The 60948-nt window shown below is 38.9% G+C and overlaps 1 protein-coding gene across 1 annotated transcript; it reads right to left on the bottom strand.

The window, feature by feature from the left end:
* Positions 1 to 5156: 5156 nt before the first annotated feature.
* LOC139446684 (perlucin-like) lies at positions 5157 to 36007 on the bottom strand. The gene is made up of 3 exons (XM_071227955.1): positions 35710 to 36007; positions 14216 to 14395; positions 5157 to 5380 (listed from the first exon to the last, which is right to left on the bottom strand). Exons 1-3 carry the CDS (start codon positions 36005 to 36007, stop codon positions 5157 to 5159), a joined length of 702 nt encoding a protein of 233 aa, XP_071084056.1.
* Between the last annotated feature and the right edge of the window lie 24941 nt (positions 36008 to 60948).

Below are 60948 nucleotides of genomic sequence, written 5' to 3'. Positions count from 1 at the left end.
ATTTCCACCAATGAGTAATATTTCACGTAATCAAATAGAACAAGGCGACAGCATATTTTGCACTTACTTCTTTGACCATAATGTTGATAGATGCCAAAACAATTTGCCATAATATGCAACAACAGGGCTTGTAAATCCATTACTGGTGCGTCAGCTAATGCAGGGATATGGGTTAAAAGTCTCAATGCAACATTGCAGTCCACATCCAGATTGATAAAACTATTTCATTATTTCATTACTCAAAAGTCTTGAAGACAATTCGAAGTCTATTTCACATGCATCAATAAGCAAGCAAGAATGGTTGTATTATTACATTCATATTGGAAATTTGCGTCCGCTGATGATTGAAGCTGAGAATTAATTTTCAGCGTGTCACAAAATCATTAAGCGTGTCGTAATAACCATATTATAGGGTGAGGTGTGAGCAAAATGATTCCCATTATATTTGTATTGATTTAAAGCTGCACAAATCCAGATACTTCCCACTCCTGCGTGCATCTACTCAAAACAACATTGAAGCTGGACCGCGTGTGGGGTAAGTACATACAGTGTCTAGATCCGCGAAGATCCGGGGTAGAATAGGCCTTCACCAAACCACTATGCTTGCTGTAAGAGGCGACTAACGGGATCGTATGATCAGGCTCGCTGACTTGGTTGATGCATGTCATCGATCCCAATTGCGTGGATCGATGCTCATGATATCAATCACTGAAAGTGAAGTCAGTTTCACCTTTGTCGCGGGAAGATGGCTGTATCTAAATCTTGCAACATCTATCGAAGTACATCGCTATGGTCAGTTGTACTAATACTGCCAACGTATGTGAACATTTATTAAATGTGTACATGCTCTTTATCAATGTGTAAAAGTAATTAATGGCACAAATCTGGTGCGATGCGATCAATACCAAAAGCAACTAGAGCCACTAGATCAACGCAACTGTACAACACTGACTTATTGACATGTACCGCAAGTCTCACAGTTACGTGGATAGCACTAAGGCAAAGAGAAAAGTAAATGGGTTTGTCGCAGCGTGCAGAGTGATCTTGTCATCAACGTACGTTGTCTGTTTAAACATTATATACTGAACCGCCAAAGAAACGTCACCCCAAGTAGCATTGCATGAAAAGTTGTTATTTAGATATCAGTGTGATTTTTGTCAAAGTTTCTAAAATTTAACATTACCTTGTCCGGAAAAATGAAATTTAATGATAAAAAAAGCAGATGGCAGCAGCTCGGCAACGGCCATGGTACCCCGATGCACGTGAGTTCCGTGCAAATTGAGATGAACATGCGTTCCCCGATTTCTTGCCATATAAAAATCCACCCAGATCGGATTACATTCATTCGTTATTGAATTGCTACTACGTGCCAAGATTGACAAGAAATCAGCGACACCAAGCCCTTGGACGATTGCAAGCTGGACAAACCGCCCGGCATGTAGCCAATGCACTCAAAGTCCACATAAGGACCATATACAGGCTCTAGCAACGGTACCAGACGACCAACACTACAGATGACCGACCACGTAGTGGAAGACCAAGGGTCACCACTAGACGTCAGGATCGTCAGATTGTGCGACATCATCTTCAAGATCGCTTTGTGACTGCTGCGGAAACTGCTCGACAGACCATGGGGACACACCAGCGACACCGTGCGTCGGCGATTGACCAGCAGACACCTCCACTGTAACAGGCTACATCGAGGACCCATTCTGACACCACGCCATCGCCGGGACCGTATCAGTGGGAAACACAGCACCAGCATTGGCGCCACCAGCAGTGGAGAAGAGTCCTCTTCTCAGACGAGAGCTGTTACTGTATCTCAACAGAAGATTGCAGAGAGAGAGAGTCTTGCGACGCCGCGGAGAACGTTATTCGGATGCTTGTGTTGTTGAGAGGGACTCGTGGGGTGGTCCAAGCATCATGGTGTGGGGTGGAATTGGTCTTGCACAGGGGGTCGGCCCTGTGGTCTTCCAGAAACAGTGATCCTGTTATATCACAACGTTGGCTATGTTGGCTTAGACATTTTCCACTTCCGGGAAACAAACGAAGTAGGGGAATCATGTTGACAAACCTGGATACATAATCAGGGCGAATCTGGGATTTAAACCCACGATAATAGGGTTCCGTCTCGTCTCTGCATAGGACAGCAAATAACGGCGCCTTAGACGACGGGGCAACGCAGGATCCTGCAAGACCTTTTGATCAGGATCAACCTATTGGACTAAAAGTTTCATAACCTCTGTTAAGTACTCAACTGATTAAATAATTCATCAACTCAAAAAATCAGAATCTACTAGCTAAATGCGTGATAGTTCATGATTTTGCTGATCATTAAAAAGGAACATATTCTTTTGTATTTTTGAAGAAAATGTTTTAATTTCAAATTCAGATTGTACTTATCAAACGTAATGAAGCATCGTACTTACGCCCACGTACATAAAATGTCTATTTTGAAAATACAAAAACAAGATTTCAATAGCAAAATAACAATGTTACTATAGAAATTAACTGCGTAAAATTAAAGCATCCGTAATGTAATCTAAGTAATACAATAAACACGACAGATTGCTGCATTTTAACAAATGAATTAGGAACTTATTGTAGATGTACAAAGGTATATCTATTAAATGTTTTGACGAAGCTCATGATATATTCGACATAAATACAGAAAGTGAAATTCATCTTCCACGATATTTGAATAACATACGAATATAATCAAGTCAACCAATTTGTTTGTAAATGGAAAGTTCACCAATCCTTAATGAAGAAGTTCTACGCCGTCCATCTTTTGATTAAATGTTTACATACAGAACGATTGTTTAATTTGAGAATACATATCCAATCATGAACAGTTGGATATATGAGAATACAGATTTGGCATTTTTTATCCATGTTTCATATTCAAACAGAAAGTGCTCTTTATTGCCAACTCTGTGAGCTTCCCAAACAAAACCATATCTATTGATATTACCATGTTTTGCGTCCTATCTTGTCCAGGTTGTACAACATAAGTTAACACTGTTTGGTCAAAAAGAAAGCAGATATCCATTCTCAACAAAGAATCAACAAAAATATAACATCTACCACATTCAGCTAGGATAGCAACATTAGCACAATTATAATCAACGCCAAAGATATATATGCAAAATCTTACATGAGTGAGTGAGTGAGTTAAAATTTTAAGTCACATCGGCAATATTTCAGCCATATCGTGACTATCAATAGTTAAATAGAATACATATATTGAAACGATTGTAAAAACCTGCCAACCAGGGACAGTAAAACAACTAGACGTATCACAGCAATAAATTTAAAACTAGTATGTAATAATAAAATCAATAGCACTATACATAACATTACATTATAAAAACGGGCTATAGAGCGCCAGCAAGTGAAGGTAGATCACCATACTAGGGACCATGGGGAAATCTTACATGAAATTGTTCCGTTACATACCACTTTTGGAATCCCCTTATCTCAGATACATACACAATAATAGGTTTTATGTAGATGTAAAACATTTTGAAAAGAACTACATGGGATATATTTTACAAACCTGTTAACAAGAATTTTATAGAGGACAGTGCTTTGTCGGCTCTATTCACAAGATTTTGAACTGATTTTGACCAGGAAACGTTACTTGAAAATAACTGTCCCAATAAATATTAATAGGTTGAAATCTTTCTACCACCAATAAAACAAAATTCACTTTTCCTAAGTTTTCCACCATTTTTAAAAAATAAAACTTCAGTCCTAAAATAATATAAATAATTACTCAATCCCCATTTGTGACAAAACTGTTGTGACATATCCATTTTTCTTTGTAAACCAATTACACTGTCAGACAATCGTAAATAAACCCAAATCATCCGCATATCACAATACATGTACATTTCAAAAGATTCAGTGCAAATGCAAATACCTCTGTCACGACACTGTTCTATTTCTTCATGCAGTTGACTTACAAATAAAGAAAACAAAAGCGGACTTGAAATGCAACCTTGTCGTACTCCGCTCAAGGAATCAAAATATTCTGTAATAGACGACTTAGAGAATTAAACAACGGCTTCTGTTTTTGAATACATATCTTTGATAGTTTTAAACATACTATGCTACTAGCTAACAAATCATAAAAGGTCCCTTTTACACGAATCAAAAGCTTTACGGAAATCTACTAATCAGCAATAAAAACGATCTTGGGTTTCGATAAGTACTTCTAACAAAGCCTTGTAGACTAAATATATTGTCTATGGTAAAATACCCTTTACGTAAATCACCTTGGTACACAAGATACATATTCATAAACTCACCAACACCTTTCAAACGGTTGTATAGCTGTGAATATCTTACCACAAATAGTCATATTTGAAGATAATTATTGACATCATGTCACACACTGTTACAGTGTGATAAAATATCATTTGTGATTTTTCAATATTAAAGTTCTTTACGATGACGACATATCTCTCAGAATTTAGCGCGGACCTTATGAAACTGTCTCAATGATCCAAAGTTACCTGTGAGTCTAAAACTGTCTATTGGTTTATATTTGACACTTTCAAACATGCACTCTTGGAGAACGTTTTGGTATTTACACTTTGTGTCATACCACAGCTCAAAGCAGTCGATTCTATACTGTCAAAAAGAGTATGGGCATGAAGAGATGTACTTTTCGATCAAACTCCGTATTTAACTCACGTTCTAAAGCCTGATTAAATGTCTCTGCTTTCTGCTGGACGCCACAAGCGTTTCTCAACAGCAGTGATGTTAGAAGACTCAGACATAGTTATATCTTTCTCATAGCGTTTTCGTTGGCATGTTATCTGGAAATGATCCGATTCTACCCTGGTTTAAACACTGAATAGAACTGAATAAATCAGTTAAACACAACATATAGTAAACAAAACCAGCGCCTCTAACCACCAGAGTCACACAGAGCCTTCTGTTCAATATATGGAGTCCGTGGGAACACATAAGTTAATTAATTGTTTGCTTTATTCTTTAATCTCACTCTCTCGATATGAGCAGAGTGTATCGAACATGTCTGCAATATCATTGGCATCACCTTGTTCGGGAATGTATTCATGACACCCAACTTCTAAATGCCTATCAACGACTTCATCAGTATTCTTATCTGACCTCGACGATCTTTATCAAATGTCTCTCTCACAAATGTAAAGTTTATCTTTCAAACCAGTTTTATCTCTCCATCGAAATCTATCCGACATGTCTGCAACGAGATAGTGCTTCCCGGTTGTATTCCTTGGGTAACTTGAAGCCCACGCAAAGTACGTCATGACCCGACCGTCATGGAGTAGCCATTTTCCCTCATTTGCAGCATCTGACCCATCGATGTGATAATTGTATTTCATGCTGGCTGGAAACAGAAAAAAAATCTCCATTCAGTCAATCATGAATGGAAGGTTCAGTGAACTAATTCACTTGATTAAAAAAACTCAAATATGGATCTTTGCGGTTTCAAATTGTGGTATTGTCGTGCCCAAAAGCATGATCGTCAACCGATCTGAGGGATTTGGAATTCATGCTGATCTGGTCATATGATGGCGTCTCAGGTCTATATTGGTTCATAATCGTGACACTAGTAATGTTTAATTGGTCTCGTCACGATATGGCTGAAATATTGCCGATGTGCTGATTTTAATTCACAAACTCATAATCATGACGAATCGGGGACACTGCACAAGTAAGATAAGAGCAGGTCTGTATAGTCAGTTTGAGAGCTACACACACACACACACACACACACACACACACACACACACACACACACACACACACACACACACATATATATATATATATATATAATGTCTATGAAACCTTTAACACACACAATACAAGTTTCTCCTCTGCAGATTCATTTCCTGCTCTTGATTTCTTTTGTGGAAAAGAACTGGCTGGGACTGCTTTTGAATACTTGTAATCTAGATTGGTTTTGGTTTCATAAAGTACATAGTTTCACCAGTCATTGTACAGGACTACCAGAGAACAATTGTAAATAGCTAGTGGTTAGTCAAGGGTCAAACAATGACAATAACAATGATTGAGTGGCTTGAATTGTAAGTCACGTCAGCAATATTTCAGCCATAGTGTGACTTGAAAAAGTTATGCAATATCTATAAAAGCTGTCGATGAAGGACAGTATAATAATCCTTTTGGTGTTTATATTACTGGCTTCATCCTTTTATTTATCGTTCTTAATTGAAAGAAAAAAGTTGCTCATCCATATATCTTATCCTTACGTAGTACTCCAACTTCTAATTGCCTCTCAAAGAAATGTTTACTTGCAGACTGTCGTTAAATATATACCAAGGCTGTAAGGATAGCATTGGCCTCAACAGTGAAAATAGAGCTACTGTATGGTATCATAGATGATATAATTTTCGAGCCAACGACAGTGGCACTTGCTACTTTGCCACCATCCTTGGACCCATTAGTAAAGGTTGAACGATGAGTGTCATTTTTAGTTCTGAATTATACATATTCCTGTTGATATACTAGTTAATTTGTGTCAGATTTTATGAAACGTGTTAGGGAAAAATCTACTTCGGTAGGGAGAGATAATATCCCGATCTTAATTTGCAGCAGTAATATGAGATTTGAACCGAATTCCAAGTTGAGGAACCAGCTTTGGTTTCTTTTGAAAGCAGGATTGGTTGGATTGGAACGAAATTAAGTAATATATTGAAGAGACAATTTAGTACGGTGTTGTTTGAAAGAGGGTTCATCAGCCTCAACATAGAGGCCGACAACCGGAGAAGTTCGAAAAGCACCAAGACAATCCTTAATCCTTCCTTCCAGTTTAAAAAAAAAATTACTCTTGCATTCTCCTGCATACACAATGGAGCCATAGTCTAGTCTAGAGCGTATAAGTGAGTGAGTTATTATTTAACGTCACATGGGTAATATTTCAGCCATATCGTGACGAGAAGTTACATTTATGATACATTTATGATACAAACATATTTTTAAACTGAATAAAAAGCTGTCAACGAAGGACAGTAGAATAACTAGAATATCACAGACTTGATTTAAAACTAGTTGAGAATATTAAAAGGCGGTAAGCATTAATGAACACCACAATATAAAAATGGGCTAGAAATCGTCAGCAACTGAAGGGAGATCACCATACTGGGGACCATGGGGACTTACAGTACTTTTGCTTAGAGCGTATAAGAGATCTACATAAGTGAAGAAGGGTTATCTGATCCCCTACCCACTTTGAATTTAAAACGACTTTTAACAAATCTAAGGCCTTCAGGCATTTTGTCTTCAGATATTTAATATATGCCAAAAAATTAAATGATGGTCGAAAATTAATCCTAAATAATTGTCTTCTTTTACAATCTTGATGGGAGTTCTATCTTAAAAGAGTTTGAGGTCTTTATGGGGATTATATTTTCGACAGAAATGTTCACAATTGGACTTGGTCTTTGAAAACCTTAAGCCATTCTCAAGACACCATTTATCAATTTTAGTAAAATTGTAATTGGCGTTCGATAGTACACATATTTTTACCCCGACATGAGATATTAAAATCATCCACAAACAATGAGACATCAATTGAGTCATCAATTGTCTTTTTATTTTTTTACTGAACAAGGTAACAGACAAAATACTTCCTTGTGGAACCCCCTGATCCTGATTACAATTATCTGACAGGGTTGATCTAACACGAACTTGAAATTGTCTGTCAGTTAAAAACTGCGATAAAATGAGGCAAACGGCCTCTCAAACCAAAGTCATGTCAATCCTTGTCAAAATATCATGTTTCCATGTTGTATCATAAGCTTTTTCAAGGTTGTAAAAGGTCGAAGAGCATGCTGGTTATTTACAATGGATTTTTTTATGAATGATTCTGAAAGAACCAAATGGTCAATAGTGCTTCTATTTTTGTGGAAACCCTATTGGATATTAGTAAGAACATCATTGGTTTCTGAAAACCATACTAGTCGATTATTGACCATGTGTTCCATGGTTTCACAAACACAGCTGGTTAATGAAATAGGTCGATAGTTAGATGGATCGGTTTTGGAATAGGGATAACAATGGCATTGTACATCGTATGAGGGAAGTGTCCTGTTGTCCAATTATCATCAAAAAAATTTAAAATCGTTTCTAGACATGAATTGGGTAAAAGTTTGAGGTGCTTAGAGTGGATATGATCAGCTCCTGTTGCGGTATCATGGGCTTGTGCCAGGGCAGTAATGAGATCACGTAATGATAAGACTTCATTGTAGTCTTCACCATTATCAGAATGAAAGTTAATAGTTTTCTTTTCTTGTTGATTTTTATGCTTCTGAAATTGGGGATTATAATTGGATGACGAAGAATGTTTTGCTTAAGTTTCACCCAATGTATTTGTAATGTCAATTTTTCCAGTTAATATACCATGATCTTCTTTGAGATGAACACTAGAATTTGAAATTTCCCTTCAATTCTTATATCACTGGATTGTCTGGTCCAGACTCGATTATTTACAGACCGCCGTCATATAGCTGGAATAGTGCTGAGTGCGGCGTTAAACAACAAACCATCACCACCATCACCACACCTTTGTCATAGGCGTACGGGATATAATCTTTGACTCAAAGTTCTTCCAAGACTGTCACCGATTTTGTGTAAACGTGCGTCGAGCCTTGGCACTATTTATCGTTACAGTATATAGATATCTGTAGGATGGCGGCGAAAGTATTTTTCAGCATTTATTCCTACACGTCCTAGTCCATTTGCAATAATCAGAAAACCATGGTTTACGAATATGTAGGTTAGCAGTGGACTCATGAACAGTTACATCAGTAATATTATTCAGTTAGTCCTTGAACGACTGAATAAGGTCAGGGACATTGATAAAAATGTCAGACTTCAATTTGTCTTGAACAAAGTGTTCGAAATAAAGGCCAGTTGGCCTTAGTAAAATTCCCCCTTGTCGCAGGTGGATCATCAGTTGGGTTGATAGCTGAAAGTATTGTGGGAAGTCACTTCCACATTGGTCATTGTGGACCGACCATTCAAATTCGTTTTAAATGTTTGAATATGTGAGTGACATATCAAGTGCAGAATAAGTTACGGTAGTGGGATGTAAATATGTGGCAGAACCGTCATTAAAATGCATAAAATTGTATTTGAAATGAAGTCCTCAAGGAGTTTCGCTTTAGCATTAGCATCGACATTTCCCCGTAGAGAGTTATGCCAATTTAGATCGCCCATGATGATACAGGGTTTAAGGGAGCTGGGCAAACACATTTTGAAGATCAGACTGCTGAAGGGAGGAAGACATGAGCAAAGTGTGAAAGTTATATGCAAAGAAAATCGAACTGCAACAGCTTGAAGGTTGCATCTAAGAGACACAGGGCTATGGATGACATCTGCTGGAGGTGAAAATAAATGATATGAATTGTACTGACGAAGATGAAATCTATCCGTATTTCAGATATGTCTCTTGTAAACTAAAAACTGATAGTTGTAAATCTTATGTCAATGATTGTAGATAACTTAACTTGTTCCCAAGTCCTCTGAAATTCCATTCTATTAAATTAAGAGACCTGCTCCAAACTTATGGCAGTTATAACACCAGAGTGGATTTGGTACATATATCTCCACTCCAATGTTACAATAACCAGCTTTAACCGATTTTGGGAGGGTATACGTAGTCATTCCAAAAGTGAAAAGATAAGTGGTTGTATTTATATTGTTTGAATCTTGCTTTCTTGTAAAGCGTTTTAAAGTAGTTACTCTTTGGTCTTTTAACTCAGCAACAAGTTCTTCTTCCGACATAACAGCAAGACAACGTCTCTGACGATGCCTTTCCCAGTATTCAGTGTTTTGTGTACCGAGACAACAACCTGAGTGTTAACAAACTGCTGTAGACCCAGCAGATTGATAGATTGCTGCCTCTTGACACGTTCCACTAAAAGTGAACCACTCTGGAGGCGAGTGACATTTTTAGCATCTTCACATGCACCTTGGATGCCTTTGGAGACAGCAAATGGATTGAGTTTTAAGGGACTACCATCTACAGTTTCAATAGCCCAAAACCTTGCCTCAGAATCTGTCACTGAAGGGGAGACTCTTGCATCAGATGAAGAAGAAAGATGACTTCTCTTACTTGCTTTCGATGAACCAGAGTGTGAGTTTTGAGCCATGGTATAATAAGAAGGTTCAGCAACCCACCCGCCATCGAGTGTCAACAAGGACGATGTTGGAGTGGAAGCCAGACTGCAACACCAGGGCTACATGGATCGTATAATCTTGGAATATAATCATGAATAGCTAAGAAATCTAAAAGAAGAAATGTCAGGCTGGTTCGGGCCATGCAAATGTTTCTTAAGAAACCCAGAATTCAGCGGTCCTTAGCACCAGATAGGCCCATGAGCCACCACCTTTTGGCATAGTTCTCTCGGCAAAATATAAATTTGACTAGAATCATATTTCAATTTATTTTCTTTGATAATTATTGATACAAGTTTTCCATGCACAGGGCATGGGGTGACCAGCCGTTTGAGAGAATCGGGCGAATTCTACCACCCGTCTGGGTGAAGTAAGTGCAAACGGGTTGCCCAATTCGGTCGCCTTTTACGACCAGCAACGGGGTGCTGGTGACACATTCTTATCTACCCCGGGTTCCCACGGGGAAAAAAAACAAACAAAAAATAGTGCAAAAAGATTAAAAACCCTTCTAACAACACCGACGATCCAGGATACTACAGATCGAGGCGTGTAAAAGTGCTTCTGCCACACCCAGGAAACGACGAAGAGAAGATTGTGATATGCTTTTATCCAGTTTGATTTCATTTGTTGCAAATAGACGTAGAGATCCAGTGTTTAACAAGCAATGTTATGGGTTTTGTTTGTTTGACGTTTTATGCCATACCCAACAATTTGACAGCATTTGACGTCGCCGGGACCAGACAAACCAATTATTGACATTATGAACCAATCAGCCAAGATCCCGAGCCTGACCACCCGATCTATTTAAGGTGAGGATTTGTCACGGATTTGCGGCCACTACGGGAACGATTTCTGACGTGGCTGTTCTGTGTATAACGTCATCATAAGTGCCACTGTATACGTTTAATTGACATGTGGCGTAACGCCGCAACGTACCAGCTGTCGTTTTCACATGTGCGTGCCAAATGTCAAATAACCTCCTTGTATGCAGATATTGGTTCAGCACATCCATAGAGAATACTACACGCATTCTCGTTGGATACTATAGAAAGTTCACGAGTTTCGTAAAAATGGTATCTAACGCGAATGAGTTTGGTATTTTATTTGTATTTATTAAAGTGTAAATACATAACAACTTTCGTTCGTTGACAGACCAAACTGAAACCGGTTGCAAAATCTGGTTGCGGATGAATATTGATATATGCCCAAGTATGGGCATTGTTGTCATTTCTATGCATACGCATTAACAACATGCGCCTGCGGTTGTGTTTGCAAACATAACACCACCTATGCTCATGAATCTTTTGGAAGAATTTCTTCAACCAATGGTAATTCAAGCGCCATGTTGTTAGTACGCCGGACACCTATAAGAGAATTTGAAAAGTCACATTAGCGTCGCGCTTTGATTATCGGACAAACAGTCGGTCACTCGCACTGCCTGTATCCCGGCCGTGCAATCAAAATGGTTCGGTTTCCTTAATCTATCAACTGAATATATATCATGTCCGTACCAGTTCGCCAAAGACATTGACGTTAAATGTACCATTCTATACCGACGTGAAAATCAACAAACTCAAGTCTGCTTGCATGTCAGTGACAGCTTCGAACGATCAAAGGGCAAGGTCACCACCGGAATAAGAAAGGCAACCGTGATCTACTCACAGCGTTTTACGCTAGAGATAGTCGATGTACGTTATTGTTCACATATTGGGATATTTGGGGCCTTTAAATCAGAAGTGAGGCACACTTCCACATAGTTTTCGAATGATTTGTATTATAAATGTTCACTTTGAGTGGTCTGATAGTGCAGTCGTGAACACACAACTCCCGAAGCAGTGTCACAAAATACGAGTACGCTTCGAATGGGACACTGATGGCACAACCAGATCATCCAAAGTAAGTCTAGATGTCTGTCCAGATAGTTTAAACTGATTTCACCACGCTTATCCTTTTACGTTAAATCAAATTGAAAGTTGCGACATGGTCGGGTGCGTCACGCTAATGGGGACCCTCGATCTATTGATCGATAGTCTTACATTGTAAACGGATATAGCTCGATTATATAATGTCTGTAGAAGCTATATGCATAACTAATATAGAATGCAAACAGAATTTGATGCGTGTGACTATCTTGTTTGGTTCAATAAAGTGTTTGTAAATATCTCTCGCTCTCATGCGATTGCTTCAGTTCTGCCTTGAAGTTGAATGATGTCTAGCGATTTTTTTATCGATGAAAAAGTTGTCCCGGTTATCCAATGAAAACGAATAAAACAAGGTCAACCTTGTACGACACACGTGTGACCTACGGATTTAGTATCTTATCACCGGTATCTTCACTACGTGGTTAATATTATATATTAAAGATTAAGATGAAACATGTCGAACAATCCGTGATTATTTTGTGTGTGTGTGTGTGTGAGAGAGAGAGAGAGAGAGAGAGGCCAACCAAACAAACCATTTCCTCTGTACACTAGTGAATTTCACCACTTTATATATACTGAAGAACAAAAGTTCCTGTGACATTGAATAAGATTTAATGCAAAGATATGTTTTTTACCAAATTTGCCATACTGACTTCAGAAAATGTGTGATTTCATAAAAAAAAAAACATGAACATGAGTGTCTGTGGAACACGTGGTTGATGTCGAAGGCGCCGATCCATCTCATCCCACATGTGCTCGATTGGCGAGAGCGACATTCACGTTGTTTTGTTGAAGAGAATCCTGAACAACTCGAGCAATATGAGGCCGGGCGTTGTCATATTGAAAGGTAATGCCTGGACCATGACGACGCAAAAACGGTAGAACAACAGGGCCGATGATCTCGTCGCGGTAGCGCTGTCCATTGAGATTTCCCTCTACCACTATCAAACGGGTCCTCTGTCTTGGTGTAATCCAATCCCATACCATAACGCTGCCGCCACCAAACCGATCTTCTTCCATGACACAATGATTCGGTACACTCGAATCCGTCCATCGCTGTGGCTGAGGTGAAAACGAGACTCGTCAGTGTATGTACGTAACTTTGTGAAGATATTCGTCGAAGGCCAGGAATGCTTCTTGCAGTAACTTTTGCTGGCTGGAATCGATTTTGTAGGTGTGTTGTTCTAATCCAGTTGTCTGGTCGATTATTGGTTACGCGTGACCTGTCACTCCGAGGATGGTCTCAGGCTGCATTCATCTGTTGCCAACATTGCCATAAACACCAAATGGTGTTTCTGTGGACGTTAAAGTGTCTTGCAACATGACGTTGACTCGATCCTGCTTCAAGCATACCAATGGCTCGCAGACGCTCATTTTCGGACAGGCGTGGCATTTCGTAATGTTGAAGAATTGCGTAATTTTCTTGTTTGTTGTCAGCACGATGCTAAACAATGCATATGGAATCCCGTTAACGCACATGTTTTTATACCTTTTCTTGGGTAGTGAAATGCATGGGGCTTGCATAAAAGTCAACTTGTGCATGGAATGCATGTTTTTCTGTAGCAATTGCGTTTTCGTGACTTGATTCCATACGTGAACTACAATAGTGAAAACTAAACTTTACTTGTTTGAAAAATACACTAAAATATTGGTGTTACAGGAACTTTTGTTGTTGAGTATCTATATAATTCTGCTGTCATTACTGTTGGACATTAGCCTTCTCTTAGGAGACAATGTTTACAGTGCCAAGGGATGTATTGTGGGAGAAGTTTAAAGCATGACCCAAGGCAAAGGGTAAATCAAGGTCAAAACAATGAATATCGGAAAAACAAAACAGAACAGATGACGGATGAATGATTTGTCATCGGAGCCATTGATGTCCGATCAAGAGACGTATCGAACATACATGGAACTAGATATTGTGACCATCTCACAACCACGTTTTGGAAAAAAGTGCTTTGAAATCACGTGGCCTTTACGGGCAGGTTAGCTGAAATGAGTTTAAAAACAAAACTTCAGTAATTGCTAAACTAAAGGGTCAGTTAAACAAATATTGGATACTTATTGTTTCAAGTAAGTGCAGAGGGCAAAGTACTAACCGGAGGAGGAGCTGACTTGCTTGAACATGTGGTTTAGCTTGTCGTCACTGTCAATGACAATGAAGTGTTCCCCTCTGGAGTTACAGTCTGCCACGCCGATGGCACGGGTCGTTGCGTTCAGATGAACCTGGTAGCAGATGTTAAGAATTCGGTTGTGGACATACGTCGAGGGACATCCACCTGGAAAGGACATATTTAGACCGTTTCATGTTACACCTGGCACTCCGGGTATAGTGTCCACCTTAGTGTTCCGTCCGATAGGTGAAGGTCGGGTTTTGATCCCTGGCCGCGTCATACCAATGGACGTGGTTACCTTGTCTGGCGCTCCGCATTAAGGGTATAAAAACTGGTCTGCTCGGAGTCAGTACACTGTGTCTGATTGGGGTATTCATATTAAACTGCGGCATTGCATCGCAGTCGGCTAAGTACTATAAAATCGGCATTAGTCTGGACTAGTACAAACAGCCACACATGCACATACAAACACGTGCATGCACGTTGCTATATAAGTGCAATAATATTGTACGCGCCGTAGAACCCCATTCCACCTCACCTTGAACAGGTTAAGCACAAATAAACAGTGCCACGGCAATGTAGCAATGAACATGGAGACAATAGCTGAATATACCGACAACTTGACTTCACCATATGGCTGAAATACTGCCGACGTGACTTTAAATCTTAACTCACTCACTCATTAAATAGACCGATAGAAATAAAGGAATACTTATATTTAAAATAAAATGCTATCATGGTTTCACAGCCTTGTCTACCAAATATGCGTTGGAAACAATGCACACAAACACATCTCAACATTCGATTCTGATGCGCATTGGTTCAAATGCACTGCCAGTAAAGTTTCGTTCCCTATATTTTTCACTGTTCCCTTATTCGTTTTCATCAGTATATGTCAACAAAGATCGACACGTAACAAAGATTGTTTAATTAGTCCAAATACTAACTCTTGTCTGTGTGGACTTTGCAATCGCAGGGGATTGGAATGCCAAATAGTAACTCTGAAAACCCTTTTTCCCGTGTAAGCAGGCATCTCATTCTAAGCTGCCTTAAAGCATTTGGTCAGTATAATAAACTTTAAATATATATGTGAATGACAAATTGCTTGTTTTCAAATTTGGTACGATGCTTTTATAAACAAAGGTTATTGAAGGCTCTGCTCAGGGGGTTATAACTAAAGTACCGTAAAATTATTGTCCGCCTGTGTGTAACGTAATTTCTGTCATAATCAATGAAACTATCATCAACCAGTGTTTTAAGCAAACTCGTTGCTGAGCATTTCTCAAATTGTAGCATGTATTTTGCACAACCACCAGCAGCTAAAGTATACGTAGTTACTTATATCCTGCTGGGGTATCGTGCAGGAAGCTGAGACACTGTTAGTCCCCAGCTTTGGTTACGGGTGGCCCGTGTTTTAAACGGTTGTAATACTGTTGTGCCCAAATATGTTTAACAACTTTTGATATAACTTTGTATTCATGACTAAATTTTATGTATGTCAACTTGTTCTCGCCGCCATATGCCGATGCGGCGTTAAATTGTAACTCACTCACTCACCCCCAAACTAAACACACACCCCTCTCGTTACACTGCAAACACGAAAACGTCGTTTTTTTCCGTATATGGTCATTGGACGGAAAAACGACGTTATTTGGACGTTATCAAACCATCGTTTTTCCGACCAAATAACGTCGTTATTTGACATCGGAATTTACTGGGAGAGAACGATAGCGTTAAGCTCCTCCCTTTCTTGAGTGACATTGTCAATCAAGCAACAGCGTCTACCAGTATTTCTACTTCTCAGTTTTCATTGGTCAGTCCCCGCGTGTTAGATTACAGGCCCGCGTTTGACGCTGCACTCGAAGCGCTTAGCGGAAGTACTGAAATCAATCGTTCTGCGCATGCGGATTACTTAATGCCTTGACCAAATTTTCCGTTCTGTGCATGCGCGATTTCGCGTATTGTTTCCTAGATTTAATGTCACCACTATTTGACAATGGTTCATAAACGCAGTCACGTGAAGGTTCGGAATCGTAACGAGTAACTCCATTTAAATTGAACAGTATCCCCAGTGATATGGGAGATTCCAAGATGAAACTATTCTATGGCTATCTAGGCTGCCACCCAAACCGATCTAAACGGGACCCGATAGCTTATTGTATGCTATATAGTCATATGGAAGTGGACAAGAACTATACATTGTATTCCGGCCGATTGTTCTTACATTTACTTATAAGTCAGGAAAATGGACTTAAAAGGGGAGTTGTTGAATGTAATTATTTTAATTATTAAATGTTGCCGATACACTAATCTGGACGAACTTCTCATTGTTCTGTTTATGTCATCCTATATACTATTAGTATGTTACCGTTCTAAAGTCATCCTCTCACATAACATTATATTGTTCATAGTATCAAAGTTTAATCAACAATATCAAGAGCAGCGATTTAAACCACTGAAACACCCAAACACAAGGCTGTTATCAAGCGCTAGTGCAGACGTGATGCATCGTAAAAACTGTATCGTGATGTCTTCAGAAATACAATTATACTACGAGATAGTACGGCTAACGCTGACTCACCGGTGGAACAAAGACAATATCGCTAATACAGATATAACGTATTTGAATGTTAATACTAAAGACAAACAATCATTATTTTTGCAGTGACGATATAACACGTATACACGTTTATTGTTAACTTTCATCAGTTTTGCTCTTCATTTTAATAACTTTGTTTTCACATATATATGAAGCAATACCCGACAAGCATGTCATACATAATTAAGGGGCAGTTTTCAATCTTGTACTGACTTACTCTGGTGTTAATGAGCGAAGTTTATTGGCTTGTGTGTAAAACCCCGTTTTTCTGGTAATCCTATTATTACTTAGTTTATTTCTATCTAATGACACCCTGTACTCTGGATCATGGCTCCGTGACTATCCATAACAATTAAGATGAACATTCAGTTCAAGTAAATGAATGAGTTTGTTTTGACGCTACAGTCAGTCAAAAAACCAATGCTGTGAGGTTTGATAACACACTTCTACCAGGTCGAACATCGTGGATCCTCATTTTCAGCCTAAAGAGAATCATAGTTCATATGCTAATCCATCTGCGAATACCATCCCACTCAAGATGACCTTACTTGTTGCTAAATCTATCATCTATCCCCCCAATCTCACCCCCCCACGCCCCCCCCCCCCCCCCCCCCACACACGCACGCACGCACGCAAATACGCACACACACACACACACACACACACACACACACACACACACACACACACACACACACACACACACACAAGTGACCTAAATAACCTGGACAGGAAATACTGCTGATAGCCTCTGGTCAACTCAGCCGCGCCACCGCAGAATGTCCGTCCATCTCTGCAGGGGGCATTCTCAGTGGCTTCAAACGCGCTGAAATGTTTTCGCCTTGCATCCAAGATGGTGGACAAGTGAAATCGTATGAAATTTGGCTATTTTAGGTCCTATCTCTTTTTTGATTACCCAATAAAGTCAATTCATAGTTACACGGTTGTGAAGAAGCTTACAACTTTATAAGACTTATTCATCTCATTCCAAAAAAGCTACTCGCGCTCACATGAAGTTGTAGTTATTATGTCACTGTTTTATTTCTTTAAAAATATATTACATGTTCAACAATAACAATTAAGATGAACATTCAATTTCCGATATAAGTAAATGAATAAGTGTGTTTTACGCCACAATCAGTCAAAGACCAACGTTGTCCGGTCTGATGACACACAATCTACCAGGTAGCACATTGTGTACACCCTATCCCCATTGAAGTCTCCACTGTGGGTATTCCTGGGGACGAAAAGGTCCCATGTACCTAGGAATTTCATCAATACATTCATGCGCGGCATTCTCTGCCTAAAGAAGATCATATAGTTAACATGCTAATCCAACTCGAACTACCATCCCGCTCAAGATGAATGTTTTATGTAACATCCAACAGGCCCACATTTACGCACGCACGCACGCACGCACGCGCACACACATATTTGGATTTACCAATCCCTGAATTGAGACGTGCGTTACGAAGCTCCTCCAAGTCATAATCAATATCCGTATATGTCTGTGATATCAATACCCATCCAAAGCCGAATATACATTTATTGTGTTTTCTTGACAACAAATGTTATAATTGGGATAACACTTTCTGAGTAAAGTACAGATTCTCGTACTTTCTTGGGTTGAGTCCCGTCCGGGATTTGAACCCGCACTGTGAGTGAGGCACCCAATCGCCAGAACACAAAGTTGGCGATCTAACCCAGTCACCGAACCAAAAATGTTAGTCCAGATGACGTATACTTTGTGTACGTATACTCCTCTGACAAGTGAAAAATGGCACGGCTTCTATGAACGAAAGCTTTGAACCAACAATGCCTTTAAGAAAGTGGTCAACAGTAACACACATTATATTTGGATACCACTTTCTCAGTAAACTACATATTTTTAGGGTGGAGATAATAGACGTTGATGGTTGATTATCAATGGACAAATTAAAGCCAAAACTTAACTTATGAATGATTGGTAATGGGAAATGGACAATGGGCAAACGGGAGGCGGGGTAATCAGCGCCATGCCAGTTATCTGTTGGCTTCCCTTGTTGCGTTCCCTTCTTTGCTATCTTTTTACTTTTGTTGTTCTTACAGGTACAAATATATGTTCTCTGCCTCATAGCATTTAATAATATGCACCTGATGAACTGTATTGTGATGTCTTCAGAAAAACAATTATACTACGAGATAGTACGGCTAACGCTGACTCACCGGTGGAACAAAGACAATATCGCTGATACAGATATAACGTATTTGAATGTTAATACTAAAGACAAACAATCATTATTTTTGCAGTGACGATATAACACGTATACACGTTTATTGTTAACTTTCATCAGTTTTGCTCTTCATTTTAATAACTTTGTTTTCACATATATATGTAGCAATACCCGACAAGCATGTCATACATAATTACGGGGCAGTTTTCAATCTTTAATAATATGCACCTGATGAACTGTATCGTGATGTCTTCAGAAATGTCTTCACCTGATGAAGGAGAAAGTATATATTCCGAAACGCAGTGTTCCTCCGTTGACATCCATAAATATTTTTCCTTGTGTGTATCAGTTCTTAATGCCCTTCAAAGACTCAATCTAGCTTTGTTTTTAAATGTGGTGATATTTGCGTAGAATATAATATAGTCATGCATTTGGGTCTTTGTCTACATAAGCATTTAGACATACAATTTAAAGCTAAGGACATTGCTAATTCTGCAGGCATGAAGTACACGTCATAGCAAGCTGTGATCTTTATTCATACTTTAGATATTCGTAATGGAGATCTGTAACTGAAGTTTACCGTAATCTTCCGCAACTCTCACCTCCTGACCATTTGAACGTCTTAGTGCATTCAGATGCCATTGTAAAATTCCAGGCTGCCCCTCTTTCTGTGATGTTTTGACGGATGAAATCTATTGCGTTATAATAATCTCTGTTTGCTGATATATAATATGTACATGTTGTAAAATATTTACGATATTTTAAACGTGTAATTCGATGCATATGCAATGCAATGTGAACATAAGGCGGTTATAGTCATAGTTATACTGCGATGGATGTAGGGGAATGGTAGGGGGGTGTATGTATGTATGAAAGCACGAATACCGATACATGAGGGCGGATATAGTTATAGTTCGATGGATGTTGGGGAATGGTGGGAGGATGGATTATGTATGAAAGCATGCGCATGGATCCATGATGGCTGACGTAGACATAATGGTGGGGAAAGAAGAATGTGATGTGTGTGTGTGTGTGTGTGTGTGTGTGTGTGTGTGTGTGTGCGTGTGTGTGTGTGCGTGCGTGCATGCGTACATGCGTTGTGATACGAGGGTTGGCGAACATGTTGTCAGATGATTGTGTGAGTAAGTTAAGTGGTTGAGGATGTGGCAGCTATGAGTATTGGTACATGCAGACTTGGGGTTGGGGGATTGGGTGTGCCTGTACTGAGGTCTTTTGTTTCACTCACTTATAGTGTTTTCTTTCACTCAAATACTGTTTTACGCATTTTAATGACTGAAACTGTAATGACTCAAAGGTCATACTGGTCGGGCATTCAACATTATGTACCCCAACTACATACGTAGCCATTTTTATGGTGTACAATTCTGCTTCTACCTCTCACACACACACACACACACACACACACACACACACACACACACACACACACACACGCATTAATTGTTTTATTAAATGTATCTTCGAGAGTCAGTAAGAAACTAGAAATAACTGCCTTTGTTCTGTAAACCTCACCAAGTTTCAGCTTTCGCCTCTTCCTTTGTGGACTGAGGTTTCACATTTGTAAAATGATCTCTCTTATCTGTCTGTACCATCAACTTAACTAACCTCACCCCCTGCAGTTTTCCCGTCCCATATTGCAAAGCAGGTGACCCACAAGCAGGAATACCGCCCTCCTTCAGTCCAGTGATACTGTTCCTAGCACAATATGTTGGGGATACGTAGCCTTGTAGTCCTGCACCATGACCGTGGAATATATTTATTTTATGAAAAAATAATAATCTAGAAATGCATACAAAAGCAAGTCTAGCCAGCTCAAGCTAGCTCTATTCCACATCAGCATAGGGATTTTTTTTATTTTTAGAGTCAAGAAGGATATTGTGTAATATAAGATTTCAGAGACTAAATGTTAGTCTAGTAGCCTTGCTGTGGGCAAACATTTTGCAACAATTTGGCAACCTTTGATATGTAAACAGCAAATATTATTCAGTTTTATTTCAACAAAAACGGAAAAAAATCGGATCCTACTTATTTTGTGGATACCATAACAATAAATCAAGCCAATAGATCGTTTGAGCTGGCATGAATATAAAAAATAATTAGCAAGTCGATAGTCATAATTCCCTCTGTTGGTCCCACGTGAAATGTTCTTCATGAATAGAATAGATGGCTGATAGACGTTCGACCGAATAATATCATTTGCAAAATTCAACTGTTCATCTAATTTCCATGAATGTATGTTACATAGTTCATATGTTCATGGGCTTCTTCACTGAATGTATAATGTGGAGGACTACTTCACTTGAGGATAAGTAACATAAATAATAATGATAATTATGACAGTATTGCCATTATTATTCCTTCAGATTATTAAAAAAAAAGTTATTATGTTTTCATAGAGAGAAAGAGGTATGGAGATTGTGAGATTATTTTTAGCATCGGAATTGTTAACATAATTCTTAAAGATATTATGTTTTGTTTGTTTGTTGTTAAATGCTGCAAGGATATTAAAACATTACATTTAGGTTCAGTTGTATTTTTATATTTGTATCATTTTGCAAATGTTACAGAGACCTGATTAGGGATATATAATAATGTATAGTCGCTATTCTTAAAGTAAGAAATATTGCACACAAGAGGATAATCATATTTCATGACACTATTCAACGTCGAAGTCAACGATATTTGTGTATGTTATTGCTACATGACACGGATACGTCATGATAAAGCAATTAGAAATTGGTATTTGATGATATAAGATAGCTACGCGATAAATCACAAAGAACAAAGAAGGAAGCGATATTTATTTCACGATAAAAATTGTTCTATCATGACGTCATTTATTGAGATTCGAACATGCACTCGCAACTTGAAAAGTAAAATTTGTAAATTTGACCTTATTTTTGAGAGGTATGTGTCTAGTGAGTTGTTCCCAATAAATGTTGCTGGAGAATCCGAAAGTGAGAGTGATATGACAATCGGTATTGGGAGAAAAGGTACAGATGATTGATGAGAAAATTGTGAGAATATGCGGGACCAAACTCAAATCCTAAAATGGATTTATCTAGCATGGCCGCTGTCGGATTCTATTCAAGGAATCATCATTATTTAAGTACGGGTAAATATTGTAAAGCGTGTATTTTTTCCTAATTTAACACTCTAAAAGAGGCTGTACGTAATGTTGATATCTCATATAGAAATAAACGAGTCTCGGTCGTTGTTTATCGTACAATAAACAACTCCCACTCGTCGTTTGTTTCTTAATTACATGACCATATACACTAACATTATATCTTTTCATGTTTATCGGTCAACAAAAGCGACATAAGCATTTCCATTATCATGAGAAACCCTTGCCAAAAGTAGCGTCAACTGCACCATTGCGACAACATCAGGAGCATGTTTCATGATTCATCATAATAAATGATGACATTGGATGCTCGCAAAAACGCGAGCTCATTCCGATCCACTAGTGGCACCCGCCACAAACACATCCAAAGGCAAGCCAATTGTTCACCCGAAAAGGCAGAGAATTGCATCTGACATCATTTTTGTCATTGATACGTCAAACCTGGAAATGCCGGCTACACGTCCAACACAAAGCCCAAGCCAGGACCCAAATCCTTCAAACCCGGCCAAAGTTCTGTTAATTACATACATTTCCCCCTAACCTTAAATAATCTATACTAGTTCTGAAGTAAATCGTATTTACCCGTATGAATCGTCTTATGTTATTTATTGCCGATAAACAGAATATGCACACTTTCTGAAAGTACTGTGTGATAAGTCACGCACCAAACCTTTACTCTCGATATACATGCTGTTCTTACTTAAAAAAGAATATTGGGTTAACAAGATACGTATATTAAAGTACCATGCTTTCCTGATGTGCTCTCATTCTAATTTGAAATAATGGCATAAATAGTTACCACTCATCTTTCAATATTTTTCAAGGTTGGGTTAATCACGAACATATTTGAATATGTACAACATCTATACTTACTTAATAGTATCTTTATACTTAAAGGCATCAGGTTTGTCTGTCATAAGACCCCGAAACAAATATGTCCAACACAGCCCAATATTTGGCTCTTGGCTCCTTGTTCTTATATTTTATAAGTATTGTTTAAACAACTGTTTTTTTCTGTAAAATATGTTCATTTCAGAAATTAGATGTTATTCTAGCATCAGGTCTGTGGTACGTTTACTGCATCAGCATTACATTAAAACGATATTACGTTATATAAATCCACACAGAGGAAATGCTTAACATTTATCTTTTAAGGAAGAGTGCAGGACGACTTGCTTTATACATATAAATGTGGACATATATGTATGGTGAGGTGAGGTGAAATGGGGTTTAACGTCGCGTCCAAGATTATTGCACTTATATAGCGACGTTATATGTATGGACATTTGGATGATTCAGATATACCTCCTTAAAGATAGTGTTCGTAGATGACTGTAGAAAATGGAATAATTATGTGAGTAATCGGGTTAATACCACGTTCAGCAATATTTAGCCATATTGCGATACTGGTTTCCAACATACAAGACGGACCATGAAATTATGACTTGAATTTGGACCTGGCTTTCTGGTGTGATGTAACACCCCAGAATCTCCGGTAGAAAAGGGGCTCAAAGCACGAATGAAGATCACGAGATGATACTGATGTATGCATCTGGACATATATTTGCGTAGTATTACTACCTTAATTCATCAGTATATATGTATTTTGCATAAAAGGATATTATAGGATCGACGCTGACATGCGCATATAACCTTTTCACCAGTGCTGTAATATTTCTTCTGACACATATCGACACGAGAAATTATATTTAAATTTAAAAGGAGCCCAAGTGGGATAGAAATTTGAGTCTGAACCTATTGAACAAGGCTTGTTTCATTTTGGGCTATAGCATTGCCGCAAGGCCTGGGCGGAAGGGAACACCTGTTTGCAACCATCAGATACCAATCACAACTTCTCTCTCCAAACGAAAACAAAATACGAAAAATGTCGGAAGTGTATCCTTCTAATTTTCTATTTAGATACATGTTTTAACTTTAAAGTAATTATATGTATCTCATGTATTATTGGTATCTGTGATGCTGGTACCGTTTTGTTGCCATTGTGTAGCTTTTGTGGAGTTATTATGAATATCAAATACATGCCTTGAAATATGGACTTGTGAAAGAACTCATCATTGAATCATTTGCATTTAAATTAATGCATATACCATTTACTTGGCGTGTATGGACATATTATCCATCTACTTATACACACTTATTATGGACATATACAAAATTTCATTGTACCTTATTATTTAAAAAAATACCCGTGAAGATCCGGCTTAGAATAGGCATTCAACAACCCTTGCTTCGCTGACTTGGTTGAGGCATGTCATCGTATCCCAAATGCGTAGATCGGTGCTCTTGATGATAATGACTAAATTGTTTGGTTCAGACTGGATTATTTACGAACCACCGTCATATAGCTGGTATATTGCTGAGTGCGGCGTTAAACAACAAACAATCAAACAAAATCTATATAATTATTAAACACCTTCCAACAATGATAAATTAAACTTATATTTTCTAAATATTCTGTTATATTTATAACATAATTTGATTCATATTTTAATTATTGCGTTGCTTTCTTCCCTGTCATTCAATGTGCATGTTCAAACCCCTACACTTTTAATATTTCATTTTTCATAAATGGCTACGTTAGTGCGTTGCCTAGATCTCTCGTTACCTATTCACAAGAATAGATTAAAATAATTTGTTTTACTATCATATTTCTGTTTATCTAATTCATAATACGAAATTGATAATTCATTTATAATAGTATAGATCATATTCGTGTATATCACCATCTGATGCTAAGGTTTTATTTCAGAAAATATAATTAATTCAAAATGTAGAAAGATACACAATTTCATGATTTGCCATTATTTGACTTTTAAACTGTACAAAGTATGATATAATGATCAGAATGCCTGTAACGGGTAGTACTTAAGAAATAAATATTTGTCGAGAAGTCCCATTTTTCAGATATGCCCTTCAGTAGCATTATTGCATATCTCCAGAGAGAAGTTTACATTGTAGTTCTCATTATTTGTGGATAATTCAAAAAGCAACATAGAAAATATATATGCTACCATGACGAAAGAATACAGAGTATACATAACTCGCAATTCTATATATTCAGCAAACAGCCCAAAACCGAAACTCCACAACATATCCGATTACACTGATTAAGGCTGTCCCAGTTCTCCATGCGATACTGACGCCCGTTCGTCTCCCAGACCATACAGAATAAATTTAAAAGGAATCCAGCTCAAGTCTAGAACGATTTGGCAAGCCTAGATTGCCTTAATTCTATCCATGAAAGTAAGCATTAATAAAAAAATATTGTTCTTGTCTGCTTCAGATTATATTTTGTAGATACTTATTTTAACTAGGAAAATTGTACTGACACCGGCGCTGTCCCTATTGAAGCTATCCATAAGAATTTCGAATTGCCGTCCATTGTTCGATGTCAATACATCGATGACAAGTGAGGATATCATAAAGTAATCGTTGATGCCGCGCTACACTTTGATAAAAATTATAATCAAGTTGACTGGTGTGTACATTACTACAGTGAACATGTACATGATCATGCCCTAATAATCAAATGCCGTAATGTCAAATACTAATTTATTATTGTGTGATGAATTTAACTGGATCAGTGGTAACATGTGATATTAATATTCCATCATTTTCTTTCCTGGTTGGTCCATCCATGTCTACAAAATGAAAATAATACAATTAAAATGGAGCATAGAACCATTCTTAATTTCAGGCTAGAGCTGTGGAAATCTAGACTTTCCCAATCATTATAGACTTGAGTTGGTCTCATGTTTTACATTATTCTCTTGGGTCAACGTCACAGCTCATACCATACACTAACAAGACCAGCTTGCCCCCCGCCGGAGCTCCCGGATTTTGGTTATATCATCTAACATGGCCAACTCTGCTCTTAAGTAAACAAGAACCTAATCAGCGAGGGGTCCTTTATCATCCCTATGTGGCGGCTTATAAAGATCTGATATCTTTTCCCAAAGACCTGGTTAATAATATATTTTCTGCTGAATATTCGAAACAAATAGAGTGAGTTGGTACTACATGTACATATGTATACGGTTCTATTTTAAATGACTGCAGCGCTCCATTATGAAAACAATTTGTTTTAACGCCGCTCTCAGCAGTATTCCAGTGATATATGACGGCGGTCTGTTGTATATGAAATATATGCAAATTGAATCTTGAATCTTGAAAGTTGTAACATTTCCGCAAATAAGTATCACATGCAGTATACAGTATATCAACTGCAATATACTGTATACATCAGTATACAGTGTGTCGCGAGCTCTGCGCTGGGCTCGAGCACACATTTCCACACCTCTCCCTTCGGCAAACACATCACGAGGGTTGCAACGAGGTCACAGGTCAGGCGTGCACTCGTCAGTTGTCTAATACGGTCAAGAGTAAGATCTTCCGGAAGACCACTGCACTGGAGGTATGTGGATTATTGAGGAGGTACTACGTGTTTGGAACTGGGAGTTGAACACTAAGCACTTTTAGAGAAGAGCTCACAATAAAACGTTATGGACTCGCGGACGGACTTGTGTTTTCATTTCAAGACGTACATTTATCAGGTTGAACTTCCTAACTGTAACAATAACTGAACTTCACGCCTTTTATACACATTTGTGATGGGGCGACAATGCGACAACGAGACATATTTTGACCTTGAAGATGTCGCGTTACGGCATCGTCGCCCTTTTGTAAAATAAAGAAAAGGATTATCAAAGAGCGACAATGCGAACACGCGACAATGCGACAAATGGCCAACTGTCGCGCTTTTGTTAATTTTGACACGTTTTGCTTGTTTTTGTAAAGGCGTCAATGCGACAATGCGACAACGAGACAATGTCCCTTCCATAGTAATCCGTGCAAATAAAACTGAGTAATGAAATAGAAGTCTGACATGCCAGTTAAAAGATAGAGTGTTGCAGCTTCTGATTTCATAGATCTTCAAGAAGGGTTATCAATAATGGGATGGGTGATGAGTTCAACTGCATACGCTGTGATTAACAATAATGCTCCGAGTCAATAAATTTTGTCAAATGTATGACATGTATTACGTGAATGAACATATTGTTTATACTCGTCCATGTTTTTGACGGACAAAATAATTTACATGCTCGGTAAAACTGAGGACGGGCATCATTGTGCGTTTCCGTGCTTTGTTCAGGTGAACAATTGACTTGTCCTTGCATGTGTTTGTGACGGGTGCCACTTGTGTGGCAGGATACGCTCACCTTTTCCCGAACACCCATTGGATGACCTGAACCACTTCGGATTTTTATCCCACATCGGTCTGATACACCATGATATAACTGAAATACTGAAATACTGTACAGTTGAAAATGATGTTTAATGCGATTACCGTAGTGTGTTACTGCAACTGTTCATATTTTGTGCAGTGATGTTATGTAATATGTAAAAGAAAGCATATTCAATTATCCAATTGATTTGAATAGAATATACTTGCGTCAGTGTATTTTATTAACGCCCCAAATCCTAATTTAAACACATAAAATAACAGATCACGCATGGTGCCTTGACTTACCTCTAGATTTAATGGGCCACCCCGGAATAAAATAGTTCCCCCCAAAGCGAGGAACATATGTTTTAGTATGTTTACAAGAAATATATTCCAAACAATATCCTCATTAGATGAGAAGATCTTTTACAGAATTACCTCAGTAAGTCAATTACAATGACAGAGCGTCGTAATACATTTACATCAGGTACCATACGTCAAAATGGCATACACGATAAACGTGACGGGAGATATTTTCGAAGTTGTTAATTAACCTGTGGCTATTTCAAGCCTTTGGCATCACTGATCAATTGGCCGATCATTGAAAGGTGATTGTGAAGATGTGTCAAATAGATACTAAGGTAAATTCATAGATTTCTGTAAATTGTCACTGCGACAGTTTGGATTTTTTTTTTCGTGTTTTTTGTCTCTCTGGGATGGGTTGTAGCGAAGGTATCCTTAAATGGGCTTGCAACCACGCTTCTGTATGAATTCGTACCAGGGAATTCCAAGGGTTTTCCCCATGAATGTGGAAGTAGTCAGTGTTTACGCCTTTTCAAGAATACAGTCACGTGAAGAACGTCATGTGACCGACCTCGCGTCCAAGTCGTATATCTTGTAAACTTCACATTAAAAAATTAGTTATTGTTATAACCAAATGAAACACAACCCATTATCCGATAGGGGTAACTGTACATAGCCGTTACCACAATAAACTTAGTAACATTGTTGGGTTTGACTTCTTGGCGCGTGTCTGAATTCCATTAACATGTAACATATCCTAAAACTAGCTTATCAGCAAATCTCGCTGCACTGCGCGCGACAGATACTAGAGCAAGGCATGCCAGAAATACGAAACCTAAACCTTCCGAAAGGAAGCCTTTGACATCACGTGCGTCGGGGGACCAGCGCCATTTGATTGGCCGTTAACAGTTGTACAAGGCGGAGCAAAAAGCATCGTTTTTCCGTCCATTTTACGCTTGAAAAACTCGACCCTTTTCTGGACACTTTCTAGACGCTGACCAATTAATCAATTTTAATGAATTTTTAGTCGTTTTCCCGTCCAATGACCATATACGGAAAAAAACGACGTTTTCGTGTTTGCAGTGTTATATGATAAATAGAAATGGCTACAAAAATTTATGGCCACAAAAAGGTTCTCAATATCACTGCCTTGGCGGACATATTGAAAATCATGTTAGAATATAATTCAAGGATGGGAACAAGTATGTGAAGTTTCACAATGTCCTTTTTTACTCTCCTGACTGAAACTCACCAGAACTAATGTCATTTTTACTGTTCAATTACACAGTAAATTAAATTTTCTATCTAATACTTGACGCAAATAGTTTTGCAAATATGAGACTGTTTTGGGAAGAAGACAGTGCTCAGTGTTTCCGTAGATTATGTTTTCCCTCTGGTAATTATTAGTCGTCACCGAAAACATTTTCAAAAAATATCTAAACAATATCCAACATGACAAAATACTTGAATGGTTATGTTTGTTTGTTGTTTAACGCCCCACTCAGCAATATTCCAGCTACATGACGGCGGCCTGTAAATAATCGAGTCTGGACCAGACAATCTAGTGATTGACTTCATGAGCATCGATCTAGGCAATCGGGATACGATGACATGCATCAACTGAGTCAGTGATCCTGTCCATCCGATCCCGTTAGTCGCCTCTTACGACATGCATAGTTGCCTCTTACGGCAAGCATTGGTTGCTGAAGACCTATTCTAACCTGGATCTTCACGGGATGATTGACATCATGAGCATCGATCTACGCAATAGGGATATGATGACATGAATGAACCAAGTCAGCGAGACTGACGACCCGATCCCGTTAGTCGTCTCTTACGACAAACAATGTTGCTGAAGACCTATTCTTTACCCGGATCGTCACGGGTATGATTGACATCATGAGCATCGATCTACTGATATAAACTGGTGGTCCTTCATCTTCATTTTGTATGCATGGACGTTGCCATTATCGTAGCAAGAATTAGAAACTTAAACACAGCGCCACAAAGATATGTAGCGTATATGATAATAAACCCGAGTGGACATTCATGGGTAAAGAAGAATAAACAAATAAAATCAGAGACGTCCTACACAATATAAATCCTCACCGGTGAGGTGGACAAACGCCCGGTCCTCATCTGGCCTACACTACTATCAAAACAAATGCAAAGTGGATTATAACAGTAATCCTGTATAAACAGTCAAAACAAACTCAAGGATCAGATACCACTATGAAAACATCGGATTAGTTAAAAGGCCCATATACTCAGGTCATTAATTCATAATAATGAGGCACTCGTGAAGAGCAACCTCCTCGTGGTATCGCTAATAGCTCTTCCCCCGTGTGGAACCGGGGAAGAATAATTCCACAGCACCCCATTGCTTGTCGTATGAGGCGACAAAATTGGGCAACCTGTTTGCCGTGGGTTGCGTCCCTGTGTCGGCGGAGGACGGGAGTCTGGTAGTTGAGGGCACTGGTTCCAGGAACAGTGTTCCTTTGCCCAACACACTACTTTGACCCTTACTTCGCCTAGACGGGTGGTAGGATGGGCCCGGTCTTATCAATCGGCTGGTCATGCCAAGCCCTGTGCATTAAATTGTGTATGCACACTCATGATTTTTATAAATATATTGTTTGGTCTTGGCCAATATATTACATATTTGTACTCATGAATTATTTATGTTACAAATTGCCTAGAGTCTAATGCCAGAAGGCGGTGGCTTATGGGCCAATCTGGTAATGTTGACCGCTGTATTCTATATGTCTCTAGTTTATTGTTATGGGCAGAACCAGCCTGGCAGTCAACTTTGTAGACAAATGTAGCTATGCATGTCATATTTGCTGGAGTATAACACCCCTGTATCCCTGGTGTTTGCATGCTGGAGATCCGATGCAATGTAACACTGCCCTTGTTGGTGCTCGATGGTGGATGGGGAGCAGAGGTGCTGAAATATTTTCCTTTCACCATGGCCCTTCAATTATCTGGTTCCAACCGTCCAAATCGTAGACATTTTAGAAGTTGATGCAGAAACTGATGTTGTATCTCAACATATCGATACCTGGGCTCGATTCCTAGTAATAGAGACCCTTGATAAACAACCTATCAAACTCAATCCGTTTGCTGTATCGAAAGCCATTTCAGGAATTTGTGGAGAGGTGAAGAACGTGACTCGTAAACGTAGTGGTTCCCTCCTGGTTGAATGTGCAAAGAAACAGCAATCTCTCAATCTACTATCTGTCAAATTGTTTGCCAATATTGAGGTTGCTGTGTCTGAGCACAGAACACTTAACTCTTGCCGTGGCATTGTGCGTGACTGGACCCGTTGTCTGTCTGACATGTCAGAGCAGGAGATTGTTTCAGAATTAGGACAGCAAGGTGTAACTGCCGTTAAAAGGTTTACCAGGAAGCAAGACGGAGATGTTGTTCAAACAAATACCTATCTTTTTACCTTTTCGAGAACTACTCTTCCTACATCGATCAAAGCGTGATTCACAGCCCTGTTTCTATCAATTCAAATCTTCAAGCTGTTGCAGTTCGTTTAACTTTGAACGTTGTCTTTACCCTGTGTTCCTTGTATATTCCTCCATCCACTATGCTTCGACAAACAGATCTTCAAAATCTATATGATCAGCTACCCAAGCCATGCATCATCGTGGGTGATTTGAATGGACACAACCCTTTATGGGGAAGTGTTACCACAAACAATAAAGGGAAAATACTTGAGGAATTCATTTCAGATAATAATTTATGTATCTGTAATGATGATTCAAACACTTATTTACATCCTGTCACTGGAACATACTCATCTCTTGATCTGTCTCTCACCGATTCAAATCTATTTAATGAATTTGACTGGTCGGTCCATGATGACCTCTGCGGAAGTGATCACTTTCCCACCATTCTTAAAGCTGTGAACCCGAATCCTGAAAACTCGACATCCAGGTGGAATTTTAAGGCCGATTGGTCATTATATGAAATATTGTGCACTGCAAAATTAACCCCTCATCATTTTCAAAATGTTGAAGATCCGATTCAATTGTTTTCAGATCAGCTAAATGAAATAGCTGATCAAACAATTCCAAAGTCCTCTGCAATTCCTCATATTCGCAAACCGTGGTTTACCTACGAATGTAAACAGGCGCGGAAGTGTAGGAAGAAAGCGGAAAAGTACTTCCGCCGACATCCCACAGTTCATAATTTAGATCAAGTAAAAATTACAAATGCAAAAGCCAGGCGGGCTTATAAACAAAATAAGCGTCAATCTTGGAGGACCTACGTCTCCAAAATAAATTCCCGTACTCCTATATCCAAAGTATGGAACATGATCCAAAAAATTAAAGGCAAAGGATCAAAATCTTCTGTTCACCATTTGAAGGAAGGTGATCAGTTATTAACTGATAAATCAGACAGTGCCAATAAACTTGGTGAAACATTTGCAAAACCTTCGTCATCGCCTAATTATGCCCCTGAATTCATAAAATATCAGAAACAACAGGAAAAGAAAAATGTTAATTTTAACTCTGATAACGGGGAAGACTATAATGAAGTGTTTTCCTTCCATGAGCTACATACAGCCCTTGGGCAAGCTCATGATACAGCGGCTGGTGCTGATAATATCACTATCAGCTCCTGAAACATTTGCCTGATTCATGTCTAGAAACACTATTAGATATATTTGACCACATATGGACGTCGGGGAATTTTCCTCCTTCTTGGCATAATGCCATTGTAGTCCCTATCCCAAAGCCGGGTCGGGATCATACAGATCCATCCAATTACCGTCCTATATCTTTAACCAGTTGTGTCTGTAAAACCATGGAGCGAATGGTAAATAATAGATTGGTTTGGTTCTTAGAAACCAATAACCTACTAACTAATATTCAATGTGGTTTCCGCAAAAATCGAAGTACTATAGATCATTTAGTACGATTGGAATCGTTTGTGAAAAATGCTCTTGTTAACAAACAACATGCTGTGTCAATTTTTTTCGATCTTGAGAAAGCTTACGACACTACCTGGAAGCATGGCATTTTAAAAGATTTACACAAGTTTGGTCTGAGAGGCCGCTTACCACATTTTATATCACAGTTTTTAGCGGGCAGGCAATTTCAAGTCCGAGTGGGTTCAACCCTGTCTGACCATTATAATCAGGATCAGGGTGTCCCACAAGGAAGTATATTGTCAGTTACTCTATTTAGTATTAAAATCAATAGTCTTTCAAAGGTTTTAAGTGATGCAGTAGATGGGTCACTTTTCGTAGATGATTTTAATATATCTTGTTGTGGTAAAAATATGCACACTATTGAGAGACAGCTACAATTATGCCTCAATAAAATACATAAATGGTGTCTAGAGAATGGGTTTAAGTTCTCTAAAGTCAAAACAAACTGTATCCATTTTTGCCGCAAATATAAACCGCATACGGACCCAGAACTGTTTTTGGCTGGTTTTCCTAATAAAGTTGTCAAGGAAGCCAAGTTCTTGGGTATCATACTTGATAATCATCTAACATTTTTACCACATATAAGAAATCTGAAGACTAAATGTCTGAAGGCAATTGACTTGTTGAAAGTTGTTTCTCATTCAAAATGGGGAGGGGATCGGACAACACTCCTTCATTTATATCGTTCTCTCATCCGTTCCAAACTCGATTATGGCTCCATCATTTATGGTGGTGCCTGTAAAAGCAACTTAAAATTATTGGATTCAGTACATCATCAAGGCCTGAGGCTATGTCTTGGTGCCTTTAGAACTTCACCAGTTGACAGTTTATATGTAGAGGCAGACGAGCCATCTCTTAAACAACGTCGAATTAAACTTTCATTGCAATATGTGACTAAATTATACTCAAATCCGTCGAATCCAGCATACGACTGTGTGTTTAATCCCATGTATGAAAATCTATTCCAATCAAAACCAAAGCTTGTTCCCCCTCTAGGGTTCAGAATTAAGCCACATATTACCGCAGCTACTATTGATCTTTCTACTATCTCACCATACCGGTTACTGTCTACACCTCCTTGGCAACTAGTCAAACCAGAGGTAGACCTGACACTAACTACCCTAAAAAAAGCTGATACAAACCAGTTGATTTATCAACAAGAATATGCCCAGTTGCGGTCAAAATATGATACCCATCGCTCTATTTTTACTGATGGCTCCAAGGATGGTGGCAAGGTTTCAAGTGCTACTGTCATTGGAACTAAAAGGGTGTCTTCTAGAATCCCAGATAATAGCTCTATTTTTACAGCTGAGGCCAATGCTATTCTTATAGCTTTGGACTTCATTCAAAACCAATCATCTCAACAGTTCATCATCTTTTCTGATTCCTTGTCATGCCTTCAGGCAATACATAATTGTTCTTCAAATCATCCGTTAATACTTGACATTTTAGAATTGAATAATGTTCTCGCCACTGCCCAATACGACATCGTCTTTTGCTGGTTGCCCAGTCATGTTGGCATCGCTGGTAACACTATGGCTGATACTGCTGCAAAGGCAGCCCTCTCCAAATCAGTAACACCACTTCTTTTACCACACAGTGATTACAAGCCAGTAATTCGATGCTACATCAATGATCTGATGCAAAAGAAGTGGAACACCCAAGTGGGTATCAACAAACTTATTGTTATAAAACCATCACTAGGGTATACCTACTTGGGTTGCTCTTCCAGACATGATGAAGTTGTTTTGCAACGATGTCGTATTGGACACAGTCGATATACCCACGAGTATCTTTTAAAAGGTGAGGATCCCCCGTTCTGTGTCCCTTGTGATGAGCGAATCACAGTCAAGCATGTTTTGCTTGACTGTGTTGATTTTTCTCTCACAAGGGATAAATATTATCATTCAACATCTTTAAAGGATCTTTTTTATGATATCAGTGCTCATTTAATTCTCGGTTTTTTAAAAGAAATACTATTATTTGATAAATTTTGAATTGTTTTAGAATAGTTGGATATTTTTGTCAACTGAGATGTATGTAGGCAGTGCCACTGAGGGGGTTAAAGCAGTGTAAAATTATTGTCCCCTGACAGTGGCACGTGAGTCCATATATATTGAAGTAATTAATATCAACTAGTGTTTTAATTCCTTGGTTGTGTTTTGTTTTTTAATATTGGTTAATATTTCATACAACCACTCGTGACCGAAGTGATGGCATAAATCCTGCTGGGAATCATGCAGGAAGCAAAAGCACTGTAAGTCCCCATGATCCCCAGTTAGTTGGTCTAGCTTTAGACGCCAGTGCTCTCTAGCCAGGTTTTACTTTCTAATAACTGTATTGAAAACGTCTTTGTTTTACTATTGCTCAGGTAAGTTTTATGTCTTCACTGTGATAATTACCTTACTGTTTTACTGTCCTTTGACGACAGAAATTTTAATATAATCAATTTGTTCTCATCGCGATATGGCTGCAATATTGCCGATGCGATGTAAAATTATAACTCACTCACTCACTCACTCACTCACTCACTCACTCATAATAATGAATGAAATCGTGAATGGGTTTATGGACAGTACCATTCTACACAACAGGGGTGTGGAAGTAACCATTTGTATTTAGTGAAGGCCATATGAGGTGTAGGCCAGATGAGGGCAAGCCGGACAAACATCCACCTGTATACATGCACCGCTGGCCATGAAGAGAGCCAAACGTACACAGTCGTCATGATTTCCGTGAAACAGTAGGCAATCACAGTGGTCGATAAAAACAGAGAGAGCCAGGGTAGAATGGCAGATACTGTGCCACCAACAGAGTGTCCTATAAATTGATTACTATTTTGTTTGAATGTGGTTCATGTCAATATGTAGGCGTTTCTCTTTTCCAGTTGTACTGTACAAAACGTAGCATATCATTTTATCAACTTCAAATTCAGATATGTGCAAACTGAGCTGTGTATTACATGTACTTCAAACTGTTGACTTTATACTAAATAAAAAGATTATATTCATAAATAACATACTCACCTGTTGTGACGCTGTAGTACTCTGTACCCGTCTCCTGTTGTCCGTCCTGGGGGGACATGAACAAAACGTCGTGGAGCTGACACCGTTGATGTTGCTGTCTGTAGAACACAGCAACACAAGCTTCGTTCTGGAGACATAGACCCACACAACTTAATCTATTTCCAATGTTTGGAATTTCTAATATGACGTTTCTTTGAACAATCACATTTTTGAAAGTCATCCATTTGGTTCCATATCCAGAAATTAAAATAGACGATGAGAAGTAAACTAAAGTTAAAAGAATCAGTAGCCACAACATACTATTATAACTCAATTGATGGTTAAACCAAGTCGCAAGCGGAATTCTCCTTGAAGCAGTGGAATGGTTTATAACAAGCTGCGTCTGTGTCCTCTAAAGATGCAGTGCCTATCGATTCACTTTCCTTTGCTTTGGCAGTGGCATCTAGCAGCCAATGTGTAGCTGATGGTTGATTAATACTGCAAGTGTAACGGTTGGGTGACATCAAAGACACAGCATAATTATGTCTTTCATTGAGATAGCAGAAGACATCACAGAGGAAAATCGCCCAAGTAAACATGTGCAGGCTGCATTTTATTCTGCACATGGTTTGGTGTTGGCGTTTCCCATACAATGCACATGTACCTAAAACCCGACATCCCAAAACATTATTTACGGATTGTTGATTGATTGTTTCAACTATACGACGGCGGTCTGTAAATAATCGAGTCTGAACCATATGATCAAGTGAATGAGTGAGTGAGTGAGTTAAGATTTAACGTCACATCGGCAGTATTTCAGCCATATCGTGACGAGAAGTACATTAATAATACATATATTTATACAATATAAAAAGCTGTCAACAAAGGACAGTACAATAACTAGAATATCACAGAATCTATCTAAAACTAGTTGAGAATATATAAAAGTCATAAAGAACAGAGAACACAATATAAAAATGGGCTAGAGATCGCCAGCAACTGAAGTTAGATCACCATGCTAGGGTACATGGGGACTTACAGTACCTTTGCTTCCTGCATGAACCCCGGCAGGATTTATATCATCCCTTCAGTCACTGGCGACATTGTACCAATTAAGCCGAACTAAAATGACGAATATTCTACGATTAAAAACCTGGCATGCAGAAAAATACTTTGAATGATATTGGACTTACATACCCTCTTAGGGGGAAAATAATTTTACGCTACTTCAACCCCCCTCGAGGGTACAGCCACTAACAATCTCAGTTATGAATTTTGCACTACCAATCTTTAAAACAATACAACAATTACATCAAAATTTATGTATAAGATCTATTTCTTTTAAAAAACATAGTATTAAATGAGAGTTAACTTTACTAAAAAGGTCCTTCACTGTTTTTACACTGAAATATTTATCCCTTGTAAATCAAGTGAATGACATCATGAGCATCGATCCACGCAATTGGGATTCCATGACATGCAATCATCCAAATGATCAACGAATCTGTCTCAATCAACTTCACAAATTATTTCTGGAAAAAAACTCAATAAAAAAACAAATATTTTACATTTTTGCAGAAAATACTAGCCGCATTTGGTCCCTTAACTATTTTGGAATGGCGCCCTATCAACGTTGTAAAGGAGGTCAAGTTCTTGGGACCTATTTTTCATAACCATTTAACTTTTCTTGCGCATATTAAATACCTTAAAGCTGAATTTCTAAAGGCACTCGATTTGTTGAAAGTAGTTTCTAATTCGTTATTATCGTCTGTGGTGTAGCATGTAAAAGTAATTTGCAAAATGCATCACCCAATTATACTCAATCAGTCAAATCCGGCTTTCAATTGCGTCTTCAATTTTCTTTACTAAGTTATTAACAATAAGAAATCATATATTGTTCCACCACTCGGAATCAGAATCAAATCTTATATTAAACCTCAAGATATAAATCCCAACCAACTTTTGTCGTCGCATCCTTGGCCCTACATTAACAAAGAACGGATACAAACCATCTACTTTACCAACAAGAACACAATCAATTAAGAAACACATACGACACTTACAAATCTATATTTACAGATGAAGCTAAGGGTGGTTCGTTTGTTTGTTGTATAACGCCTCACTGTTCCGGTTATATGACGGCCGTCTTAAAATAATCGAATCTGGACCACACAATCCAGTGATTGACATCTTTAGCATCGATCTACGCAATAGGGATACGATGATATGCATCAACCAAGTGCAACGAGCCTGACCACTCGATCCCGTTAGTTACCTCCAGTTGCTAGTGCCATTATCAGAACACTATCTTCAAGATTACCATATATCAGATCCATATATATTCACAGCAGAGGCAAAATAATGTCATTTTCATAGCTCTGAAATATACAAACAACCAATCTGAATAATTCATATTTTTTAGGGATTCTCTTTACTGCCCTCAGTCTAGGAAAAATATATCATGTAAGCATCCACATTTTATCTTGTTACTGGCCAATGTTACATAGTCTTTTGTTGGTTACCCAATAATTGGTAACACAAGGACCGATTCTGCAGCAAACGAGCACACAACAAATCTTAGACACCACTTCTTATCCCATACAGCGAAGAGGTAATTCTAAGACGATGCCGTATTGGCTATTCCCGATATATGAATATATACTACTCAAAATTTGATAAGGATCACCAGGTGATATGTGTGTAAGTTACCACAATCATAACGAAAGGCATGACTCTGACTCAGAAACGTGTTTAATCATGTTATGAATGAAAATTCATGAACGGCATGAACTTGTATCAATATGGAATGTTTGAAATCTGCAAACACCAAAAGGCATTTCATTAAAAAATGTTAACAGCAAACAAGAGAAAGAATTACACAGTTATGAGGGATAGTCCATCATTACACTTAGTCGATGAAGTGTCAATATCGAGTATGACCTCCCCTTGCATCAATGACGGCCTGACAACGTCGAGATATGCTGTCAATAAGCACCCGGATGTTCCCAATGGGAAGGTTGTTCCACTCTTCCACGAGGGCATGTCCGAGCTCTGCCAAAGTCGTGGGTTGTGCTCTACGGCGTGAAAGGGCAACCTGCAGCATGTTCCAGACATGCTGAATCGGGTTCAAGTCCGGCGAGCGCGCTGGCCAATCCATGCGGACAATTGTCTCCTGCTCAAGGTACTGCTCAACCACCCTGGCGCGATGAGGACGGGCGTTATCATCCATCAGGATGAACTCAGGGCCAACAGCACCAGCGTAGGGTCTGACGTACACATCGAGGATCTCATCCCGGTACCTCACCCCCGTCATTGTTCCTCTCTTCAGGACATGAAGATCTGTCCTTCCATCTCTGTTGATTCCACCCCAGACCATGATGGAACCACCACCATAACGGTCATGTTCACTGATGTTGGCATCATGGAAACGTTCACGTTGTCGTCGCCACACCCGCTGCCTCCTGTCTGTAAAGTCCAAACAATACCTGGACTCATCGGTGAACAGAACTGGAACCCAATCGTTCCGTGTCCAAGTGACATGATCTTCAGCCCATTCCAATAGCTCCCGCCGGTGTCGAACAGTCAGGGGGATTCGGACACATGCCCTTCTCGAGAAGAGACCTGCATTGTGAAGACGATTCCGTATCGTCTGAGTGGACACATTCACCCCCGAGGCGTTCAGGAGGTCGTTACGTAGGCTGGTTGCTGTCCAGAAGGGATGACGTCGTGCCTGAAGAGCCACAAAATTATCTTGGCGTTGGGTTGTCGACCTCTGACGACCACACCCATGTCGGTGTGCTGCTGTACCAAACTTTTGCTGTCGGGACCAGGCCCTGCTTACAACGCTCTGGCTGACGTTTAGTGCATTGGCAACGTCACGTTGTGAATAGCCAGCATCAAGCATTCCAATACATCTGCCCAGTTGTTCTGTCGTCAGGCGACGCCTTACACGTTGAGGGGGCATTGCGTAGATAAACGTAGTGTAAACACTCAATTGAGTTTAAAGTTTCAGAATGAATCAGAAATCGTGCAATGGTAGCAAAAGCATGAACTGTGATGTGAAACGCATTTCCCATGGCATGAAATGCACGTGCAAGTGTGTTGGAGACGTTTTTGATTTCACTTGGACACAATACTGCCAGTTATGCAGTTATTTTGTTTTTTTATTAAGAAAAATATCTACGATCCTTATCAAATTTTGAGTAGTATATATATATATTTGATATATGAATAAGCAGACGTCCTGCTTGACTGTATTGATTGTTTCATCACAAGGGATCATTATTTTCATTGTGAACAAGGGACGATCAGGTAGCCTAGTGGTTAAAGCGTTCGCTCGTCACACCGAAGAGACGGGTTCGATTCCCCACATGGGTACAATGTGTGAAGCCCAATTCTGGTGTCCCCTGCCGTGATATTGCTGGAACATTGCTAAAAGCGGAGTAAAACAATGCACATCCACTCAGTGTGAATGAACAACCTTTTCTCATTCAACATTCCTTTTCTAAGGAACTAGAATTGATTGATTGATTTGTATGTACTTAGTGTATTATTTAATAAACTGACAGTTCTAATTAGTAACTTAAATTGTCAGTGGCTGTACCTTCGAGGGAGGTTGAATGGTGTAACAGTGATTCTCCCCCTAAGAGGGTATGTAAGTTCAACATTCGAAGTATTTTCATGCACTAATTTCGCCATTTTAATCTTCGGCTTAACTGGTGAACTATCGCCAGTTACTGAAAGGATGATATAAACCCCTGCCGGGTAAAGCAAAGATACTGTAAGTCCCCATGGTTCCTAGTATGGTGATCTACACTACTGCCTAGAAATGAATTCCCCTTACACGCATCGGCAACGCGTTACGCAACCCGTGTGCACCAGGTTGGTCACTCGTGTAGAACCCGTCCGCCACGCGTGTGATACCCATGTGCAACGCGTGACACACTCATTACAGGGGGAACAAACTTTTGACCAAAGGAGGGCCCGTGTTAAGCCTAACCCGGAGGTCGTAACAAGGAGAGAAAATTTTGATATCTTGACGAAAAATAATAATACACATGAACTTATTGATGTCTTCTTTTTAGACGTGATTTTGTGGGAAGAACATGAGTACTGTTGTGATCCATCTTTTGTTTCACGATCATTGCTTCTAAAGGCGATGGTGTTAAGATAATACAAGATCCTGGAACATGTTATTGCCTTAAAAATGCTTTTATTGTGGTATGACATTAAAAGTCTGTAGTTCGACTGTCAGAGATTATATTTAAGAGGTTTGGCGGAGCATTGTTATTTATTGGACCTTAATTATTTTATGATGGATGGGTCTCTTTGTCTCAGCTCCATAATTGTACGATCAAAAGCATGAATTTGGGGAACGAAAAACGTTATACGTGCAATCACCTGGAATGACTCATGTGGGCAAAACTAAAAACGTATATGTCCGCAATCCACAAACAATCACTTCATTTATGGCGAACATTTACCAACCGTAAATTTAATACTGTTCTACTGGCTAGCCTGGACCCTCGTGGAATGGTTAAGACGGGCCAACCTTGTGTTTATGGTCTGGTGAACACAGCTCAATGACCGCTCATCAACTCAAGATTCACATCTCACTATTTTGTTTGATCTCACTATTTATTTGATATATTTGTCAACTTCAACTGAAACCCGGTCCCGTGGTACACGCAGGACACACGCTTGTGCAACGAGTGAGCACCTGTGTCACATGCGTGTTACACGCGTTCTAAACGCTTGTTTGGTAGAACGCGTGTTTGGAGAATGAACTTCTAGGCAGTAGTGTACATGTACCTTCAGTTACTGGCGATCTATAGCTCATGTTTATAATTGTGTTGTTGGCTAATACTTTAGTCTTTTAAATGGTATCAACTATTTTCATATCGAATCAGTAATATTCTTGTTATTGTACTGTCTATCGATGACAGGTATATATTTAGTCTAAATATATGTATTATTAAATTATAACTTCTCGTCACGATATGGCTGAAATATTGAATATGTGAAGTTAAATATTAACGCGCTCACTCAGTGCGAGAGAGACGGACATGCACGTCTGTACGAGTATATAAGAGCAAAACTACTTTAACGCGACTTCAACCCCAAGTCATCGCACCTCACCAACTATAGCCTTTGATGCGTATTTCCACCAGTGAGTACTATTTCCTGTAACCTAAATAGGCCAAAATGTTGACAGATACCTAAAACATGTGCAATAAAATATAACAATAGGGCTTGAAACTCAGAATTAGTTTTTAGCGTGTCTCTAAATCATTAAGCATTTCGTAATAACCATATTAATGGGTGAAGTATGTGCCAAATGATTCTCTTGACGACTTTATTGACTTAAACATGCAAAAATCCAAATACTTCCAACTCGTGCGTACTCTAAACAACATTAGAAAGAGTTGGACCACGTATGGTTCAAGTGCATACATTGTCTATATCGCCATGTTGAGTACATGTTGACAGAATGGATGTGATTTCGAGTCCATGTAAAAAAGTAATTATTGTTTTCATTACATCAAAAGTGTTTAGATAGAAACTCAATTCCTTTTGGGTTAGCACTTGCCTGAAGAGGGTGTAGTCTCTACTTTGTTTTGTTCGCCGCGGATTTTACATAATGAATAACAGTTATAATGAAAGAAATCAACAAGTACGCTGCATTCCTATTTGCGTAAAGGTAACCCATCCGATGATTTTATTGGAAAATTAGATAAACTATTTTATACGTTCATTCGAATAATAAACCAAACAAAATAAAAAGATCTACTTTGATAAGGAAATCTAAAGAAGGTGGTCTGAGAATGATAGTTACCCGCAAATTTATTGATTCATTGCAATTATCATTTTTTTATTAATATTTTATTATCAATATTTTATGATAAACGCATAGCTACAACTAACTTTCCTCTGATGTGTTATAAATGGGAAAATGAACTTAATCAAAGCATTTTATGGAATAATGTTTTCTCTAATTGTAGAATATGTACCATTGATGTTAAACTAATAGATTTCCAGTACATATATGCATAAATATAGCTCTATATACCAACAAAGGAATTATTGAAAATGAAGTTAATGGATGATGATATATGCTCATTTTGTGTCTCTGAATCTGAAAACCTATACCATGTGTATGTAGAATGCGTTTTTGTACAGAAATTTTGGTTAGAAATTGAAGTGTGCCTGAAATCGAAACTTGCATATGATATTCATATTCAACCACATAATTCTTCTTTCCAAAAAATACATTCACCAGTTAAGCATTAAGAAAACTCCATGATTCCCTTTTTTTCATAAAAAATATTGAAAGATGTACATGTAGGTAAAATAGATAAATTTATCGAAATGAAAAATAGTAGTATTAATAGATTAACTTATTCATGACAAGAGTGTAATCGATGTACATTAAAATACAGACAACAAGCTGCTTTACAAAGCAGCTGTAGAATCTGTGTTTTTGTATCGAGATGCAGAAGTCATTATTTTGAGATGTATGTGTCCTACTGCTGCCAGTTACATGTAAACACGTTAAACAAAATGCTATTAGCACAGTCGTTTGAGTATTCAGTATTGACGATTTGGGGAAATAATCATTGTAATTTAATTGTTTAATTGGAAGACATTTCCAAGAGAAATCAAGGTTTCTGGACATAGAGTGTCCGGATTAACAAAGTACATGAAATATGTCAATTTGTGTATCATTTGTTTTATGTTAAGCCGTAACCCAAAGGGCAAATGCCATCAGCAGGTAACTTGAACTGTGTCCCACATATGTACCCCCAGAGGATTCTGGGATACAATTGCTGCCCTGTAACCTATGCTTGTGGTTAAATGGATAGAGTGGTCAGGCTACTTGACTTGGTTGTATGCGTGTACCAACTGTTGATTCTTCTAATCACAGAATCGAACATTCAGGTTTAGTTATATATATGCTTTTATTCATCCATTGGAGAGAAAACATGTTATAAGTTCACAGGGAGAAGGTGAGATTTTACATGGATTAAGTTACTTTAGAAGTTGCACGTATCATATAGTCTGGTTATCACAGATATTTGGAACAGTTCTTGATGCTCATCGGACAGGAACACAGGAGGCTGACAGGACAAGAGACTACACACAAGATCAGTGTCGGATCAATCTTGGGGATAGACACTTGAGTTCCACATGACTAATGTTGATGATGTTACAACCCAGCACGTCTTCATACATGCATAAAGTTTCACATTGACACAGGGCGTGTGTTAGAAGGTCGTCGTAGTGTAGACCACAGAGGAAGCAGCTTCCTTGAACTTTGTTTCTTAATTCTTGGATTGGCTTTTGCTATGAACCAGGCTGGGTGGGGCTTTCTGGTGGAATGAATTTTTATGAAATGTTTAAGGTCATGATCTAGAGATATTCGGGTATTCCATTCCTTCTCTTCGTGGTCATGAATGGATTTCATTATAATTTTCTTCCAGGAACTTTGCACGGGAAATGTACCACTGACCATGAAAGCATGTAAGAAGGGTAGAAGCAGATACTTCACCAGAATGTCCATTAATCCGGGATGAAGCCATGAGCATTCATAGTACAGTTGTTCTCTAAAGCGTAGAGGCGATTGAAGAATGGCTGTCTGGCTAGAAAATGGTGCGGGTTGTTGCACAGGTTTCCAAGAAGGAATATTTTCCTTGTGTTGATATGGGATTCCAAAGAATGCCACCCTATTAGTGTATTACAGATGTCAGTCCTTGTTGTTCTAGGCAGGCCTTGGCACGTCTTGATACAGGAGCGTTGCGATCTTTCAAGTGAGATTTGTTCACCTTTGGATAAGTTTGGCACCAAAGAGTGCCCGAGGAAGGCTGCCAGAACGAATCAGATTTGCACTCGTGAGTGGATTATGACCTTTAGAGTGACAGCCAGACTTGATAAGCATCATCGTTGAGGATTTCATTATCAAAGCAAGCATTTATTGTTCTCTCCCAAGAAGTTGAAATTTAGCTTAACTTCTACGTGTTTTGTGTTTTTCGCCATGGGCAATTCCTTTCCATATAAATGTATGTGGCATTGGATGTGTTGTGGCTTGATTGTCATCACACAGCTCTTGGAAGGGGAAAAAGTGAAACGCCACTTAATTCTCACACGTTGCTGCCATCAATTGGAGATAGGATGCTATCGGACTGATGAGAGAGATGTCATCCGTTTGAGTTGGTGCTGAGATATGAAGATCAAAAACCATTGAGCCTTTCATTGCAGTTGACAGAATCCCGAAAAGATCGTTGATGTTAACCCAATACAGTTTGGCAGAGAGCACACTTTCTTGTCTCACACATCTCTCAAGGTTAAACCAATAAGACTGTGTGTTGTTGACCATGACACAGCGTTTCATTTCAGAGTATGTGATGCTTAATATCCTCCATATTGCAGTAGGTATGTTTAGTTCTTTCAGTTTCTAAAGCAGACAAGAGTGCAAGACAGTATCAGATGCTTTGCTGCTGTCAAGGAAAACCACCTTTGGTGTGTCCCCCCTCTCTAAGTAGTGTTGAACTGCTTCTTGGAGTATAAATGAAGTATGAAGAGATGAAAGGCCTTTCGTAAACCCGCATTGGTGTGGATCCGGGAAGGATATGCAGTTCCTAAATTCAGGGATTCTTCTGCACAGTGCTATTTCAAATACCTTTGAGATGACAGGTAGAAAAGTCACACCTCTGATTGAGTCTGCTGAGGCTTTGTCTCTGTTGTTCCCTTTGTATATTAGAGTGAGTGAGTGAGTTGATATTTAAAGTCACATTGGCAATATTTCAGCCATATAGTGACTATAACAAATTAGACAATACAACAATTTAGAATATAAACCTGTCGACAAAGGGCAGTAAAAGTACTAGATTATCACAGATGTTGGTTAAAAACTAGTAAATGATCATAAAACTTCACAATTCATATAATACTATAAATTACAATACATCGTAAAATTGGGCTATAGATCACCAGCAACCAAAAGGTAGGTCACCATACCAGGGACCATGGGGACTTACAGTACCTTTGGTACCTGCATGGACCCCGGCAGGATTTACACCATCCCTTCAGTTACTGGTGATTATGGACAAGTTTAGCCAAAATTAAAACAAACAAATATTCTACGATTAAAAACCTGGTATATATAAATTACTTTGAATGAAGTGGGTTTACGCACTCTCTCAGGGGGACAATAATTTTACGCTACTTCAACCCCCATCAAGGGTACAACCACTAACAATCGCAGTTCATAATCATATTGATAAAATATATAACTTTATACATCAAAATTTATTTATCAATTCAATTTCTTTTAAAAATCCAAGAATTAAACGAGAGTTGAGGTTAAAAAGATCCTTTATAGATGAAATGTTGAAATATTGATCCCTTGCGATGGAAAAATCAATACAGTCAAGCAGGACATGCTTGACCGTGATTCTCTCATCACAAGGGATGCAAAATGGAGGATCCTCACCTTGCAATAAATACTCGTGAGTGTATCGGGAATGGCCAATACGACATCGTCTTAGAATGACCTCTTCAAATCTGGACTGACAGCCCAAGTGGGTATAACCGATAGTTGGTTTAATATCATGTAATTTATTTATACCAACTTGGGTGTCCCACTTCTTCTGCATGAGATCCCTGATGTAAGCTCTAATAGCAGGTTTATAATCATTGGATGGGATAAGAAGTGGTGTCACAGATTTGATGAGTGCTGCTTTTGCAGCAGCATCAGCCATGGTGTTACCAATGATACCAACATGGCTTGGTAACCAACAAAAGACGATGTCATATTGGCCAGTAGCAAGATCATTAATCAATTCGAGAATTTGGATTAAAAGTGGATGTTTCGAAGACATATTTTTTTGTCGCCTGAAGGCACGAAAGTGAATCAGAAAAAATTATGAATTGTTTATGTTTATATTGATTACTGATATATTTAAGTGCTGTAAAAATGGCGTTTGCTTCTGCGGTGAAAATTGAACTGTTATCAGGTAATCGTGAAGATATTGTTCTGGATCCAATGACAGTGGCACTAGCGACTGCACCACCATCCTTGGATCCATCTGTAAATATAGATTTATAAGTGTCATAATTGTGTCTTAGTTGATTATATTCTTGTTGGTACATTAATTGGTTGGTGTCTGATTTCTTTAGTTTTGTTAATGTGAGGTCTACGTCTGGCTTTACCATTTGCCAAGGAGGAGATGAAAAAAGTTGAGTAGGAGCGATATCTTGGAGTTTAATATTAGAAGCTGCTATGGCAGATTTTATTCTAATTCCGAGTGATGGAGTGAGTGTTGATTTCTTATTGTAAATATCTTCGTAGAGAGGATTGAACATGCATTCAAAAGCTGGATTTGACGGATTAGAATATAATTTAGTGTTGTATTGTAAAGATAATTTAAGTCGGCGTTGTTTAAGAGAAGGCTCATCTGCTTCTATATATAAACTGTGAATAGGAGAGGTTCTAAAGGCTCCAAGGCAAAGCCTCAGGCCTAGATGATGGATGGTATCGAGTTTTTGTAAATTACTTTTGCAGGCTCCACCATAGATGATGGAGCCATAATCAAGTTTTGAACGGATTAGTGACCTGTATAAATGTAAGAGGGTTATTTGATCCCCTCCCCACTTTGAATTAGAAACAACTTTTAATAGATCGAGTGCCTTCAGGCATTTAGCTTTTAGGTATTTAATATGTGGAAGAAAAGTTAAGTGGTTATCAAAAATAAGTCCCAGGAACTTGGCCTCCTTAACAAGTTTTATTTAGACATAATTGTAATTGCCTTTCTATTGTGTGCATATGTTTACAACGACAAGATATATTGAAATCATCCACAAAAAGTGATCCATCACCTGAATCATTTAAAACTTTTGACAAACTGTTAATTTTTATACTGAATAAAGTGACAGACAAAATACTGTCTTGTGGGACACCCTGATCCTGATTATAATGATCAGACAGGGTTGTACCCACTCGGACTTGAAATTGCCTGTCTGTTAAAAACTGGGATATAAAATGAGGTAGACGGCCTCGTAATCCAAAATCATGAAGATCTTTTAAAATACCATGTTTCCATGTTGTATCGTAAGCTTTTTCTAAGTCGAAAAAGATCGATACAGCATGTTGTCTATTTACAATGGAATTTTTAACGAACGATTCTAAACGCACTAAGTGATCGATAGTACTAATGTTCTTCCGGAAACCGCATTGTATATTGGTAAGAAGATTGTTTGTTTCGAAGTACCACACTAATCGATTATTTACCATGCGTTCCATAGTTTTTCAAACACAGCTAGTGAGTGATATAGGTCGGTAATTTGATGGATCAGAATGATCCTGCCCAGGTTTGGGAATGGGGATAACAATGGCATTATGCCATGAAGCTGGAAACATCCCAGATGTCCAAATATCATCGAATATATTTAACATAGTTTCAAGGCATGATTTGGGCAAGTGTTGCAGCAGCTGATAATGAATATTATCAGCGCCTGCCGCTATATCATGAGCTTGCCCTAAGGCAGTAAATAGCTCATGTAGTGAAAATACCTCATTGTAATCTCCACCATTATCAGATGTAAAATTTACTTTTTTCTTTTCCTGTTGGAGCTGATATTTTTGAAATTCAGGAGCGTAATTAGATGAAGAAGAATGATGAGATAAAGTTTCCCCAATGTTATTGGCAATGGCAGATTTATCAGTAAACAAAGTATCACCAGCCTTCAAATGGCTGACTGTAGAACGTTTTCAAAGTCTGTTGCAGCTTTTCTCATTGCATTCCTGAATAAGTCTTTAATTTCCTTGTATGTTTTGTATGAAGCGTACTGCATTCCTGGTTTCCCATCTGTTATCCATTTTCTCCTTGCCTTTAACATGGAGTCATGGAATCTTTTTACCTCGTATTTCCATCAGGGTTTGATATATGATCTATACTGACTAACTGTAATACACTCTTTTGCAGCCTCTGTAAGTGTATGACTTTACCCCAAAGAGTGTGAGATACTGCAAATGTGTAGTCCCTACACTGCCATTGAACACTGCTTTATCCCATGAAGGTCTCGAAAAAGATGACGTATGTGTCTGTTTAGTGGCTGTGATGATCTTCAAGCAGCAAAACACAGGGTGGTGATCAGATATATTGAAAGGGTTGTCCTACCTCTGTACTGCTGACCAGCTCCAGTAATTGATCTGGTACGGGGATGTCGTCTATTGGACTTTCTGGGCCCCAATCGTTTGCTTGAAAAGTGTAGACAGGACCTGTACAATAATCCTGCATATTCACTGAAGTAAACGAGTGTTGCGTCGTGAAAAGCTCCATCAAAGAGATTATATTATACGTCTGAATATGATATCTTGGACCTTTTAGTTTGGCATTCAAGTCTCCAAGAATTATCACAGAGCAAGTTTGTGAGAATGCAGAGTAGATATCATCAAGTTGTATGAGGTAGTGCTTAAAGAGAACACTTGAAAGGTTTGCAGGTGGCATATAAACACTAAAGAAATAGAGAGTCTGAATATCTGGTAGCGCCAGTTTGATACCTGTCACTCTGTCATACTCGAGGGTAATTTCAGTAGCAGAACAGAACTCACTGGTCAATGCTTGTGCGGACCTTGATTGGATTTGGAGTGACACACGTTCAGGGGCTGTTTAACAGTGGTGACTGTGCTTCTTGGGTCTTTGAAATTAACATCTCTCCTTCCAGAATGATGTGACATCGCAGCTTTCTCCATCGGCGCAATATTTGTCAGAGGCATTATATCTTTTATTGGTATATCTGGAGCTGGCTGCCTTACATCTCTCATCGTGGTACCAGGTGTTTGCTCATCTACAGATCTCGTTGTGGTCTCAGGACCAAGGGAAGTCAGCAATGTTGGCAATCATTCAGTAGCGACTACCTCAATGTGTGATGCAGTAACAATAGGTTAGGTTTTACCCAGGACAGTAACATGTACTATATTCTTTCTGTTCAAGCTCGGAATCTCGGTGTTTTAGCACCGATATATTGCCATCTTCGGTTGCAGAACCATAGTTCACAATGTGTATGGTCATATCTGCATATGTGTATGCTCTCAACTCTCTGCAATCTGGCACTCGTGAAGAGCAACCTCCTCGTGGTGAGTGCTGGGTAACGCTAATAGCTCTTCCCCCGTGTGGACTCGGGGCAGAATTTGTCCACAGCACCCCATTGTTTGTCGTATGAGGCGACAAAATTGGGCAACCTGTTTGCCGTGGGTTGCGCCCCTGTGTCGGTGGAGGACGGGATTCTGGTGGTTGAGGGCACTGGATCCAGGATCAGTGTTCCTTTGCCCAACACACCACTTTGACCCTTACTTCACCTAGACGGGTGGTAGAATCGGCCCGATTCTATCAATCGGCTGGTCACGCCATGTGCATGGAAAACTTGTCTTTAGAAATTTCATATAAAAAAACAACTTGTTTATCATAATATGTGATAACGCTTTTGTTGTTGTTATATATTTTGCCTAGAGTCCTATGCCAGAAGGCGGTGGCTCATGGGCCAATCTGGTGATACAGACCTCTGAAATCTGTGGTTCTTGGGAATTGTGTCGTGGCCGAACCAGCCTGACATCTATTCTTTTAGTTTTCATAGCTTTTCATGTCTCTATTTCTGGAGTATAACACCCCTGTAACCCTGGTGTTGCAAGCTGGCTTCCGCTGCAATATCGTCCATGTTGACACTCGATGGCGGGAGGGGAGCAGGGGTGCCGAATAATATTCTCACACCATGGCTCAACCAATTGTAAATAAACGTAGACATGTGGATGTACTCTCGTCTGATGAGGAGGTCCCTCCTGAGATTAACGATTCTTGGCCACGTTTCATTGTACTTGCTTCTGCTGATGGAAATCCCTTAAAACTTAACCTGTTCGCTATCTCCTTGGGCATCAAAGGTGTCTGTGGTGATGTGAAAAATGTCACATGCCTGCGTGATGGTTCCCTACTTGTCGAATGTGCGCGGAGGCAACAATCGGTCCATCTGTTGGGTTTAAAACAGTTTGTTAATACTCAGGTTGTTGTCTCAGTGCACAAGACACTGAACTCGAGCAGAGGTATTGTGAGGGACTTAGCTTGTTGTCTGTCTGACATGAGTGAAGAAGAGATTGCTACTGAACTCAAAAACCAAGGCGTCACCAATGTAAAAAGACACACGATGGCAACATTGTAAAAACGCATACATACTTGTTTACTTTTTCTCAACCCCAAATACCCAAATCGTTGAAAGCTGGATACTTCAACATCGGAGTGGAGGTTTATGTACCAAATCCTCTCCGATGTTTCAAATGTCAAAAGTTTGGTCATGGGGCCAAGTTCTGCCGTGGCAAGTTGGTTGTGTGCTGCCGTTTCATTCGAGCGCTTAAATAACATCAAATGTGCCAAGTGCAATGGTGAGCACTTGGCTTCCTCCAAAACATGTCCAACTTTTGCATTTGAGTCTAAAATCCTGAAAATTAAACACACAAATAATATTACCTATCTTGAAGCCAAAAAATTGGTTCCATCTGCAGCTCAATCTCTGACTACTAAAACATATTCAGCAGCAATCTCTTCTTCAACATCAGTTACTGCAGTTCAGACAACCTCTGTTTCCTTTTAAACTAGTATCTCCTGGGTCAAGGATGAGCGGGTTGTCCTTGAACATTCTTCTGCTTCATGTCAGAATGGTCATCCATCAGCATCTTACCAGACAGAACCTCCTCCTATTTCTAAAGAAGCTGAAATTCGTTCTGTGGGCAAGAAATTACAAAAAAGTACAAGGGCACTCCATCACTTGGAGATGCCTGCTGTTTCCACGCCAATTGAGGTTCATAACTCGTATGAACCTCTGGTGATGGACGTCACCCCTACAGAGCCAGTCCATGGGAGTGGACGTACCTCCCACTCAAGATCACCTGTTGAGCCGCCATGAGCAGCTTGAACAAAATCATTCAGTGGAATTGTAGAGGATTAAGGAATAATTTTACTGATCTCCAACTCTTACTACAAGACTTTACACCGTCAGCAGTATGTCTTCAGGAAACGTATTTGAAAAATACTGATCCAATAGACATCAGACGTTATAATTCTTACCATGTATATTCACCTCCAGGGACAAAGGCCACTGGAGGTTCCACAGTGCTGGTGAGGCAGGGTGTTCTCCACAGCCCCGTTCCACTTAATACTACGTTTCAGGCTGTTGCAGTGCGTATAACTATGCACATTGTTTTCACTTTGTGCTCTCTATATGTTCCTCCATCATCTTCTCTTCAGCGGAGTGATCTTCAGGCACTTTATGACCAGCTTCCTACACCATGCATTATCATGGGTGATTTAAAAGGTCATAACCCACTTTGGGGTAGTACCCACACAAATAACAGGGGCAAGACGTTGGAAGATTTTATTTCTGATAATGATTTGTGTATATTTAATGATGGTTCAAACACATATTTGCACCCTGGTACTGGTACGTACCCTACAATTGATTTGTCGATTACAGACTCAACAATACTGCCTGAATTTGAATGGTCAGTCCACGATGACCTAAGTGGAAGTGACCATTTTCCAACACTTCTCACACCTGTGACCCCTTCTGATGTTCGTCCATCATCAAGATGGAATTTTAGTAAAGCTAACTGGGCTTTCTATGAGGCTCTTTGCACGCAAACACTTAAGCCTGATGTCATTATTGACATTCCTGACCCTATACAATGCTTTTCTGCTGGACTAAACAAAATTGCTGACATGTGTATTCCTAAATCCTCTGCAGTTCCTCACATATGTAAACCATGGTTTAATGATACTTGCAAACAAGCTAGGAAGGCACGGAAGAAAGCTGAACTTTTTTTCCGTCACCATCCTATGGTCCATAATTTAAATAAATTCAAAATTGCAAATGCACAAGCACGGCGTACGTTTAAACAAAATAAACGCAAGTCTTGGCAAGCTTACGTTTCAAAAATCAATTAACGAACGCTGATGTCCAAGGTATGGAACATGATCCAGAAAATCAAAGGTAAGGGTTCTAAATCTGGCATTCACCATCTTAAGAATGGGAATGAGTTATTAACTGATGAATCTGATATTGCAAATAAACTGGGTGAAACTTTGGCCAAACATTCTTCCTCTTTCAATTATGTGCCTCAATTTCAAAAATACCAAAAACAGGAAAAGAAACCAATTAAATTTAAATCTGGGGAAATGATTGAAATGAATGGGGAAGATTACAATGAAATCTTTTCTATTCATGAACTACATACTGCCCTCGAACAATCCCATGATACTGCTACTGGAGCTGATAACATACATTATCAACTCCTGAAGCACTTACCAGCATCATGTTTAGAAACACTGTTGAATATTTTTTGATGAAATTTGGACGTTAGGATGTTTTCTTCTTCACCTTCTTGGCGTGATGCCATAGTTATTCCAATACCTAAACCCGGGCGAGATCATACCGACCCTTCAAATTACCGACCAGTGTCATTGACAAGCTGCGTTTGCAAGACCATGGAACGCATGATAAATAATCGTCTAGTTTGGTACTTGGAAACCAATAATCTCATATCAAATATTCAATGTGGTTTCCGTAAAAATAGAAGTACCATCAATCACTTAGTCCGTTTAGAATCATTTGTCAAAAACGCCATCCTAAACAAACAACATGCAGTGTCTATCCTTTTCGATCTAGAAAAAGCATATGACACTTCATGGAAACACGGAATTTTAGAGGATTTACATGATTTTGGATTGCGAGGCCGTTTGCCTCAATTTATATCCAACTTTTTAACAGACAGACAATTCCAAGTTCGTGTGGGATCCACCCTGTCTGGTCATTATAATCAGGATCAGGGTGACCCACAGGGCAGTATTTTGTCTGTCACATTGTTCAGTATCAAAATCAATAGCCTCTCTAGGGTTTTAAACGATTCAATTGATGGATCGCTTTTTGTGGATGATTTTAACCTCTCTTGTCGTGGTAAAAATATGAATACTATAGAAAGACAATTGCAGTTATGTCTAAATAAGATTCAAAGATGGTGTCTCGAAAATGGCTTTAAATTTTCTAAATCAAAAACCAATTGTATTCACTTTTGTCGAAATATAAGCCACATCAAGATCCAGAACTTTATTTGGATGGCACACCTATTAAAATTGTAAAAGAAGCCAAGTTCTTAAGGCTTTTTTTTGATAGCCACCTGACTTTTAAACCCCATATAAAATACCTTAAAGCCAAATGCCTGAAGGCGCTTGACTTATTAAAAGTCGTTTCAAATTCTAAGTGGGGAGGTGATCAGAAGACCCTCCTCCAATTATATAGAGCTCTCATCCGTTCGAAACTTGTTTACGGCTCCATCGTGTATGGAGGAGCATGCAAAAACAATCTAAAAATACTGGATCCTATTCACCATCAAGGATTAAGGCTCTGTCTTGGATCCTTCAGAACATCTCCGATTGACAGTTTATATGTAGAGGCTGACGAGCCATCACTTACACTCCGACGTTTGAAATTGTCTTTACAGTATATAACCAAATTATCTTCAAATCAGTCAAATCCTGAATACGATTGTGTTTTTCATCCACTTTATGAAGAACTCTTCAAAACTAAGTCCTCTCTTATTCCGCCTCTTGGAATAAGGGTTAAAACTGCCATTTTTTCTGCAAATATACATCTTGAAAATATATCTCAGCACCGCCTTCTGTCTTCACCTCCTTGGCAACTGGTGAAGCCAGTGGTAGATCTGACTTTAACAACACTCAAGAAATCACAAACCAATCCACTAATTTATCAACAAGAATATAACCAACTGCGCAATAAATATGACACATACAAATCTATATTTACTGATGGATCAAAGGATGGTGATGCAGTTGCTAGCGCTACTATCATTGGATCCAGAACTATCTCGTCCAGGTTACCACATGATAGTTCAATTTTCACCCTAGAATCACATGCCATCTTAACAGCTCTTAAATATATTCACGATCAGTCTAAGCATAAGCAGTTAATAATATTTTCAGACTCTCTTTCGTGTCTTCAGGCTATCAAAAATATGTCATGTACACATCCACTTTTACTCGAAATTATTGAATTATATAATGACCTTGCTACTGGCCAATATGACATCGTTTTCTGTTGGTTACCCAGTCATGTTGGCATAACTGGTAACACGATGGCCGATGCTGCTGCAAAAGCAGCACTCAACAAATCTGTGACACCACTTCAAATTCCATACAGTGATTATAAACCAGTGATCAGATGTTACATCCGAAATCTGATGCAAAAGAAGTGGGACACCCACGTAGGTATAAATAAATTACATGAAATTAAACCACATATCGGTTATACCTACTTGGGTTGTCAGTCCAGATTCGAAGAGGTCATCATACGACGATGTCGTATTGGCCATTCGAGATATACAAATGAATATATATTGAAAGATGAGGATCCTCCATTCTGTATCCCTTGTGATGAAAGAATCACAGACAAGCATGTCCTGCTTGACTGTATTGATTTTTCCATCACAAGGGATAAATATTTCAAAGTATCATCCATAAGGGATCTTTTTAATAGTATTGATTCTCGTTTAATTATTGGTTTTTTAAAGGAAATAGAGTTGATTGAGAAATTTTGATTGATACATGTAATTAAATATGAATGTTTTATAATTGGTAGTTTAAATTTGCAACTGAGATTGTTTGTGGCAGTATCCTTGAAGGGGGTTGAAGTACTGTAAAATTATTGTCCCCCCGAGAGGATACATAAGCTCCACATCGTTAAAAGTAAATTTAAGCCTACCACAATTTTAATCGTAGTATATTCGTAAGTTTTAATTGACGGCTAAACTTGCAAATAATCGCCAGTGGCTGAAGGTAGGATGTAAATCCTGCTGGGGTCCATGCAGGTAGCAAAGGTACTATAAGTCCCGATGGTCCCTAGTATGGTGATCTACCTTCAATTGCTGGCGATCTACAGCCCGTTTTTATAATGTATTGTTCTGTTTTGTAATAACTTTTTTTATGATCACGTACTAGTTTTAAAAAAAATGATATCTGTGATAAGTCTAGTAATTGTACTGTCCTTTGATGACAGGTTTTTATATAGTATAACATGTTGTTTTCTTAACGTATAAATTGCTTTAGTCACGATATGGCTGAAATATTGCCGATGTGACTATAAATACTCACTCACTCTGCAATCTCTCTCAACAGCACCAACTGAGTTGGAACAAGCCTTGCATTGGTGATCTATTGTTTTCATATCTTCTTCTATTGATGAAAATCCTTGGGTAAGGAGAGTCACTTTTGATTTAATCGAAGCGACACCAAGCTGTCTCTCGTCTGATATGAGTGAAATATCCAGGCAGCCGTCATCCACCTTACTCTTGAAGTCATTAACTGTAGGTGTGAGGTCAATGTGCCGTTTCTTAAGTCTATCTCCAGATTTCACAAGTTTTTCTTATCTTTCTTCAAACTTAGCTGACTGTGATTTGATTAGAATCATAAGGTCTTGTTTGTACACAAATAGCTTGCTTTTAACGTCTTTATTTCGGCTGAGCACAATTGAGCATCATCCGAATTCATCTTATTTGCTGTGCGTAACTGTTTTACAGCCGTACCTACTTTCCCACGCAGAGTCTACATTGTTTCTTTTGTCTTAACACTGTCACTACGTGCAGCTTCATTTTTTCCCTTCATTACATTGTTTGCCTTTTCAAGCTGTTTAATTTTTTTATATGTAAGCAGTCCCTTGCGTGTATTCTCCCTTCAATGTAGTAAGATCCGGCTCCAGGCGAGCTATTGTCTCACTGATTGATTGGACCGTGGCTAGCGGCTGAGCGTCGTTCTCAAGAGTAGGTCTTTTGTTGTGTAGATTTAGAACATCATAAATATCATCAATTATTTCACCAACTAATCTTCTGAACAAAACTAATTTAGCTAATTTTTCACCTTGTTTTGTCTTTTCTCCCTTTTAGAATGCTGTTTTGATATGGAAAGGATTCATTTTGTTTATAAGTCAAACAGATAGTTTCTCAAGTCATCTAACATATTAGTGTCACCCTGAGCTTTGTGAAGTAATCTTGACACAAAAACATCTCTTGCGCTGGTTCCAATTTCTTCATTTAAGTATAGTGGAAGTCTAGCATTCACTCTTACCTTGACCACTCGGATCTGCGCTGACACCATTACACCTCTTGCGAGATGGTTGGTAATCTTTACTTGAAAGTGTCTCATTGTGGAGGGCGGGATGAAACATCTGAACAGTCAAACACATCTTTCATGTTTTTGATCTTCACATAGAGTACCACAAGATGTGCTATCGTCAGTATAACGATTCAGAACCTGGTGCGATTGTGAGAGCAAATCACTCACGTCTACATCTTTCGCCATTTTCTCACTTATTTTTATCACAGCTAACTTGTACATAAAAAAACATTTTCAGAGACTTGTTGATATGAACAAAGGGCTCCAGAATATTTAATGATAGATTTATACCTACAATTAACTTTCCTCTAATGTGTTTTTGTAACGGTAACAGGATTTTGGTTAGAAATTGAACTTAAACTCGAAGCTTGCATATGTTATTCATATTACCATTCTGGATAAGTTATTTTGCTACAACAAAAACAACTACCTTTTCAACCCCATAATTCTTCATGCCAAAAATACATTCACCAGTCAAGAATTAAGAAAAAAAATTGAAAGATGTAGGTAAAGTAGATCTTTTTTATCGCAATGAAAAATAGTAGTATTAATAGATTAACTTATTCATGACGAGTGTAGTAATCGATGTACATTAGAATACAGATAACAAGCTGCTTTACAAAGCAGCTGTAAAAGCTGTGTTTTTGTATCAAGATGCAGAAGTCATTATTTTGAGATACATAGGTCCTAGTGCTGCCAGTTTCAAATAAACACGTTAAACAAAATGCTAATTGCACGGTCGTTTGAGTAATGAGTATTGACAATTTGGGGAAATAATCAATGTAATTTAATTGTTTAATTTGCTTTCCTTTTATTCCATCATTTTTTTTATGTTAAGTCGTAACCCAAAGGGAAAAGGTCATCAGCAGGTTGCTTGAACCGCGATCTGAGGATACAATTGCTCCACAGTAGCCTATGATTGTGGTTAAATGGATAAAGTGGTCAGGCCAGTGCTGCTTAGTACGGCGAAAAACAGCAAACAAAACTAATCAAATAAGTATATCAACTTGTATGCAATTGATCCGATGATTTGCATCGATAATTGCTTTAGTTGTATATATATATATATATATATATATATATATATATATATATATATATTGTTCACATTTGAGAGGAGGAAAAATGGGTACATGCTTTATTATGACTTTGTGGTGTTATACGTCCTTTGTGTCGCAGGAAACATAATATTGCCATTTCTGAATGCATTTAAAAGTGTGCTTATAAAAGTGAGGTGAAATGGGTTTTAACGTCGTGTTGAAGATTACGTCACTTATACAGCAACCTGCATCCAAGTGTAAGGCTGATTCCGAGCCAATGCCAATAAAGGCATTTTCACTTAAAATAGTCAATGTAAACATGATAGTCACTCTGCCACTTTGGGGGCTGGCGAATCCGATTGGAATGTCTCTGGCAATTGTCTGTTGACTTTTGTTTCACAACACTTGCTTTGATTACATCATCAAGTCCCAACACAATGTCACTTGCACCTCCTGGAATGTTGATGCTGCCTGTAGAGTTGTCAATGTCAGGTGAGTCTGAAGATTGACATTCAGTGTTCCCATTCATAACACAGTCTCTAGCACTATCACTACCACTAATACTTGTAGTCAAGTGGTACGGTCTCTCAAAATGTCTTTTCAGCTTTCAGTGATTGATGACACGTGAGCGTCCATTTCCTTCACAGGGGTGAATACGGTAAGTATTTTCACCGATTTGGCTATCAACGCAGAAAGGAGTAAACTTGGTATGTTGTTTCTATTCACACCTCTGCTCTTGCCCTTTCAAAATCTTCTCTCTCACAGTCTTCGACAAATCCACTAATTCACTCAGTTTAGCTGATGAATCAGTCACTGGTTTCTGATTTCCGCTTACACCACTGTCTGTTTTGTCTCTAGGGGATTGGCCAAACACATTCTTGAATTGGGTCTCTTCTGTAACCTTATTTGTTGGTGTGCGAATAGCTGACAATGCTGACGGTAACTTCTCACCCCAAACCTTTTGGTCATGAGCTTCTATTAGAAGAGCTAGTCTTTCAGCTAGAGTTCTATTCATTCTTTCAACCTGTCCATTGCACTGTGGGTTGTATGGAGAGGTTCTTGTTCTTTTAATTTTTGAATTTGAATCTCATTGAACACTTGTGGGAGGAGATCCAACGCAGACTCAACGACGTATGCCCAAGGCAGCAGAACTGTGTGTAGCGTTCCTGAAGATATGTGCCAATATCCCAATGTCCTTCCATTAACAGGCTAGTCCCTCCATGTACAGGAGATGTGTGGCTGTAGTCAACGCCCGTGGTGGCCACACCAGGTACTGATTTTTACCCTGTGATGTCTTCTGGTGCCTCCCAAAATTCACAATTCGCAAAAACATTCCCTAGACTGTTAATTTCATGTGGGTCAAACACTGACTTTCTCCGATATCTTTACTTATATATATATAAGCATTTGAAAATAAAGATATTTATATGATCCATCCACATGACATTTCTTTTGCCTTTCAGTGTATATAATTGTAGCAGTTGTTTCAGCCGACTGATCAGGTACCGCAAATGCCTCTTCCTTTGCTGAAAGGATCACACAGCACAATCAAGTATCGATTACCTCATTGTGATGTTGGACGTGGGCCCGCAATGTCCATGTTCCTATACAAGAATGGTCGATCTGGGATAATCGTCATCCCCTCTGGTGTTCGGTCTGGTATTGAAGGATTTTCCTCTTTAGGCAAGTAACACAGGACATGCACCTCTCTCTTACATCGAGTCACCATTCAAACCAGAAGACTTTCTTCTGCACAGCAGCAATAGTCTTATCAATTCCAAAATGGCCATTTCCATCATGAAGAGCCCTTCAAATTCTCTCTGCTGCTGATTGGGTGCAAGTCAATGGTTTTCAGCACAAGCACATTGTTGCACAGTTCAAGTTTATCACCATCACTCTTGCTAGATATCACTTGGCATCTTGTCATCAGTTACCCACTGTCACAGTACTGTGATATCTGCATCTGTCTGTTGCATGTGAATCAGTTCCACCATTGAGAATAAACTTGGTATGGCGATTGCGTCCATTTGAGGCGCCTTTGACAGTGCATCCGGAACTTGTGTATCCTTGCCTGGTCTAGGAAGGATCATAAAATCAAAATTCTCAAGAGCAACCCGCCACCTTGTAAGTTTACCTCTTGGCTCTGTCAAACTGAGAAGATATGTCAGTGGCTTGTGGTCTGTTATAACTGTAAACTGGTTTCCCTCAAGGTAAACAGCAAACTTGTCCAGTGCCCACACAATGGCAAGACACTCTTTCTCTGTAGCAGAATAGTTCTTTTCAGCTCCTGACGCATACTCGATTACCCTCCCATCTTGCGTAAGGATGGCCCCTAAGCTGACGTCACTAACATCAGTCTCAACCACAAACTCCTTGGTAAAATCAGTATAAGACAAAATAGGAGCTGACAACAGTTTCTCTTTTAGGTTCACAAAAGATGACTCACATTCACATGCATTCTTAAATACGTTTTTTGACGGAGGCTTCACAATGTCAGCAAATCCATAAATGAATCTTCTATAGCATGATGCCATACCGACAAACCTCCTCACTTCAGCTGCACTTCCAGGTCTTGGAAACTGTCTGATAGCAATAACCCTACCAGGGTTAGGGTTAACACCTTCTGTGCTAATAATGTGTCCCAGGTATTTAACTTCTGTCCTTGCAAATGCACACTTTTTGGGGTTCAATTTCAGTCCAGCATCGCTAATTCTTTTGAAAACAAGGTTCAAATGCTCCACATGTTCATCCAAGCTTCGCGAATCCACAATCCCATTGTCCAGGTAGATCAGCAAAATCTCCAAATTGAGGTCACCAAAAACAGTCATCATAAGACGTTGAAAAGTTGCGGGTGCACCTTATAGACCAAAAGGCATTCTCGCATTTTGTGAATTTACACATGTCGACGATACCACCTTGGTTGCCAGAGAGTCTCGATTATCCTCCCTAGCAACATCTAGTTTTCCAAACCTCTTCTGCCTGACACTGGAAATTTAGCA

The sequence above is a fragment of the Haliotis cracherodii genome, unplaced genomic scaffold, assembly GCF_022045235.1.
Source record: "Haliotis cracherodii isolate W230 unplaced genomic scaffold, xgHalCrac1.p SCAF_6, whole genome shotgun sequence".
NCBI classification, from domain to species: domain Eukaryota; kingdom Metazoa; phylum Mollusca; class Gastropoda; order Lepetellida; family Haliotidae; genus Haliotis; species Haliotis cracherodii.
This window is presented reverse-complemented; position numbering and strand designations above follow the sequence as displayed.

What these genes read in the sequence shown, in the direction of transcription:
- LOC139446684 (XM_071227955.1), bottom strand. Translation starts at nt 36,007, where the DNA reads ATGTTGTGGCTACTGATTCTTTTAACTTTAGTTTACTTCTCATCGTCT. An exon ending in GTACTACAGCGTCACAACAG is followed by an intron (nt 14,396 to 35,709) that starts GTGAGTATGTTA and finishes TGTCCTTTCCAG; the next exon opens with GTGGATGTCCCTCGACGTAT. An exon ending in GCAAGTCAGCTCCTCCTCCG is followed by an intron (nt 5,381 to 14,215) that starts GTTAGTACTTTG and finishes TTCTGTTTCCAG; the next exon opens with CCAGCATGAAATACAATTAT.